Raw genomic sequence first — 72,089 nt, 5'->3', positions numbered from 1 at the left:
GGCATTTTTTCTTAACTGAGCAAGTCCTAAGAAGCCAGAAAAGTTTTTGAGGGGTGAAGTCATATATACAGAGCTGTTTCTTAGGAAGATTAATTTAGCTGCAGCAGGGAACAGGTGGGAGAAGAGGAGACCATCCATAGCAAAAGCCCAGTCACATAAATATCTATTACCCAAATCAAGGTGCTGCCTTCACTGCCCTTTAGCTCGCACAAAGCCACTTAATACACTTGGGAATAGCAGAGCCATTAAAATGTCCTCGTTGTCCATTCTGTGGGACCAGATGCTAGGTGCTTGGTCACTCGGTGGAGGGGGTATGTGATAAAAATAATGAAATCTAACTCTCATTAGATATTTTTTACATCTAGGCACAATGTTAAGCACTTGGCATTTATTATAATCATTTATTTATTGATAAATCCCTGTTTTATAGATTAAGAAACCTTGGCAAAGAGAGATTAAATAATTTTAAGAAACCTTGGCAAAGAGAGATTAAAGTGTGTTAATGTTCAAGAACAATCCCATGCACTCTGGCCCCAGAGCCAGTGTTGGTAACTGTTACATACCTCACATGTGTTGTTTTTTTTTTAATACAGGGGAGTATGAGATACGCATATGTATGTATAAACATACATATGTGTTTACATAATACATAATTGAAATGACAACTTAAATCAAGGGAATAAATATATTCTTAACAAATAACATAAGCATCAAGCAATAAGCACAGAAAGACTATTAAAACAAGAAGATCAAAGATTTTATATTGACTCTCCACCATGTGACCCTAGTTGAGTCTTTTGGTGAGGTCCTTGTCTATAAAGAATAAATAAGAATCACTTGTATGATTTGTGTTAAAAACACAAATTCCTAGGCCCCAACTCAGATCTACTAAATCTGTATTTCAAGAAGAGAAACCCAATAATCTGTGTATTTAACAATTGACCCAAGGATATTTATCATAATCCTTCTAAAGAAGTTTGAGAAACCTTGGACTAAATTGGTGTAGTTTTCAACCCAAGCTGCAGCTCAGAATCAGCTTAGGAAATTTAATAATACCCACCCCCCTCCCCACCCTGGTTTAAAAATGACAACAACAACAGAAACAAGAATTCTATCCTTGGGGCACCTGGGTGGCTCAGTCGGTTAAGCGTCCGACTTCAGCTCGGGTCATGATCTCACGATCCGTGAGTTCAAGCCCCGCGTCGGGCTCTGTGCTGACAGATCAGAGCCTGGAGCCTGCTTCAGATTCTGTGTCTCCCTCTCTCCTGACCCTCCCCCACTTGCACTCTGTCTCTTCCTGTCTCTAAAAAATGAATAAACATTAAAAAAATTTTTTTAAGAATTCTACCTGTTTGTCCTTTTATTTAGTTGCCAAAATAAACTTCCCTTTCAAATGCTCAGATGTCTCTAAATAGTCAATGGTTTAATGATTTGTCCAAATGTGCTGTGTGTTTCCTAGTGACAGTGAAGAGCCTCCTGAAGCCCTTTTTGATAATGAAGTTAATATTTCTATCCCAGTAAAATATGAAGTTGGACTTCAGTTTTACAGGTAGGAGGAAACTGCATTTTTATGTTGATGTCAGTCTACAAACCCAATGGTTCTCAAAGTGTGGTCTCTGGCCAAGGGCATCAGAAGCACCTGGAAACTTGTTAGAAAGGCAGATTCTTAGCCCCACCCCAATCCACTGAATCAGAAACTCTGGGGCCCAGAAATCTGTGTCAAACAAGCCCTCCGGGTAATTCTCCTGCACTTAAAAGTCAGAGGCCAAGCCTACTAAATAATTTTAAATGTGAGGTGCTAATGATCCTGGATTACATTAGCAGTCCAGTCTTCTGTCATAAACGCAAGCTGCAGATCTAGAAGTATGCCACAAATGGCACTGTTCTTAGAGGGCACCAGCATGTTTCTTGACCATCGTTTCTCATTGTGAGGGATCTAGTCAGCCTGCTCATTCTGGACACACAAGATTAAATCATTTCTCATTGACAAGAGCTGTTTATTTCTTGCATTATTCTAAACTGTCCTTTCCCCTAAAAACTTCTGATCTATCCAAACACAAATCGTATTGGCAAAATTTCCCACTATAATTTCTCTTGCTTAAGCAAGACTCCAAGCTCCTGTTAAATAAATATGTGCAATGTATACAGAAAGTGTAAGTATATGATTCTTATACTTTCACAGTTTAGTGTGAAATTCTGATCATTTTATTAATTTATTTTCTATGGCACTTTGCTTTTTCTGATAACAACAAAAATGTGAGGATTATAGGATATACACATAAATTCTGTGTATATTACTTAGCCTCCAAATTCTATTTGCTGTTTTCTATCTTGCTGTTACCACTTCTCCTGGTACAATGATTTTCCAAGAATTTTTCATTTTATTAAAATAGAATTTTGGCAAATACCTATTTGTTTTATTATACTAAATTCCACCAAGTTCATCCAAAGAACATGGAGAATTTTATGGAAAAGATTGAATTTTTAAGTTTGGCAGTAATATAGGACCTTAATGTGAAAAGGTTAACAATTTTTTAAATCTATTTAAATTTCAGCACTATGAAAAATACCAACTTTTAGTCTCATTATTCACTAAATGTAAATGATATTAGTGAATTAGTGGAAACTTTATACTTGGTAACAATGAAACTTTCAGTTTAAAAACTGTATATATTTTAGCATTTTAAGACCAAATAAACATTAGTGATTATTGAGTGAAATTATATAGTCTTTCTCATCCTCCTCAAAGATTTAATTTTAGGTTTCAGAGTAGAAGATTTTGCCTCCAATTTGAAATTTCTACAAGTACTTTTTGTGGGATTACCTAGTATAAAGAAAAAGAATGAGGTCAAATAAAAGTTAAGCTTTGTTGTGTTTTGTTTTTCTTCTTTCGATTAATTCTCAGCTCTGCAAGTGAATACCATATTTCAATTGCGGCCAATGAGACAGTCCCTGAAGTTATTAATTCTACTGAGGACATTGGAAATGAAATTAATGTCTTCTACTTGGTAAGAAATTACCTCTAAATTAGTATAGTAAAGGAATAATTTGTAAATTTATAAATTAAAGTATTAACAGACACATAGAAACCTGCTGATTCAACAGTTAATCCCTATATTCCAGAATATTTTTTTGTAATTTCACTATTTTGAAGTAATTTTATTTAAATAATTATTGATAATTATACTTTGAAGCAATTTTAAAAATCTAAATTTCTAATTTCCTCCTAAGACACAGTTAGATGACTTCCTAGAAAAAATAAACTTCTAAAACCAAAGAGATACTACCTATAAACCTGTAGACTTTATTTGCATTGCAAGTGTGAATGAAAAAAGCACTTTAAAAAATAATTATGACTATTTCAGAAAATTGATTACTTCAGATGTCTTGGTAATATTTTCCTTTACTCAACAAATAAATATGTATCTCCTTCAGCTCATTGCTACCTTTCATATGTTCCTCGTACCACATCCTTAAGTGATGTGTTCTGTTACATTTATTTTTCTCTTTGAATTCATCATAATGAACTTTCCTAACCACTATAGCAAACAATTACGGAATTGAGCCAGACTTGCATTTTAGGTAATGCCTACTTACAGACACAGACTCAAGTATGTTATTCAAGTAAAAGAGGGTCCAATTCAAATGATGAATTTAAATATATATTCAGAAGTATGAATAATGCAATGTTGTTATAGGTGAAAATGGTCTCAATCTCTTTCCAGTGAGAAAGGAAGTTCTCTTACAAAGTGAAATAATTGTATACTCTCAAGATGCGTTCCATTGTTTTTATCTGTGCTCTTTGCTGAAATTCCTATGACAAGCCATGCTCTAGAAATTAGCATGGGGGCGCCTGGGTGGCGCAGTCGGTTAAGCGTCCGACTTCAGCCAGGTCACGATCTCGCGGTCCGTGAGTTCGAGCCCCGCGTCAGGCTCTGGGCTGATGGCTCGGAGCCTGGAGCCTGTTTCCGATTCTGTGTCTCCCTCTCTCTCTGCCCCTCCGCCGTTCATGCTCTGTCTCTCTCTGTCCCAAAAATAAATTAAAAAAAAAAAAAAAAGTTGGAAAAAAAAAAAAAATTTTTTTTTTAAAAAAAAAAAAAAAAAAAAGAAATTAGCATGAATGCCAGTCACTTCATTACTGAGATAAATCTTTGAAATTTAGGCTGCCAAGTTCTTCTAACTCCATTTGCTATTCCCAGATTAAAGAATTCAGCAAAACACAAGGAAGGAGAGAAAAAAGAGAGGAATTTTTAATATTATAGATCTTCATATGTTGTTACTTATTAGGGACCAAACTTGAAACATGTACTCTCAAACTATTGTAAATAATGTTGATAGAAATAACATTGTTAAGAATATCCTTGAGCATAATCTTTTGTATGTCTGATTATTTTTTCTGGAATAAAATCTAAAATTGGAGTAATGGAATAAAAAATAATGTGAACATTTTCTTAGGTGAGAGCCAGTGAATTTACTGCTACAAATTTACTATAGGAAATTATTGGTGATAGAAAGATTTATTCTCAGAGATATTCTTTTTTTTTAGTTTATTTATTTATTTTTAAGTAATGTCTACACCCAACATGGGCTCAAGCTCACAACCCCAGATCAAGAGTCACATGCTCTTCTGACTGAACCAGCCAAGCACCCCTGGGAGATACTCTTATCAGTGTCATTTATAGTAGTTTAAAAATTGAAACCTGGGCACAATCTAAAAGCTTAACCACATGAAATTGCTTAAATAAATTATCATATAGTTATTCAATGGAGAGACAGCTATTAATAATAGTTCAGAGGGCCAATTTAATTTAATTTTTTTATTTTAGAGAGAGAGAGAGCATATAAGCAGGGGAGAGAGGCAGACAGAGAGAGAGAGAGAGAGAGAGAGAGAGAGAGAGAGAAAGAATGTTAAGAAGGCCCCACACCTAACACATGGTGCCATCCCAGAACCCTGGAATCATGACCTGAGTGAAATCAGGAGTTGGATGCTCCATCAACTGAGCCACCCAGATGCCCCACAGAGGGCATATTTTAGGTTAAAGAAATCTTGATTCTGCTATCTATAAGCTCTATGATCATGGAAGTTCTTTATTCTCATTCTAACCTTGTTTCCTCATAGGTAAAATAGGGGTAATAAGAGAATCTACCTCATAGGGCTGTTAAAGGGTTAAAGGCAATAATGCAAGCAGTGCCCGGAACATAAATAAATGTTTAACATAAATAAATATTGATACTGTGATTATTATTAAGCAGCTAATGAAAGTCATATTCTTAAATATTCTTTAAGTTTATAGGAAAATACCATGACAATACATTTTACAAGTGAGATGCCAAATTTTATATTTTATATGATACAAATTTTATAATATATGCATAAATGTAAATGATAGGTAATTTGCACACTAAAATGTCACCAATGTAGTACAACTGTAGGAAACTTCTGTTTATTTTCAATATTTTCCAATATTTCTGTAAAGAACTTTGTTTTTAATCAGAGAAAATGAATGTTAATTTCAAATTACATGATTTTTTTTTTACATTTTGGAAGAAAACAGATGGAATTAGACTGGGAGGCCATGGCAGGGAAGTTCAGGGCATATTACAATAAGAAGGCAAGTGTCAAAGAGCATGGTTAAGAAGCCAGGCACTGCTGGTCAGGAATTTCTAGAATTCCAAGATTAAGGGATGCATTTAGATTTGGCAACCACAGGGAATTGTTTCAGATCTGTGTAGCTCTCAGTCCAGAAGTTTCAGTTAGGTAGATCAGTTGGATTTCCTGGCATCTGTAGATTAAGAAGCTTCCTACTCCCCTAAGGATTTGGCCCTGGAAGCCTGTGAAGAAGGCATAGATCCTGGAAATTATGCTTGAGTGGAAGAAGAGAGGGCTATAGCACCTGGTTGCTCCAATTCGATTGCACCTCTTCTACCTGTGAGGACTTTTGAACAGTAAATTCAGGTTCCTGCTGAACCTCATCCTGCCCAACTTTGAGCATCCCTCTCTATGGGCTACACTCACCTTTGGTGGCATGCTGTGATAGTAAGTTTGAATTTCAGCTTAATGGATAAGAATAGATGGGCATTGAGAGGAGAGGCAATGTGACTCTCATCCAACCAGATTATCGATTGTTATTGACCCAGTAGCCATAGCTGGGGATACAGTTATGCAAGGAAGCAGGTGCATATCTGGTTTGCCTGTGCAGTGGTGACAGATCCCATGTAGCTGGGCTGAGGGACGATTTGTGGTCTTAGGAAATTATGGCAAGCACACTGAAGCAAACAAAATATGCTCTCTTGTTCTGAGTCGATCGAGTAAATAAATGTTCTCCTTCCTTCCCACCTCCAAAAGACTAGTATGTCCAAAAAGATGATAAGCATGGTAAATTGACAAAAAAATTAATTCTGAATTTCCTTAATCCCAGTCCTATTTTGGGAGTGGGAGCGGGAGCATGAAGGAACAATATATATTTGTAGCTGATACATATGGCCACTATTGAACATCCCTATTTTTTGCTTAGTTATTTCAGTTCTCTGTCCAGTGCCATCAACTGTCTGAATTCACTTTCGGGTTCAAAATATTTCACAATTTAATTCATCAATTAAGAACAGGCATTCTGCATAATACAGAAAGGGTGCTATTGGAAGAGGAAGAGAGGATTACCTTTCTATTTTTTTTTCTGTAGATTAGAAAAAGTGGACATTTCCCGATGCCAGAACTTAAGCTGTCAATTTCATTTCCCAACTTGACATCAGACGGTTATCCTGTGCTATACCCAAGTGGATGGTCATCTTCTAATGTAAGTCATGTGTGCCTTGGAATTACATCATTATTGTTATCCTTTTCAGTATGTTTAAAGCCTTTTGTTTTGCATGCCATTTCTGATAAAGAATTTAACAAAGTAACATGGAAAAGCATTTAGAAAATTTTAAATAATAATAATGACTTCCACTGACTACTTAGTAGGTATGCTAGTTTCCTACAACTGCTGTGGTAACAAATTACCCCAATTGGGTGGCTGGAAACAACAGAAATTTATTTTCGCACAGTTCTGGAGGCCAGTGTCTAAAATCAAGGTGTCAACAATGTTCGTTCCCCCTGGAGGCTCAGAGGGAGAATCTGTTCCGTGCCTCTCTCCCAGCTTCTGGTGGCTGCTGTCACCACTGAGCATGCATTAGCTGGTGGTGGCCTAAGTGCAATCCCTGCCTCTGTCCTCACATGCCTGTCTTCCTCGTGTTCCTGTGCTTTCACCTCTTCTGTCTCTCATTACACACTCATCAGTGGACTTAGAGCCCATCCTAAATCCAGAATGACCTCATCTGGAGACCTTTAATTACATCTGCAAGGACCCTGTTTCCAAACAAGGTCACATTCACAGGTTCCAGGTGCTAGGACTTGGGCATATGTTTTTGAAATCATATCCACCAGAGTAGATTTTAGATAACTACTTGTTGACTTGTGCCTTAAAAAGTGTGTTATATTGTTATAGCTTTAATTTGTTTGAGGTGATCAAACAGCTTTGTAAGAAGACTTCTTGATTGCGCCTAAGAACACACACAGCTGCACATAAAACAGCACAGTACTATTTACTCACTTATCCCAAACAGTAGCAATATCACACCCACTTTGTACCTATAGCTTTGAATGAGTCAATGCGGTAAATTGTTATGGTTCAGTCTCTAAGACATAGAAAATTGTAATAAATATTCAAGTAATGCATGCATATTTTCAACATTTGACAATCTGTCTTCTTTTCAGAGATTTAAGTTAAATTGTTCTCAGAAATCAAAAAATAGCAATAGTGATAGTTGGATTATAATATTTAAATGCTTTCCTATAAGCAAGGAAAAATTAAAGCTCTACCATTTCTCTCTAATCCCAAAAAAGAAGATTTGTGAGCATGTGGAAAAATTAACATTGTACCTTTCCTATTACTTATGAACCTTTATCCTTACTACCTTTTATCAAGGATGTAGAGAGTCTTGATGAGCAAGAGCTTTATTAGAGCAAGTCTAGAAAACCAATCCAAGCACTAGCTGTCTTGTAAACCTGCCATTTTAACCTTTATAGGTTACTTACATCTTCCTCCCACATAGACCAAGTGTCTTGTTCTTGGTGTTTAGAGACTCACAAAATATTATTGGATGGATACATAAATACAGACAAAAGTTCCTCTCTTTTTTGTTTGTTTCACAAACCATCATATGAGCCATCATATTGAATAACAAATGCTAACCCCTTTTTTTTTTCAGTAGAGTTTTTAAGTTCTTTTCTCCCTTTGTATTATGGGAATTTACAAACTAATGTTTGATGAAAACAATAACTTTTTAAAAATTTTTTCTAATGTGTATTTATTTTTGAGACAGAGAGAGAGAGAGAGAGAGAGCAGAAAGACAGGGAAACACAGAATCTGAAGCAGGCTCCAGGCTCTGAGCTGTCAGCACGGAGCCCGACACAGGGCTCGAACCCACAGACCACAAGATCATGACCTGAGCTAGGCAAGGAAGTCAGACACCCAACCGACTGAGCCACCCATGAAAAAAATAATTTAATGAGTGTATGAATTATGCAATAGTGCTTTCTACTAACATCCTTCTGTTTCCAAAACAACCTCAGTGATATCTATCAAAATTCAAAAGTAGCATGCTAGCGTAATTATTATCTGGGAGTGGGTGTATATGGCTGCTACAGAATAGCTTCTTCCATATTGCACATTTACGAAGATGCATCTTTCATCTCTGACAATGGCTGTCATTCACAGATTCTTCACATTATTGTACTAAGTCATTTTTCCCTCTGACATCTGGCATTGTCTGATAAAAGAAATACTTTCATTTCTTAGAATGCAAACTGCAGACCCAGTAGCCTTCAGGACCCGCTTGGTATCAACTCTGGGAAGCAAATGATTATATCAAAATCTGAAGATCTCAAACGAGGCACAATTCTGGTAAATTCAGATAACCAAGACAAGTGCTACTTTTATCTCATGCTTTTTAAGTGAATAAATTCAATATCAATCTAAAAATTACTATCTTTTAGAATATTTAATGTGTTATCTTTTTATTAAATGGCAAAGATACTAATATATACCTCTGGACATTTAAACAGGACTGCAGCACATGTAAATTTGCTACAATCACGTGTAATTTGATTCCTTCTGACATGAGCCAAGTGAATGTTTCACTTATCTTATGGAAACCAACTTTTATAAAAGTAAGTGATTGCATTGTTCTCTGCCATTATTGAATTATTTTAACAAATATTTGTTCGTTACTTAGTATGTGCAAAGCAGAGTGCTTCTGTAGAAAGAACTAGAAATATTTTTTAAAATGTGGTCCAAGCTCCAGCTCTATTAAACCAACGATTTGGGTCTCATTTTTCCTTGTCTGTTAGCAACTAAGTTATCTCAAAGGTACCCTTTCAGATATATACTCTTTTATCAATCTCTCTTATTATTTTTTTTTTGCACATCTAGAAATAAATACCTATGCAGTATTAAAGTTTGAATTTATCTTCCTACTTTAGAATTCAGTTAAGGGACAAGGAATTATAGAGGGACAATCCTTGACACCATTAACAACAAATAGATCTAACATGTATTATGGATTCATTGTATTAGATCAGACTTTACATATATATATATATATATATATATACACACACACATGCATACACATTTATATGTACTATGTATATATACATATGTACTTACATATATATATTTATTTTTATATTAATTTTATATTTATTGATACATTTATGTAATTTATGTATATATTATATTTATATAATATGACATATAAAAATATAAATATATTTATATTTAGGACATTTTTTAGCTCCTAGTAGTCAAATCTGTCTGGCAACAAACTACTTTAAAACTTAATCCATTGTATTTTGTGTGATTTGTGTCTCTATTACAAGTGGTGAATTATATAAAATTTCCATTTTTAGGTTTGACCATATTAAGTTGCTATTTTGTAAATCACAAACTATTGGGTATTGGCAATTTCACGTTTAATCCTAAAAAGCTTCTGTATAAACTTCGTTACCAGAGCATAGCTGTTTCATACCTAGCTAGCTACATGAAAGTGGGGCGTGGTTTGAGATTTGGTTTCGCTAAGGATAAACCTGAAGAAAATGATTTTGAAAATTTTTCATTCTCTAACAAGGATCTAAGTGACAGTTCAAGTGCAGAGAGGAGGGGAGGGTGATCATTTGAAACCACCATTCCCATCTGGATGTTAACAAAACCAGTGTTTTTAGTCTCTCAGGAAAATCTCAATTTTAAAAATCGCACTAACTCAAGCATGACTAGCTCTCACTGTGATTAGCATAATATATTGAAAATAAATCCTGTTTGCTTTTCAGGCACGTTTTTCCAGCTTAAATCTCACTGTAAGGGCAGACCTTCAGAGTGAAAATACATTACTGATTTTAAGTACTGGCAATCAAAAAAGAGAGGTAAGTACAATTCTAAGTTTTGAAAGCCTTATACATTTCACTCTGGATTTTGTGACACAACGTTTTATAATTGCTTATAGTCCCTAAAACAGTGACTAGCTAGTCACTGAGTAACAGACATTTTTTGCTTCAAATTATACTTAATTAGCTTCAAGTGTGATTTCAGTCTTCTTTGTAAGAAACTGGGAAAAAGCCATGATATTTACAATTAACATGCCACGTTTGACTTTACTGCTTGTAAGTAACTATCACAATAAATTGATGTTTTTACTTTCACGTTGATAACAAATGATGCATTTGTAATTTACGTCCTTAAAAACCAACATTATAAAATGCAATTGACATTTGAAGAGCAAACTTGAAAAATGCTTTACAGAAAGTAATGGTACACTGTACAGAAATAAATGTAAATTTTTAAAGGTTTTCTTCATTTAGTCATTGGGAAATCTGAAGCAAAAATGAGATATTATTCCCTCATACAAATTCACACTTTAGTCATTGGTAAAAATAAAATGGTTTGACTTTTTTCCTACTGTATTATTATAAAATAAGGCCAGAGTACTAATTATAGATGTGGATATATAAGCATGATTTCTCCTCTTCTCATGGGAGAGTTTAAATATCCCATGTGGATAGTGTGAGTCATAACATTTTATTTAAGAGCTACCTAACATTCAGATGTTGCTTAAAAATTTCTTATTTCAGGGGCGCCTGGGTGGCTCAGTCAATTAAGAGTCCAACTCTTGGTTTCAACTCAGGTCATAATCTCATGGTGGATTGTGGGATCGAGCCCCACATCAGGCTCCACACTGAATATGGAACCTGCTTGGGATTCTCTCTCTCCCTCTCTCTCTCTGCTCCTCTTCTGCTCACACTCTCTCTGTCTGTCTGTCTGTCTCTCTCTCTCTGTCTCTCAAAAATAAATAAATAAACATTTTTAAAAAATTATTATTTCAAATTAATACGTATTTCAAATAATTCCAATGAACTCTGGTAAGTGTTCACCTTTAAAGAATATTTGCATATAATGTATACAATATATACATATAATGTTTACTTATGTTATAAAGAGCACTGACAAGGGCATCTGGGTGGCTCTGTTGGTTAAGCATCCCACTTCAGCTCAGGTCATGATGTCGCGGTTCACAAGTTCAAGCCTCGCATCGGGCTCTGCACTGATGGCTCAGAGCCTGGAGCCTACTTAGGACTCTGTGTCTCCCTCTCTCTCTCTGCCCCTCCCCAGCTCGCTCTCTCTCTCTCTCTCTCTCTCTCAAAAAAAAAATGAATAAACATAAAAAGTTGTTTAATAAATAAAATAAAATAAAATAAAATAAAATAAAGAGCACTGATAAATACAAAGTTGCTCCACATTCAGAGAAGCCAAAATATCACCAGTCAGCACCAAGCCCCCAAAATCAGTATATATTATATTGGAAAAGAGTACATTTGATTCCTAGATATAGTTTGTTAAAATTTTATAATTAGCTTTATTTCCCCTAAGTGTTAGTTTAAAATTCCCCATGAAGCTTTTTATTCAACAGCTCATCCTAAAGGAAAACTATACCTGCATTGTTAAATTACAAAATGATCATTTTGTAATTGTGTGATCTTAGTCACCGATCCCATCCAGATTTCAGTTTCTGTATTTGTAAGTTGAGGGAATTGTTTTAGATGTTTTTAAAATCTGTCTTAAACTGTCTTACTCTGTACATATGTATACTCTTGCGGGCTCTGTATTCCCAAAGTGTCAGCAGGGACCCACAGGGAGCAATCTGAGGAGTTTACATCAGTCTCTAAAATATGCAAATATCGCCCCTGTTCGTTTCCTCCTTTTACCTCCAGTCTTCCCTCTAGCTTAAGGAATTGAGACATTCCCTGTGACAAGCAAATACAGAAACTTGAACTATTATTAGTTATTGACACCTATTCCGAATTAGTTTTTTTCTCAGAAGCCTAGGGATGAGACACAGGGCAGACAAGTTTCATAGCAGTTTGACTGACACATTGAGTAGCTGGAACACTAAAAGCTGTTTCTTCAAAGTTTTCTTTCAATTAAGGCCTGATTTATATTGGGACACCTGAGTGGTTCAGTCTGTTAAACTTCCCATTTTGGTTCAGGTCATGATCTCACAGTTTGAGTTCGAGCCCTGCATCGGGCTCTCTGCTGACAGCTCGGAGCCTGGAACCTGCTTCATATTCTGTGCTTTCTTCTCGCTCTACCCCTCCCCCACTCAAGCTCTGTCTTTCTCTCTCTCTTTTTCTCTCTCAATAACAAACATAAAAAAATTAAAAAAGAACTGATTTATAGATATTGACTAAAGATAAGTCAACTGGAAGAGACTGTGGTATAATAAAATGTACATGAAGGTGAATATATGTGCAAAAATTAATTTATTTGTACACTTGAGATTTATGCATTTTGCTATATGAAAGTTATATATAAATTTGTAGACAAAAAAATCACATTAGAATTAAAATTAGAAGAAGACCTACTCAGGATTTTATGTCAACCTGTGGTGACATTTCAGCCTAAATTTTTACGACGTGACCATGCACTAAAGTCGATCAATGAATCAATGAATCAATAATACTTATTGTTCTCACTGAGTTAAATTCACCTCTGCTCCTGAACATTCTGATTCATAGGCAGTTTACTCTGTATATATAAATTTCTAAAGCATAATATTATAAATATTTTTGGTAACAATACATTTGACATGGTTAGAGGTGTTGAATAGAGGAAGGGCATTTCTAAATGTAAACTCAATGTTTTTTCTGTATGTAGTAATCAGATTGAGTACATTGTTTGGTATAAAATTATACCCTGTAAGAACTCAATGTACCAGGAGTTATAATAGGTGTTTATCAATGTTAACAGTCTTGTTTAATGATTTTCAGTTTGCTATTCAAATATCCAAAGATGGACTACCAGGCAGGGTGCCATTATGGGTCATCCTGTTGAGTGCCTTTGCTGGATTGTTGCTGTTAATGCTGCTCATATTAGCACTGTGGAAGGTAAGCACCGAAGTTCCTTTGATTTCCTATTTCAACTACCAACAGCAAATTGGTGAAATGAATTATGATTTATCCATGCTGTGCAATACAATATTAGACAGCCATTAAAAATACTGAGGGACATCTGGGTGGCTCAGTCGGCTGAGTGTCCAACTTTTGGTTTCGGCTCAGTTCATAATCCCAGGGTCATGGGATAGAGCCCTGCGTTGGGCTCCATGTGGAACATGGAGTCTGTTTAAGATTCTCTCTCTCTTCCTCTGCCTCTCTCCCTCACTAGTGCGCTCTCTCTCTCTCTAAAATAAAAAGGAAATAAAAATATTGAAATGATGGGACCAAGACAAATTTTTTAAAAATGTATATCTCAAACACTATGCACAACTTAATCTCAGTTTTGTAAAAGAAAAAAAAATCCAAAAATCATGATGGATCTCTCTAGAGGTTGGGCTTATAAGGGACCTTTATATGTCTATAATATTGGGAATTGTAAATGCTTATAAGGAAAGAAGAATGAAATCTCTCTTTTATTTAAAAAAAAATAAAAGAATGAATTCCTCTATCAGTTTAAGAATATATAAGCAATAGAATAGTTAGGATGAGCATTATCCTAATCACATACCCTCTATGCATCTTAAAAACTAAGATTTCTTTAATATATAAAGAAATATACCACATTTTATGCAATAGTTGTGTGCCTGAGTAAGAGATGAGAAATTTATTAATTAGTTGATGGAAAGAGAAAGATTACTGTTTCACTGACTCCTATTTCATATCCTCTTGTGAAACGATTTCTGTTGGATAAATCTGCATATTTACATAGATGTTTGCTTATACTGAGGTGTGTGAGATTTTTCAAACTCTTAGCTGCATCATTTTAAAATTAAGCAGAACTGAGGGGTGCCTGGGTGGCTCAGTTGATTAAGCATCTGACTTCGGCTCAGGTCATGATCTCATGGTTCGTGGGTTCGAGCCCCGCATCAGGCTCTCTGCTGTCAGCACAGAGCCTGCTTTGGATTCTCTGTCTCTGTCTCTGTCTCTGTACCCCTCCCCTGTGTGTGCTCTGTCTCTCTCAAAAGAAATAAATAAAATTTTAAAAAGTTAAATAAATAAAATAAAATAAAATTAAATTAAGCAGAACTGAGATGACAGCATTTGCACCAAATTTAATAGAGAATAAAATCCCATAGAAAAGTTGAATTTAATGTTCTTCCAATTAAACATCAAATTGGCATTTATTCTAACATAGTATCACCCTATATTTTATCAAATTGTTTTATTAAATAGATGAACTCTGTTAAAAATGCAGGATATGGCTATATATTCCTTTTTCTAGTACCTGAGCAGTAGAATTCTCTTTTAATCAAACAGTTCAAATAATAAATTTCTGTCCTATCAAATTTCCAGCTGTTCCTATCCTTTCGACTCTCTTAAAATAAATAACTTCCTCTTTTGGGGGGTGGCTTACACTGAGAGGGGAGGACAAACAAAACTATGTTAGAGATGTAGGCCAGTAGCATTTCTAGCAAAGTCTCTAAGACAGGATTAATTCCTTGCTTTCTCAAACCTCCAGCTCTTAGGCGTTACCAGTGCTGTGTCTGTAATACCTGGCTTTGCCACACTGTGGTACCCAAGACCTGGCTTAGTGGTGCTGAGGTTGTGCTTGAAACCTAGAATGTGGTTTCTTCATTTACATGCACCTCTGTTACAGAGAGTGTTTTATTGTTGATTTCTTCCAGTGTGATCTATTCTGAGCACTGCACTTGCCCATATAGACTTAGGACCTGGCTGACAGGAGAAAAGGAAAGCCAGAGCTTTGGTATTTGGACAGGTTTTCTCCGGTGGCATGTCTGCTTAAAACAAATAAGTTTTATCCACTTATTTGGTTTTTTGGCCACCAATCTGAAAAAGCATAAAAGTAAAAATAAACACATCCTTCCATACAGTCAGCGTTTTTTTGATACATTCTTCTGGCTTCTTAGATCTTTTTAGGCCCAGGAAGGAAGGTAATTTAGCAACCTTTGGACTGCTGTAACCAGTAGGTACATTTAGTTCAACCAGTTCAGTGGGAGATGCCTCAGTCAGAACTGTGACTCCACAGAAACAAAGGAATTAGGACTTCCTGAGAGCTTTCTGCGTGCCAGGAACTGTTTTCAGCTTTTCCACTGTAATATTAACATCAACCCTTGAGAAAGACACTACTGTGAACCTCATTTCCTTAATGAGGAAGTTGAGGCATACATATGTTCCCGAGGCCACATGGTTTATCAGGTTCAGAGTAAGGACCTCAACCCAGACCATTTCACTTCATTGCCAACACTATGAACCCCTTGCTCTATGTTCTCTCTGTCTTTTGTTCACTCTGTTGTCCTTACAACCTTTTCAACTGAGTACTTTGACTACATTTTATACTTGATAACATTTAAGCAAAGAGAGTTAAGTAAATCTCCCAAGATTATCAGCTACTAAGGGACTGGATTCAAGCAATGATCTTTCAGCAACACCCATCCTTTTTCCAATACATCCCACTGCTGCAGTCTATGAGGCAGGGCTCTTCATTCTGGAGCTCCAGGAATTGGGTTTTGTTCAAGACGGTCATGAACTCTCTGAAATGTATAAAAATATTTTGTTTTAGAATGAGAGTCTCTAGTTGGATTCAGTCTTTCAGCAGATCCATTATGCTAAAAAGATTAATTGCCCCTCCTCCTGTTTTAAAGCCATTTTGAACATCCCTGAAGCATGTATTTGGTCTATAGTAGACTCAGAAAAGCTACTGTTATTCCCAGGGATCTTTTTATACTAATTATACCTTGAGCAGAAACTCCAGGACTGTCCCTTCTTTCTCCTCCTTCCAAATCTGAGCACTCTAGAAGTTCATGGGAACTTCCTGGCTCCATACAGGAAACAGGCCAAAGATTCTTATGGAGCTGTGAATCTATTTCAAAAGGCACAGTCTTTATATAATTTATCCTTATAGTACACATGGCAGAAATTGAAATTTGACAAAATCTTAGTAAACAGCTTAAGACACTTAATATTGAAGAGAGAAGGCTTTTAGGGGGCACAGATCTAAATAGACTGAGAAACATGTCCTGGAATATAGTACCACATGTTGAGGGGGAAACTCAGGCCAATATAACCAATAGAATGGAATGAGACTCAGCCCACAGAGGAACCCTAAGAAAGAAGAACATCTCTCTCTTAGCTTGATTTCATAGCAATGCCTGAGGTTCCATCACTGATGATTTATTTACAAGTCCTAAAGCTTTGTTCCTCATCCAATATTCCTATCTTTGGTGGATGTGGATAGGGAATAGCACTACAATTTTTTAGTTTTTGGTATATTAGTATCAATTTATCCATTCAACATTTATTGCATATTATAGCCAATAAGCACATACTTTCTACCGGGTACTATTTACTTTGACCCTTTGCCATAGGGTTTTGAACTAGGGAAGCATAAATAAGATCTAGCACTTACTGATAAGTAAATACGAAAAGACAAAGAAGGAAAGTGAAAGTTGTAAGTCTGGGCACTGAAAACAAACTTAACTTATTTTTAACCTTGGCTAGTATTAGCCTTCACTGGTTTGAAGCTATGTTCTATACTCACCTACTCTCCACTCCTATGACCCAACTTCCACGAAGGACCCAACTTCATAGAATTTGTTGGGTGGAAAAGTTCAGATAACACAATTAAGTTTTAAAACAGCATTTAGTGTGTGAAAGCAAAGGAAAGTTGGAAAGATGCAAAAAGACTTGAGAGGGAAAGGACAGGAGATAAAGAGCAGGGTAGAGCAGGAGAGAGAAAAGTCTTACAGTTCACCACCTATTTCTGTGAAAGCCTCATCTGATTAATTTTTGACTTAGGACATGCAGGCACAAGTTAAAGGGCCTGATGGTTTGTGAATCCAGTACTTTTATTGTTGGCTCAAAGAAAAAACCTGAGACGTATAGAACTGCCATTAGAAGAGGGACAGATTCATTGGTTTTTTTTCGTGCTTATTTGTTCTGTTGTCTTTGCCTCATCTACCACTAGATGCCTCAACTAGTGGCATCTAGCATGATGGAAATCCATCTGCATCCATCTGGCATGATGGAAAACATAAAAACGTTAACTTCTCTCACTTAAAAATGCATACTTTTGACCATTTATGCCTTGTAAGCCCTCAGTTATTCAATAATTATTTTTTAATATATCATTCCCTTGCAAATTTACCATAGCTTCCTGATTAAAATAATATGAGCATATCACACTTTCAAAGAACTAACTTGTCTGCTTGAACTATTATAATCTACTCTGAAATTTACAAAAAAAAAAAATAGAAAGACCCTTAATTTCCTTTTTTAAAAAAAATGTTTTATTTATTCTTGAGAGAGAGAGAGAGAGAGAGAGCATGAGCAGGGGAGAAGCAGAGAGAGAGAGGGACACAGAATCCAAAGCAGGCTTCAGGCTCCGAGCCGTCAGCACAGAGCCCGATTCGGGGCTCGAACCCACAGACCATGAGATCACGACCTGAGCTGAAGTCAGACGCTCAACCGACTGAGCCACCCAGGCACCCCAATTTCCTCTTATTTAAAATGTCCACATGTGGGGTGCCTGGGTGGCTCACTCGGTTAAGCATCCAACTCTATTTCTGTTCAAGTCATGATCTCACAGTTCGTGGGATTGAGCCCTGCATTGGGCTCTGTGCTGACAGTGGGGAGTCTTCTTGGGATTCTCTCTCTCCCTCTCTTTCTCTCTCTCTGCCCTTCGCCCACTCATGCTCACTAGTGCTCTCTCAAAATAAATAAATAAACTTTAAAAATAAAATACAATACCCACATTTTGGATTAGATTATTACAAAGGTCCCTTCCAGCCCCTATACTTACTTTTATTATAATATACAATAGGAAATATATAAAGCACTTATAATTTTTATAATGTCCCAAATTACAAAGTATAATGAAAAGTTACCCACATTCACCCCTATGTGAAATTTCTTATAGGTTCAGAAATATGTTTCTTATATCCAAATTATCCAGCATGTTTTCAAGAGGTATTTCCTGTCAAGTCTATAAAGGCAGATGTCCTGACACATTTAAAGTTAATCCAGACAATTCATATCTCCCTAACCTCTCAGTCATAATGCATGTACCAGATTCCCCACCAGCTCTAAAGACCTCAATTTATGAGGTTATTTGATGGAATTTCTCTGCCACATCCCTGAAAAAAAGATGACGGCAAAATGCCATTTAGTGCCAGCTGACTGTAGTTTGCATGCTTCCCAAATATTTTCCCAAAACGTTTTTAAGTTAATTCACCACATGTACTAGTTCTTACTGGGAGACATGATATATTTAACCAACAAAAAAAGTTTAAAATGAAATAACAACTTAATAAATGTCATTTCTTGACATTCAATATTACTTAATAGGTCAATGAAAAAAAAACCTTTCTCAATTTTATTAATTATTTGTATTATTAATTATTTGCCTGCCCCAAATCACTAGCATAGTATTAAATTTTATCCAAGGGCTTTAGTGTTTATTACTTAAATTCAAATAATTAATTGTATTGTGTTTGATATTTTCTTAACAGATTGGATTCTTCAAAAGACCACTAAAGAAGAAAATGGAAAAATGACATATTTTACAGGAGAAAAATAATAATAATTATTTGATGATCTATCCTCAGGTTTGCCTCAAATATGTGACAAGAAATGTATAGATACAATTAAAGACATAGTCACATAACTTTATGTAATCCATCAGGTATTAATCACTTGGAAAGTGATAAGTCAAAGAAGATCCAAAAACAATACCATAAAAATATATTTTATAAAATGATGAAAAATATTTTAAAATAATTACTTTAAATAATTACTTTAAATAATTACTTATTTAAGTAAAATTACAAAGTGTTTTGAAGATGAAGATTAACCTGTACAAATATGTTTACATATTAAATCAGCATTCAGAGTATTTAAGGAATGCATTAAAAGATTTTTATGATCATTGATAAGTTAAGCTTTTTTCCATTGATTCCTGATGGATATTCACATTCAGCATGATAGTCAACATTTGTAAATGACAAGAAAAGAGTTAACTGAAAAAGATAACTTCCCCCTATTCAAATGAGAAATTTTTCCTGGGTAGAGTATACATCAAATATGGACTGAAAATATAATTAAATCACAGAGAATACGTTAGCATCTTTGTGTTGGGTTCTGTACTTGGAAAAAAATTTTTTTTCCAAAGTGTTTGGAAACTTTGAGCTGAAGGAAAACCAAGAATGACTTGATTAAAAGCAGTGCACTGAATGGATTAATTTAAGCTTTCACAGAACATGTTTCATTTTGATATTGAGCCCTAAAACTCAAAACTTTATGCTGAAAACAACACTTCACGGCAGTTTTGTGTGGCATACCAGCGATTTGTCATGAAAAGCCATGTTGTGTATGGGATATGCTAAGATGGCTTCTGAACGGAACATGGCAGCTTAGGCAGATGCCACGGAAATGCTGAAGTCATCTTTGCTGGGCAACTTTTGAACGTTAGGGGTTCCAGGATGTACCAAAAGTAGGAGTTTTCTCAGCTCCTTGGTACATGGTTCATTTAAACCCTCAAGCTGTGAGAGTATGTTTATTTTTTCATTTTTCAAAAGGTATTTAACTTTTGAAACACATTTCTTACGTTTATGAAAGGCAGTATTCCATTTCAATATTGCATTTTACCAAGAAGACACTGCTTTATAAGTGTGGCATATCAATATTTAAATAGAACTCCAGAAATGAATTTTAAAGAACTTTAGCTTTGAAACCTCGCACCGACAGAAAGAGATCACACCTCTATATGAGCTTCTTTGCTCCTGAAGTAATTATCATGGTGCCTTGGACTCTACTGTAGCATAAGCTCCTGGGTTGCTCCGTTGCTTAGGAAAATAACAATGAATGAATGTATCGTAGCCGCATGTGTGAACTACTGCTGTAAAATTAGCTGGTTCTTCTGCAACAACTCCATCTCTCCACCTGGCTGACCATCACAAGACCAGCATCTGTCCAGAACCTTATCCAGAAAGTTCTGGACTCTACTTTTCTCAAAAAACATCAAATCAAGGGAGAAATTAAATGCCATAGATCTAATTTTTTAACATAATTTCCAAGGAATTATCTGAGAACTCAGCGTCGGCCTACCTCGTGGCGCTCCACATCTACATCCAAGATCCTGACGATCAAAACCTTGCACCTGGGGAGTGCCCAGGTCATCAGTACCCTAAGAAAAGCGCAATCTTTCCAGAGGTTTGATAGCCTCCTGCTGGCCTGTCATTGTTGAGAAAAGTCTACTTTGGGAATTTCCTTCATTCCCACTATCTATCTCGGGTTCAGAAATCATGCTTTCCACCTATTATTTCTTTGCCCAATAAAACTCAGGTCTCTCTTGTTCAGAGTCACCATGCTGCACAACTCCTGTGCATAGCCTGTTCAGCAGCTCTGCTCCAATCTCAACACATTCTCAGAAATAAATCTAGCAGGTAAACTTAAATTCACACGTGGCCTCCATGACTGCTAGGCAAAGCATTCACCAAACCAGGAGTGTGCACATCTTAACTAAATATGGTGTTGACCCAGAGGGAAAAGTGGGAAACAATGTCATTTTGAATTTTTTAGAAAAGACAGGGAGAACTGCTGGGCCAGATCAAATAGGTACTTATAATCATGGCACAGTTTTTAACATCAATCATTCCCAGCTTTTAAATAGAATTTAACGGACCAGATATCCATCATCCCAAATACTATAACTTGTTGAGCTTTATGTGTGTGAGCATCTGTGTGTGTAAACACACATGTACACACACCCACATGAATGTGCAAACATAAATCAAATACAAAATATCTCAATAATACCAAATGACAGGGTTTGACAAAAAGGACAAAAAATAAACACAAAAGCTACACCACCAAGGAAAGTTTGATTCATCCACTTTGCATATAGTTTTAATGTTTATTAATATTTAACTTTAATGTGCAGTTCTGCAACTATGTAAAAGATGCAAATGTGGAGGGTCTGATTAGAATAAGTCAGCAGTACACATGTTCTAAAACATAGTCAATGATCAAGAAACATACTAACCTCTACCATTTTATTCTAAAGCACTTAATAAGAAAAGTGAGTGCTTTTTAAAACTATGAGTTTATTCCAGAAACTTTTTTTAACCTTGGTATTTTATAAAATTGACTATTTCTTCCATTGTGAACTTACATATGTATGAAGTCCCTTTCCAGACTAAACTTAGAAAGGTATATTGGTAAATTATTCAATAACTGGCTCTCCAGGAGGAAAACTGATTTGTGTCATTTGCCAATTTCCATGACCTAAATAGTCTTGTCATGGCCATTTTCAAGCTACTGATATAACCCTACCATCTTAACAAAACTCCTGAAAATTAATCTGTCAGGTCCCGTGAACCAGTATGAACTGGCTTCAGCACACCATTGAAATAGATTAGATGACAATAATAGGCAATAGATAGATGATAGATAAATAGATATAGATATACAGAGATATAACATGTTGAATATATATATAGATAAATACACAAATACAATATCATCATATTTCAAATTATCCTTAAAATGCTCATCTCAAGCCCAGCAGACATAATGCTACATGGTTTCCCATTCTTTAACTTCAACTTCTAAAATTATAGCCTTCCTTTAATATTATTAAAATTATATAAACTTTCAGAAGAAGCAAGAATTGAAACCAAGAAAATCTGAAGGGTGACACAGTGAAAATCGGAACTTCAAAACCACTAAGAAGCTGCTTCACCTTCTCTAGGAGTCCATTGCCCTGGAGCAATAGTGTGAAAGTTCATCCTTTGCAAATATTTGTAATTTCTATGATCCAATTTGAAATTCAGTGGTCCAATTTATTCACTTATTTTCTCTGAGCTGTAAAGTCATGGGCAGTTTAATCTGAATATTTCCATGTCATAAATACACTTGAAATGAGTCTTGTGGGGGAGAATATTTTGCAAAATTTGATGCTTACTCAACCATAATAAATGTACCTATATATGCAAATACCTATAAATATATATGTATATATATACATATATATATACACATACACATATATGTATATATATGTATATATATTCTCTTTTCCTTTTACAAAACCAGTATGTAGACTCAATTGGAAAACAAGTCTGCGCCAAAAGCAAAAGGTGGCTGCACAGTGCTGGAGTAGAGCTGGGTTGTAGCGGCTGTGAGAAGCCGTGCACACATCTCTCTAGGCATTCTCTGGAAGGGCCACGGCTTGTACAGTGTGAATGGCTGCCCCGCCATTCCGTACAGTGTGCCTTCGTAGGGGGTAATGTCTTTATCAAACATGTTGTAATCTGTTCTGTGTGAATTAACTATCGTGCTTTGCACAACACTGAGAAAACTAGGGAAGACCCAGGCTCAGGACATGGTTCATGTGCTAGGTGCAATCACGTTATTGTCCAAAGAGAGACTTCTGGAAAGTTATTTTTAAAAAATAATATCCTCTGCATCCTTCATTTATTTTTGGCAGTTCTCAAGTCCTCCTCATTGGTTACCCGCCCCAGCCCCCACCAAGGGAGATTTTCTAGAGGACTATTGGAGAAAAATTTGTTCAAAACATGTGCTCTCTGTTTGCTGTGAATACCAGCTTCAGTGAACTGATCATTTATACAGAATTTCAGTCCTCGGTTCTTCTGTGACACAATCAAGGGATGACATGGTATAGGTATAATGTAATAGGGACAAAATGCCTTGTACTTCAGAGATGGAACATCTTTAACAGATTTACAAACCTTTATGGGACACCATCAGCAACTATGCCAAGGGTTGAAGGAAGGGCTTCTAGGATGTAGCTATCAGCACCCCACAATCCCCATCCTCACCCATGGACATAATAATCCAAAAAATTAAAAAGAAGACTCTAAAATCTTCAGACTCATGCTATTTTTAGCTTAATTTGTTAACAGCAGATTTTTTTAATGCAAACACATCTTTAAGGTGAGTCTACTGGGCAACCCCTTTTAATGTTAAACTGCTGTCGCTAAACCTCTCCAATGTAGAACTTCTGAAACCATCCCAAGAAGTTAATTCTGTAGTACATTACAAAAGGCTATATTCTGCTGTCTCCCAAATGGAAGCACTATTGTGCAACATCTTATGTAAAATAAAAATAGAGCTAACAACTGACCTTGTAATGTGGTGAACAAGTCAGTATCTTTGATCCTCATATTAAAATTTAACCTTGAATTTAGAAATTCCAAGTAACAGCCTATAATCATTAAGCTTGAGGAAATCTAAAGGACCCTATGTTGGCCCTTAAGCCCCAGCCCCCTTGTCCCTGACGACATCTGGCACCAAGAGGTCCATTTCTCAACTGATGGGAATGGATGCTTCTGCCTCTAAAAAAGGCTAAAAAGACTGAGTTTAACCCCTGAATCCACTACACCCCAGGATCAGCCTGGCCCCACCCCATATCAGATATACACAGAAGCACTTCTTGCTGAAAATTTACCGTACTGAAAAATACACAAGGGTGAGTTATCACTTCAAATGTACTCTGCTTTGAGGTCAGCTTTTCTTTTCTTTCGTTTGTTTTCTTTCTTTCTTTCTTTTTTTTTTTTGCCTTTTTAAATATATCAAAACCTTTCTACCATGACCAATGAATTCAGAACTTGATGTAAGACTTCCTTGCATTTCTCTCCTGCCACAAGCTGGCGAATTTGAATGCCTTGAGGACTGGGCATTGAAATGAGCCGGAGTCCATTTGCAGGATGTCTCTGCCTTCTGCCTTCCAGTTGGTTTCTTCTGCACAGTGGGGATGTTTAGTTTCGATTTGGAACTTCCTTGGCAAGGCCACTGTAAGCCTTGTGCCCCTGGCAGGTCCTTGAGTAGTTGCATGTTCTTTCTGATGAGTTGACACTCAGAAATCCTTTCATTACCTGACACATCATGGAAAGCATGGCAGTAAACTAGGGACTGGTGACACTCCTAACTATGATGATATTTGATTTTACCATATTTCAAGTCACATCTTTATGAAAAAAAAAAAAAGACTAAGCGGAATCTTACAAGCTCTTCTGCAAAATACTGAGACTCAATGCTTGATCTGTGCGTATAGACTGGGGAAAAAAAATTTTAAAGGAATCTTCCAAATAATAACGACTGAAAGCCAGGTATCCTCTTGAACAATTCCCAGTTGACATTACCTGTTCCCACCCCCATTTTTTAAGAGAGAGATTGAATGAGGAAAACTGAGTGACATAATTGTTCCTCCACAGAGTAGCCAAGCAAAAGGGAAGCCCCACACAAAAGCTAATGATGGCTTTCTGGGAGATAGCGGCATGGTAGGTCCAATGCCAGGCGGCCATCTTCCTGTCATGCGCCTCAGGCATCTTGCATCTTGAAAGACAGAAAGAAAAAAATTGGGGGGGGAGGGGAGAGGAAATGAAGTTCTTTATCTTTTATATATACATCCTTCCTCCTTAAAATACCACAGGCTCCCTTAGACCACATTGTACCCACACACAATACTAACACATGTACTTTGCACAAGTGAATTGTTGATTAAATAAAAGTATATTCTTGGGGTGCCTGGGTGGCTCAGTCGGTTGAGCCTCCGACTTTGGCTCAGGTCATGATTTCGTGGTTTGTGAGTTCGAGCCTTGCGTCGTGCTCTGTGCTGACAGCTCAGAGCCTAGAGCCTGTTTCAGATTCTGTGTCTCCCTCTCTCTCTGACCCTCCCCCGTTCATGCTCTGTCTCTCTCTCTCTCTCTCTCTCTCTCTCTCTCTCTCTCTCTCTGTCAAAAGTGAATAAACATTAAAAAAAAATTTTAAGTATATTCTTACTTGTCTTTTAGCTGGGGCGAATTTCCAAGTTTGATACACTGTCTCAAGTAAAAACAATCATTTGAAGCAGCAGCACATCAGATCTTCTTCACACCAGAATCATTTCACACAGGACATCCTGATATTTACCATTTAATTCTGACACCTCCTGGCCTTATTTCAGGATGCAACAGCTGTCTCTCTGTGTTCTTCATTAGGAAACATTGGCCTGTGAAGGGAATGGTGTACTGTATTTTACTACTGTGAGGTTTTAAAATTGTTAACAGTGTGAAGAATCGTAAACATTTGATTAAAAAGAAAAATGCTGTATATAATTACTGCCCTGAAACATGTATCATATCACTCCAATAAAGTTTTTGCATCACCTAACATAACGTATATTGCATTGCTTGTTTTTTTTTACTTACCTCAGAATAAACTTATTAAAATGAATAGCTTAAGGGTATATGCATTTCTGCAAGACTTTTATTGGACAAACTCATTAGAAGAAAATGTTTTAATCACCTTCAAGAACAAAAAAGCACAACCTTTGTTGACACTAATAATTTTGTAGGTGCCTAACTTAAACATGTTTTTTTTTTTTTCAGGTAACAGTCATTAACCTGATATAATTAGAAATAGCTGAGAGAGTAAAAGAGTATTTTGAATATCCAACATATGGTGTATCCTGTACACTGATTTGAGGTCAGAGGTTTGGTATTTTTGGTCTAATTCTTATCTTATCCTGTGCATCAGCTGTGTATCTTACGTCAAGGTAAAGGAGCATCCTGTCTTATCTATTAACTTTTTAAAAAATGACTCAAAGAAGAATGTGATTGTTGTAATTTTAAGTACATTAGTTTTATCCAAGATTAGTATTTTTTCCAGAGCTCCAACTTTTTTTTTTTAGCTCCTTCGCAGTTTTTCACTTTGATGGTCTAAAAAGAAAAAACAAAAACAAATTAAGTGTGTCTGTGGTGTTTCCTGTGCACAGTATAGCAATGTGGTTAGTCTTTTGCAAACTTGACACAAAAACCACAGAATCCATATTAAGGTATATCTTCTTCTAATGAGATGTTTTAATAATGAATTACCTGTTGTATAACAACATATTGGACCACATAGTGAGAAAAAAATACTAAGAGGTGAAAAAGTTATTTTATTTAATAAGTAATAAGTAATAAAATTACTTAATATATAAGGGCTAGAAGAAAAATGTAGAAAGGAGTGTTAGTAGCAGTCACACATGTTCATCTTGTAAAAGGGTTCATCCTCAAACCATGCTGCAGGAGGACTGAGGAGGTATTTTTACAGAAGAAACCGACTGAGTTACAAAGAGGCTGTTTACAAGGTCCTGTACTAATTTGTGTCAGCACAGTCTCCAATGCCCTGTCTTTTCTCTCTATTGTGAGATAAGTAGTGTTTCTCCCACTTACCCTTTACCCAGGATGAGAATACACGGTGAAGTTACTAGAAAAAAAAATCTGGATATATTCACTATAAAATAAATGGCATACAATGGAATTTTTTATTTTCAGGTATAGAGCATAGGCACAATTTTCACTTTCCTATCCTTTGTGGTGTCTTTTTTTACTTTTGTAAAATTCATTTGATCATCCACAAGCAGATGTCACGAAGAGTTCACCAAATAGAAGTGATCAAGGAGGACTGGAGGTGACTTCTATTTTATTCTTTGGAATAGTTATACTATTGGAATTGTTTTTAAATACATGAGTATCAATTTTTAAATCAGGAAAAAATTAGAGTAAAAGGTAATATATACACATTGTAGAAAATTTGCAAAACAGAGAAATAATTTAAAAACAATCATAACACTGGCACCAGAAATTACTAACTTCAAATTGTCCTTTTTCTGGGCATACATGCTTATTTTTTTACACATTTCTATTTTGACATACTTCAACTCACAGAGAACCTGGTACCCTGTACCTTCTAAAAATGTGACATTATATTTTTAATTTTTCTTTAGTATTAAAATAGTGATATCTATCAAATTCCTCCCCTTACTCTGGAGCTGACAATAAGAAAAATTATCCCCTCCCACATTCTCTCTAAGTTAATAACCATTATACACACATAAACATGTGAACTAGAATTCTCCATTGTCCAGATGTCAAATACTTACTTTTTTTACCTACTTCTTCAGGCAGGGTTGGGATGGGCCAGACAGCAAGGAGTGGATGAGGAAAGATGGGAAAGATAGCGTCACTAAGAATAAAAGCAAGTGTGGCCCTATTGATTATGCAAAATCAACTGGGTTATTTTATTAAGAGTCTTGAAAAAGAAAGAATTTTTGCCAAAAATAAGACTTGTAATCATTACATTATAAGCATTAACAAAATGAATTCAGCAAAGGGAAAACAGAAGAAAAAAGAAAACAGGAGACATATAGAAACACATAGCAATATGACAAAGGTAACTCCAACCGTATCAGTAATTATGTTACAGGTGAATGGTCTAAACTCTCAAATCAAAAAGCAGAGATTTTCAGGCTGATAAATAAGGTCCATTTATATGCCCTCTAAAAGAGACAGACTTTAGCTTCAAAGGCACAAATAAGTTGAAAGGAAAATGATGGAAAAAAAGCTATACCATGCAGTTACCATAAGAGAGCTGGAGGTAGCTATATTACTATCAAACTGAATGAACTTTAAGATGTGTGTAATACCAGTTATGCTGGAATTGACCCAGTTGGTTAAGAGTCTGACTTCGCCTCAGATCATGATCTTGCAGTTCATGAGTTCAAGCCCAGTGTCGGGCTCTGTGCTGACAGTTCAGAGTTTGGAGCCTGCTTCAGATCCTGTGTCTCCTCTCCTTCTGCCCCTCCCCTGCTCACACTCCATCTGTCTGTCTATCTGTCTGTCTTTCTCTCTCTCTCTCCCTCCCTCAAAAATAAAAAAAAACATTAAGAAAAAAGGTGTGTGCAATTCCAGACTTGGGAAGATTCTTATCTTGCAAGAAAGAAGGAGACCCCTGGAATTCTTCTAAGTATACAGAAATCCAAATTTATACTTGAGTTGACTTTGATGCCTTGCAGGTTTTTAAGGACTCACTGGCGGCTGAAATGAAACTTCTGTGTGGATTAGAGCAGAATCATGGAGTCATCCCACTCTGAGAATTGAGTCTTAAATCAGTGTATAGGGTCCCTGACCTGCACAAATTCCAGTTACAATGGCCCAATTGCTCCCTTATGGCAGGAATAATAGGGCAAGCACCATTGTCTGTAGGCACCCAGGCTGCCAGCCACTTCACAGATGAATGCAGTTTGGTCATGTGCCAGTGCTCCATTTAGTAACTTGACTGGCAAGAACTGGCTTGAATTAATAAAAGCATCATTGAAACATCTGCAGGTTTGGTCTTTAACTTCCACTTTGCTCAGCTATTTTTTTGTTTTTGTAGTATCTTTCAACCGAGCATGTGTGGCATGAATTCACTTAGATACCACAATCCCGAATGGCATTCCAAAGGCAAGAGTGGAAATGCCTCAACCTGGTAAATAAAGAATAGTATCCAGAATTGGTCATCAGACTGTAATTAGTGGAGCTGGAAGTTAGCCATGCCAGAGACTCTAACCGTCCTTGATGAAATGCCCAGGGCTCTTTAGTTTCACATGCCTAGTTTCTCATTTTCTATTTTCTTCCTTCCTTTACTTTCAGACTTTTCTATTCTATTAGCACCCAAGTACCATCTGCTATTCCTTTTCATACACTTTTCAAACCCGTCTTTCATTCCTGCCCATTCGGCATACCTCATCATTATAATGTGGGTAATTCTGCAAAGATTCCAATTAGTGTGTTATTTCACATCACAGCAGTTGTTCACCTTCTAGGATGGGCCATATCTTCATAAATGAAGATTGTATGTTTAAATGAAGAGTCATTTGTATTCTACAAGAGCTATAAGAATTGGCACATGTGAAGCAGGTACTTTTGAATGGAACTGATGGGGCTGGGTTAAGTCTCCCAATTTTCTACAAGAGGAAAAAAAAAAGGAAGATTTATTGTCTACATTCCACGTGTCAGGCAATTTCCTAACATGTTGTTTAATCTTATTAATAACACTGTGGTGATACTATTATTGTTTTTGTTTTGCAGGTGCTATAACTGAGACTCAAAGGAGTTCAGGGGTTACTTCAAGGTTATAAAGCTAGTAAGTGGTAATGCTGACATAGAAACCAAGCTCTATCTGGCTTCAAAGTCATTTCCCCCAACAGCAAAGACTTCAGAGGAGGTCATGGTAAGAGAAATGAAAACACAGAGGTGCAGGAGAGCACACATCTATCTTTGTAGTACCTAACACATAGTAGGTACTTCTTTATTATTGACTGAATGCAAGAATTGATAAACTGAGTAAAGTTTTACTTACACAGCTATTATATCTCTCTGGAAGGAAAACCATGAAGATATATCTTCACTAGTAATAATAGACTCATATATTTGGAAAAAATTTAAAAATCATCCAGTACTGGATATTTCTTTATATCCTTGATAGTATGATCCAGCCTATCTCAGACTCTTCCAAGAGTGAGGTTTTCACTATTCCATCTGGAAACCCTGCTCTGGGTTCTGAGAGGCGTTAATTGCTTGAAAGCATGCCCTCATATCTCAAATTCTGATATTAATTCTGTATTAACAACAGCATGGGTGCATTTATCTAAATCTCCTTTAACCTATTAATTATATCTTAGAGTAATGATTCCCATAAACTTACTACTCTTGTGCAGTGCAATACTTAATTTTTCTGTCTCCATATTATTTCAATATCTAAAATTGCCTCTCTAGTTAATGTCTCTCAGTGTATTTTCCTTCTACCAACTGTCAGGACCCTTAGACGACTGTTTTAACTTATCCAAAAATTTAAAAAGTCCAATCTATAAAATTGGATATTATGATATTAAGATCATTACTATATGATAAACTATTTTAAAAATTGGGGCCCCTGGGTGGCTCAGTCGGTTGGGCGTCCGACTTTGGCTCAGGTCATGATCTCGCAGTCTGTGAGTTCCAGCCCCGCATCGGGCTCCGTGCTGAGAGCTCGGAGCTCAGAGCTCGGAGCCTGGAGCCTGCTTTGGATTCTGTGTCTCCCTCCCTCTCTGCCCCTCCCCCGCTCGTGCTCTGTCTCTCTCTCTCTCTCTCTCTCTCTCTCTCTGAAAAATAAAACAAACATTAAAAAAAATTTTTTTTTAAAATCAAGACAACATATGGCAATGCAAACAGAAAATACAACACAGCTACAATGCATTTTGCATCTAACAATCTTTTCTCATATTGACAATACAAGTGGGTTCTTGATAGAATTATGAAAGTTTATAAAATGAAAGAATGAGTTTTACAAAGAACATATTAGCTGATGTATGGCACTGCCATAGGTAAAAAAAAATTAGTACCACTTATTTTACTTCTTAGATATAATGGTCAGTTCTTGGAAATTCTGATTCTCTTGGCCTTTTTGCTGGCCTTGGTCACAAGCCAGTCTGTTGCCCCCTACAGAATGATATCTGTGTCCTAAGCTGGAAGAAGTTAGGTAGAAGGCCATTCTGTCTTTGTTTAAAAATTTTTTTTAAAAATTTGAATTACAAAAGATTCCCAGCAGACTTCCACTTACACCTTGTCCATCCTAACAGTGTTACATGACTATTCCTAATGGCAAGGGAAATAGAATATTTAACTTCCAGCCTCTATAACAGAAGCAAGAGATGAGTGGGGTGGGATTGGGTATTAAGTAATTAAATTTGTAATGTCCACTCAAATGGTATTTCAAATATAATCAACATGAATACTATCAAGTTTATTCTTATATGAATGGAACCTCAGACCAGGAAAGATCTCTGAGAGCATTTCCAACTCCAAAATTCTATGAAAGTACAAGGGAAAACTTTAAAATATTTTTAAAGATGATTTAACAGATGTTCCTCACAATATGTCATGAATCTGTACATTGTCAGACTTATCTGACATTTAGAATTCTAAAACTGTACATTGTTTTAAAATATTTAAAATTTTTAAAATATTTAAAATATTTAATATTTATTCATTTATCAAAATGTTAAATTAACAGACATGTATTAAGTATCTACTGTATGCAAGTAATTTTACACCTGAAAACTGAGAAGCAGTCACCCTTCTCTCAAAGAGATATCAAAAGATACTTTTTAATCTGAGGCTAATTGTTTTCTGACAATTCTTTGGCAAGTGTTTTCAGCAGAGTTGTGAATTAAATATGTTTATTCTCAAGCTCCAGTCTCTCTTTTCCAAGGAAGTCCTACTGTATGCCACACTATGATTTCTCCTTTCTCTAAATTCCTACAGTAATTTATAGTCTGTCCCAGTTCATATGACACTAAATGACATTTTAATTTTATACATACACATTTACCCATCTATACCTATTCCAGGCCCTTCTGAGGATAAAACTGGGCTCACATTAACAGTTACAAATATCCTTCAATGAACTGAACCCTTTGTTCTTTGACCTGCAGTCTACCTAGTCCAGGCCCTTAAAAATAGTCCCCCTCCAATTCTTTCTGGAATCCCCAAAGGGGCTGTCTCATGCTCATGAGCACAACTTCCTGGTTGTCCAGTGGTGTCTGCCATTTTCTTCCTCTAGTTCTTGATGGTGGCATCTTTTGCTGATGGCATCCTCAATACAAAGGTGCTCCGCTGTCTTCTCTTCTGAAATGGGGATGAGAATACCTTCTCTCAGATACCCTTGTCCTCTCAGTCCTAAAAAAAAAAAAAAAAAAACCCAAAATAAAAACAAAGCAAAACAAACAAACAAACAAAAACGCGCTTTTTATTTTAACCCACCAACAGGAGCCAGGAGAGACACTTTTCCATAATCAAAGTTGCCCTCCTTTGAGATGCCAGGTCTTGTTTTATCTACCTCCTCCATTAGGGTAACTTCATTTATAAAGCTCCTCAAACCTGAATGCAAAATAACGCCCAGTGAATTCTCCCATCGGTCCTCAAGACCGGCACAAGCAAAGTTGAAGCAGGGGCCCTTTATTGCGTGAGTACCTCTGACCCTGCAAGCGGCCCATCAGCTTCTTGAGGGCAGGATGCATTATACTTCTGTGTTGCTCTGCCTATTTTCTGTGCGCTAGTGAGCCACAACAGGTACTCAGTAAACCTGTGCTGGATTGAACGTGACAGGACCTATTTAGCATGAAGAGAGTAACTTTTCTCACTGCACAGAGTTCAGAAGTTAGCTGAAACAAAAACGAAAATGAATGCAAGATTTTCCCAAAAATGTTGCTTGAATTGCATTTGACGGCATTATCAGGGAGGCATCCTTGAACTGATAGAAATAATAGAGGAAGAGGGACTGCTCAGACATCCTAGGACTACCTAGCTCTCCAATGAGGCATTTGCATTATGGTTAAGCATTATTTCCACTGACTATAAAAGGAAACATCCATTCTCTTCAATCAATTTTTAGTCAAGGCAGGCAAATGTGCTTACACTGAATATGCCTTTTAGAGATGTAATTAAATATGAAGGATTAGTCTCTCTTCTTTCCTTTCCTAGACATTGTGGCATAAACATTGGCATTTCGTTTCCTTAATTCACATCCTAAGTTCACTTCCCCCAAGGCTCCTTCCTCAGGTGGCATTTCTGTAGCCTAGACTTCACCCCATCTGTCTCCCTTTCTAAAAACTTATAGTCTCTCTCTAATTTGGATTTTAAAGGTCTTTAGGTCGTGATGATTGAGATATAATTTACATGCAGCAGTTTATCCATTTCAGGTAAATAGTGCTACAGGTTGTGAACAATGAACAAAGTCAGGTAACCACCACCACAATCAAGATATAAAATATTTCTGGGGTGCCTGGGTGGCTCAGTTGGTTAAGTGTCCAACTTCAATTCAGGTCATGATCTCATGGCTCATGAGTTCAAGCCCTGCATCAGGCTCCGTGCTGACAGCTCGGAGCCTGGAGCCTGCTTGGGATGCTGTGTCTCCCTCTCTCTGTATCCCTCGTCAAAAAAAATAAACATTAAAAATTTTTTTAAAAGATAGAAAATATTTCTATCACCCTAAATATTTCCTCATGCCCCTTATTTATGCATGTGTGAATACACACACACATACCCGTACACAACATATTTTCAAAAATCTAATATTATTTAAAAGTGCATTAAAAATATAAATATGTAATGCTAAGACTTATCAAATTGAACAACTTAAAGATGTACAGTTTACTGTATGTTAGTTATATCTCAGTGTAGCTGCTAAAGAAAACACAATTATAACACCTTCTAAAATCTTATACTTAAAAGTGTGTACGTAGATGTATGGAAGAAGTTTGTGCTAGGGCTGGAGCTGAGATTTAGTCATATATGTCATGTGGAATTAGGTAGCTAGAGAAGGAGAAAGTGGAGAATGGAAAAGAACAGAAGCCAACTTGCAAGGAAATATGGTGGAAAAAATTCTGAGCCAGACTCAAAAACAGAGCCAAAGGTCAAAAGGAAATAGTATTTCTGGATTTAATGTGGTAACTTGTTTTAACATTTTGTGATTAAATTACCCTGGACACAGTTATGCATCCTGTGAGCACTGGGGAGGGAAAAATGGCTGCAGGTGAATCTGACTGGATCTTGTAATGCACTGGGCCATAGGCAAGCCTTCTGGGGATTCCCTGTAAGAGAATATCAGTCTAAGAGGAGGTAGCAGCCTCCTCATTTTAAAGCAGAGTTCCAAGGAAATCTGAAAGCATTAAGTCATCACAAGTTGTTAAAATGGAAAAGGATCTATGCCCATTTAGTGGTGAGGGAGGGCACGGACCTCAAGCAGCAGGGACCAACAGCAATTAACACTGATCTCCCAGTGCACGTGTATATGTCATGACCCATGGACACAAGGAATAGTTCATGGGTTAAGGGCCCTACATATATAAGGGGGAACAGTGAGAGGAAGACATTTAGACATTTGCCTGAATGGGATCTCATCTGCACTCAGAAACTGTCAAGGCTGACGAGTTTCAGTTTATAAATGTGTGAAAGTCACTACCTCTACATACATGTCATGGGCCACAACTCTAACAAGAAAACTAACTACATTATCATACTGTAACATGTGAAAATGTATGGTTTTATAGGCTTTAAAAATGTTAGCCCCCCTCCTCAAATTTAAGTCTTGAGACATCTTCATTTGCCTTTAGATCTAGAGACTTTTGATGGAAGAAGCCACTTTCCATATAACGACTTTTATAAAAGTTCATGTCGAATCTAAAGAAAATGTGCCTAAATATTCTTTCATTCCACTAAATGGCATAAATCACACCAAGTTTCCATATTCTCTGCTCATACACCTCATAGGATTTCATCTATAGCAAGACTCTGGAGATAATATTTGGTAATGAGATTTCAAGCTTATTGAGGACAGCCAGGTAACATTGGTTCCTGTCACAGTGCTTGGACTATTACTTTGCACATGGTAGGTACTAAGTAAATATATGTTAAGTAAATGAATAAATGAAAAAAGTGAAATTTTTGCAATATTTTCATCTTAATCCAAGAAAAGGATCATGTTAGAAATTATAAAAATGTAAGAGGGAAAGAGAGGTAAGAATTCCAGAGGAGAATTATGCAGGAAACTTAAAGAAATACTAGAAGACCACAAGCTAGACCAAAGTTTGTGAGCCAAGAATAGAAGTTTTGCTTTCTCATATAGCATAATAGAGAATGTAGAAGCAGAAAAGATTTAACGATTAAGACTGAGTTTCCTGGCAAAACAAGTTCCAAATCTTTGAGGCTCTCCCATCTTCACTGATTTCATTCTTTTGATGTATAAACAAAGCCCAATGGCTACCAGTCAAATAAATTCTAATGGCAAAATTGGCTCTGTTTTACTTTTTGATATTAAACATTTGAAATGTATTTCCATCTAAAAGCATAGACTCCAATCTAAATGGTACAATCGAGATTACTTCAGGGGCACCTGGGTGGCTCAGTCAGTTAAGTGTCCAACTCTTGGTTTCAGCTCAAATCATTATCTCACAGTCTGTGAGTTCAAGCCCCACATCAGGCTCTGCACTCACAGCATGGAGCCTGCTTGGGACTCTCTCTCTCTCTCTCTCTCTCTCTCTCTCTCTGTCTTTGAAATTTCCTTGTATCCTTTCAATAATTTACCTTAGGCTAGTTAAAGTAAGATTGATTTTTCCGGCTTGAAAAATAACTGATGTCTAACTGAAACATCCAAGTTTTCCAGAGACAGCAAAGAATAGCCATATAGCTAGTCTAAGCCATCATATAACACATTTTTTAATAAAACAAACAAACAAACAAACCACAAAAGAATCCCTGAAGTACAGGGGAACAATGTTTTCCCTTCACTGGACTTTTCCATGTTCTTAGGGATAAACTTCCTAACTTCTTCTTTTCTCTGGTTCATCTTAATACGTGAGTCAGATGTTAGTTGAACAAATGTATTTATTCATTAGTGGAAGAAACATTTACTGATCACCAACTCTGTGTCAGGTCCTGTTTTGGGGACTATGAGTAAGGTTAATGAGACATGGTCACTGTCCTCAAGGATGTCCAATAGGAAAAATAAAGAGAAAATATTAGGAAGATACCAGGGAATTTCACAGAAAGGGCAGCCAGAGCTCCCAAATGACTGGAAACAGAAAATAGAATGAGAAAAAGAACTAAAGTAACTTCCCTCTCTCTTTCTCTCTCCCTCTCTGTAATTCATGCATGCCTCAGTGTCTTGGTCTCTCCTTTCTGTTTTCTATGAATACCCGCTAATTGGCTTTTTCTATGCTCATTTAAAAAATGGCTGCCCCAAGTGAACATGAATTCCTAGTCCCTATGGTCAGCAAAGACTCTCTAAAATCTCTGTATGCTGAATATCACTGTCTAGCAGAAAATCTAATCAATCCAGTTTGGGTCAGGTGTCTCTCCATATCACTAGGAGGCAGGATGACTTCTAGAGGGAGGTCATGGCAAACTCTGAGAACAACCTGTGGGAAGAGCTGGCAGATTAACTTTGCATGTCTGCTACACACATGAAAGTAAATAAGGACAGTCAATTTTAGTAAGCTAGAATAAAAGTATGAATAAAATGCTTAGATGAATTGATGGGTCCAGGGCCTGAGGAACATAGAATTATTTTAGTTTTGTTTATTTGTTTTGTATTTAAGTTAGAAATGCCTCTCTTATTTTGGGACATCATACAACTCAACAAGTGCCTGGAAACATGTAGGTGAGTCAAATTCAATGGATTCTGAAGTTTACTCAGTCTTATCATAGATTTACTGGGTAACATTTGAGGAGTCACTGGTTACCTCATTTCAAATTTTCCAGGAGTTACATAGAATTTCACATTTCCTACCCTTTTCAGGTCTAGGTGGAAGAAGGTGGAACTCTTCAGAAATTCATTTCAATTTAGCAATTATTTTTAGGAACTATTTGTCATGTACAGGACTAGACATGATATAAACATATAAGACTTCAGAGATCTAGGATTTAAGTGAGAAAGTGGAGTATCCACATAACTAAAGTCAAATCATACCAAAATAGATACAAAAGAGTTTTGGTAAGAGAGACAGCAGAGGCAGGTTGAGGTTCAACTCAGAGCTTAAACACTAAGGTGCTTGAACTTCATCCTGTAGACTTCCAAAGATTTTCAACAAATCCTGTATTTTAGAACGAGAATCATGATAATAGCATAGAGTGGAGTGGAGACAGGAGAAGAGGAAGCATAGAGAGATTGCATAAGAGACTGCCATTGTGGGGAGAGATCAAATGGACTTGAACTAATGAGTGTAGCAATGAAACAGAAAGTAGGGATGGATAGATAACCATGTTAAGTGTAAAGATAAAATTGACATGGTATGGTGGTAGCCCTGAGGATGGAAAGCAGAGGTTTCTGGTTTAGGTGATTGTACATGGGGAATGAAATAAGCAAAGAGCTGGATTTGAAGATAAAAAGAGTTCAGAGAGAACACTGGTGAAAATTCATCTGGGCCTCCTCTCCAAAAACCCCCAGCCAAGGGTTGGAAAGAAAAGAGTGGAGAAGCCTCGCTCCATCCCTTAGCAATTCCCAGAATGTGGCCCCTGGGTGTCTCCAGACTTTTTGAGGTAGTCAGTAGGTCAAAATTATTTTCATACTAATACTGAGACATTATTTGCATTTTTCACTGTGTTCACTTTTGCCTTCAGTGTGAGAACAGTGATCATCAGTAAGAGTAAATATCTCATTTTTCCCCACTGGATACTCACAGAAAAGGAAAGAGAGGGAGGGGGCAGGGGGAGGAGAAAGGAAGAAGAAAGGGTAGGAGAAGAGGACAGAGGAAGGGAGGGGAGGAGAGAAGGTGAGAAGAAAGGAAGAAGGAGGAAGGAAGGAAGGAAGGAGGGGAAGAAGGAAGGGAGAGAGGAAGGAGAAAGCTAGTTTCACTTAAGAATGTCTTTGACAGGGGATGCCTGGGTGGCTCAGTTGATTAAGCTTCTGACTTCAGCTCAGGTAATGATCTCATGGTTTGGTTTGTGCTGACAGCTCAGAGCCTGGAGCCTGCTTCAGATTCTGTGTCTCCCTCTCTCTCTGCCCCTCCCCGCTCGTGCTTTCTCTCTCTCTCTCTCTCTCTCTCTCTCTCTCTCTCTCTCTCTCAAAAATAAACATTAAAAAAAAAGAATGTCCTTGACAAAGCAGTAAAAATTAACTACCTTTATTAAATCTCAACCCTTAAGTACATGTCTTTTAAATATTTTGCATGAGTAGATGTGGGCATACACATGCTTATGCTGCACCCTGTAATCAGGTAGTTGTCTCAAGGACCTATAAATGGAACTAGGCACATTCTTTTTTTAATGTTTATTTTTGTTTACTTTGAGAGAGAGGGAGAGAGAAGGAGGGGCAGAATGAGAGGGAGAGAGAGAATCCCAAGCAGGGTCCGTGCTGTCTGCACAGAGCCCAACAGAGGCCTTGATCTCACAAACCATGAGATCATGACCAGAAGTGAAATCAAGAGTTGGGTGCTTAACTGACTGAAACACCCAGGTGCCCCCTAGCCGTGTTTTTCATGGAACACCAGTTTTACTTGAAAGAACACTGATAGACAAACTATAACTATTCAGACTTGGGTATTTGGTAGACAAATTTCTCAAAAATGAATGAAGTAGGCCTTTCATTTCACACAGAACAACTGATAGTATGCATGGCTAATGATAAAATTCAAGCTTTCAAATGGAAGTTGGAATTTTGAAAAATGTGTGTCTGCTGGCATGAGCTTGACAGCTTCCCAATATATAGAGACTTTTCTAATGAGGTAGGTGAAAATACAATTATTTTGATATTGTGTAATGAAATGTGTCAATTATTGCAAAATCTGCATAACTCAGTGAACCAACATTTTCCAAATGACCAATGCATGATGGGACAAAACCTTGCATGAGTAAAAGATCTATTCAAAGTGCTCAATAGACCAATGAATTTTAATGCACTATGTGTTGGAGGAGATTAAGAGGATGTGACTGCTGATTAACCTGCAAGATGGACCCAGGTAACTGGAGACTTCTTATCCTTTCCCCTGTCCCTGAAACATATGTTCTGCCTACTGTTTCCACACTAGAAGCCACTTCAGGGACACAGCTTTGAGAAAGTAAGGTGTTACTGAGACCATCTCAACTGTATAAATGACTGAACCCTGCTTGTTCAGGCCTCTACATAAACTTAAGATTCTGGCAGCAAGTATGGAGATTTACTCATTTTGTAGCCACTCCAGACAAGCCAAGTATATAAGTTCCCTTGCTTATTAAAATTGTCACTGCCCAATCTGAAATGGTCTGCCTTTTTCTTTTCTCTCTCCTTGCCCTCCATGTATGGGGGCCAGTTTCAAATTTTAACCCCAGGAACTTTGAGGTTGCAAATCAACACTAGGGTAGAAAAAGTTTATTGATGTGGTTTCAGATTCCACATTAGAACTAGCATTTAGGAAACTACTACTTGTTGATTTTGAGGGCAGTATCAAAGGAATATCCACAATTATGTCCTGTTTTTTTCAATTACATGTGTGTGATACCAAATTAATTCATATAATTTGACTGAAAGTACATATCGCAACAGATTGGGTGCAGGAGCAGATATGAGAATCCAAGTGTTTTTTTTTTTTTTCCAAGTGTTCATTTTTTAAGCCAGACAGTGAAAAGATTGGCAAAAATGTAAAACAATGCTCTTCTTCTCATGATTTTCTTTATTTGAGGAAATATAGTTATTTTTTGTAACATATGCTATTTATGTCAACACATAAGAGCCTTATTGTTGAATTAATGCATAATGAATTAATACATAAATATTGGAAAATGTATGTTTCAATTTCTTACATGGTAAATATGGGGAGAAATAATCCACATAAACAAAAGTTCTTTGGGATCCTCAATAATTTTTCCAGCTTTATTAAGGTATAATTGACAATTATAACTTGTATATATCAAAGATGTACATCAGTAGGTTTTGATATACATAATGATGTGATTATCACAATCAAGATAATTAACATATCCATCACTCACAGTTACCATTTTTGTTTTCTTGTGAGAACACTTAAGACTTAATCTCTTAGCAAGTGTCAAGTATACAATATTATTAATTATAGTCACTTGGTTTTACACTAAACACCCAGGACTATTCATCTTATAACTGAAAGTTTGTACCCTTTGACCAACATCCCCCCATTTTCCTCACCTCCAGCCCTGGTAACCATCATTCTAGTGTCTGTACTATGAGTTGACTTTTTTAGATTCCACATACAAATCTCCACGTGAGATCTCCACATGAGATCCTACAATATTTGTCTTTTTCTGTCTGGCTTATTTCACTTAGCATAATGTCCTCCAGATTCATCCATGTCATTGCAAATGGCAGGATTTCCTTCTTTTTTATGGCTGAGTAATATCCCATCATCTTGTCCTTGTGTGCAGAGCTGAGCGACCATGGTGCCCCAAGTGTGGTTGCTGATGATGTTTCTCATCGAGGGCAGTGTGGCTGGGGGCACTGTCTACCTGTTGTATGACCAGGAGCTGCTGGGACCTAGCGACAAGAGCCAGACTGTCCCTTGGAAGTCTGAGGAGGTAGTTCTCCCAGCCATAGACTAGTTAGCCACTGTGTGTGTGAGCAGACCAGTCTGAAGATACCCCAATTCCCAGCACCCCCAAAGTTTAACTTTCACATCCACAGGTCCTGGAATTCAGGCATCATAATGGTGATGTCGGCTCTCTCAGTGGCTCCCTCCAAGGAGAGCTGGGAGTACCTAAGGAGCAAACTAAGTAGCCTGTCAGAGGAGAGCACCTGCCCTAGTCAGGAACAGGGGCAGGGGCACCAGAGACCTGGAGACTCCAGACTGGGACTGGGACCCCACTCCAAGGGCAGCTCCCAGCTCTGCCAGCCCAATAAAGGACTTTATGAAATGTGAAATATATTAACATTTATATATCTCCATCATCTTTTATCCATTCATCTGAGAGTTTCTCAGTAGTTTTAAGTGTAAAGGTCTCCCTGAGACTAAAGAGTTCAAAAAGCCCTGCCTTAATTTTTTTTCCTCAGAATGTGTTGTCCAACACCTAGTCAGAGTCGTTCCTAAGAAGATTAAGGCATGAGTTCTCAAACTGCTTTTTCTCAAGAACACTTTATAGTTTTAAAATTAATGTGGGGCAGGAGATGACTCTTTGTTTCTTGAACTTTGAAATTTTTGCCTGCTCTGGAAAAATATAGCTCCTGATTTATCTGTACCTCATGCCAGCATAATGTTAACTTGTCCAGCTCTGAGCACAAAAGCAAAGAAGGGAGCATTTTCCTCTTGAGCACCCAGAGACAAAGCACAGATTCCTGTCTCACATGAAGGGAACTATACTGCCTCCCAAACAAGGGTCTGTTCCAAACACTTACTCACATTTCAGTGAGTCAGAAGGAAACAGACAGATATTCATCTCCCTGAAACCTGGCTGACTTCCTGCAAGAAGTCTGTGAGGAGAGTCAAGGTTGAGGGTCAGGGTTAGTGAGCAGCCACCTAAGAGCTCTCAGGTGATATCTGGAGTCTTAGTAAGCAGGTGAGGACTATAGACAGGTCAGGAAAAAAAAAATGCCTTGGAGTGTTTGTCAGGATTAGTCAGTAGAATTAGTAAGTGACAGATAAGAAAACAGGAAACAACCAGGGGCTATACATTTTGAATTCAAAGGTATTGGGTTTATAGTCATGATGATAAACAGGAGCAGCTGACGAATACCGATTTACTACTTTACAAATTCAAGATTCCAGCCTCAGCTATAAAGGGGAGTATTTGATTTTTACCAGTTAATTAAGTCCTTCCACCCTGAACCACTTTACTTCTTTTTTTAATGTTTATTTACTTATATGGCGGGGGGGCGGGGGGGTGGGCGGCGGAGGGGCAGAAAGAGAGAGGTGGGGAGAGAAAAAGAGTAACCCAAGCAGACTCCACCAAGCAGTCAGCACAGAGCCAGATGTGGGGCTGGAACCACCAATCGTGAGATCAGGACCTGAGCCAAAACCAAGAGGTGGACACTTCAAGGGACTGAGACACCCAGGCATCCCCCACTTTACTTCTGAGTGGCAATATCCCAAGCATCACACAGTGCTCATACTACCTGCTTCACAGAGATTTGGAATGGCGATAATAATAATGATTAGACTAGTAATTCTTTAATTGTAATTTATTAAAACACTTGACTATTTCACAAAAGAAGTCCCTGGAAGAATTCTGGTTTCAGTAATGTGCTGGGGATTTGTGAGTGAACTTTCGAAGGAAAAACCAGATTTAAAGAAAAGTGAATATCTTATTTCTTAGGTTGGCAAGTAAAAATCTCAGATAGGGTTATAGAATGTCCTTTTTCCAGATCTGAGACTAAAGTAATGGAAGGAAGTGGTCACAGTGTAATACAGACAAAGAGGAAGAGTCACAATTTCATATATGGGTTCTCACTCGTCTCTGTGTCTTTCAGTAAATCGCTTAAACTCAGTAATCACATCAGCTGCTTATTATCTTGGGGGAGAGGAATGAATGAGAACTCCACACACACACGCACACACACACACACACACACACACACACACACACACACACGGTGCTCTTGCGACAGGTCTTGCTTAAATATACCTCGGATAATCATCACTTGTGTGCCGATCTTCTTTCCTGTCGAGTTAGTTTCTAACCTGGTCATTCTGCACTTATTTTTGTCCGTTTCTCCACCCACTTGAGAAAAGCACAGAATGCCACGCACCGCACCACCCCTGAAAGTGTGGCTTCGGGCTCGCGGCTGCCCTTGCTCCCCACCTCTGCACCTCTGGAGCTCCCCAGGCTCCAGGAGCCTGGAGCCACGAAGGGCTGCAGAAGCAGCAAGGTTCTCCGGGAGACCGGGGGTCTCCTGCGGGGCGGGCTGCAGGCCATCAGGGGGCGGCGTAGTTTCAGGCCGTCTCCCGCCCGTCGGGTGTGCCCCGCCAGTCCAGTGCAGGGCAGGAAAGGGGCCAGGCGCCCGGATCCCAGCCCCGCAGCTTCGGCGGTCCCAGGACCCGTACCTCTCAGGGCAGTTAAGGTGCGGTTTCCGAGGGTGTGGTGCAACGCAGGTGCCCCGCGGGGCTGCAGGGCCTGGGCTCGGCGGGGCGGGGCCGGGGCAGATCCGGTGTTAGCCTGGCCGAGGGGCGGGGCGGGGCGGGCCTTGGCGCCCCAGGAGCTGCCAGGCAACTTTTCTCCGTCCTCACCCCGGCGGGGGAGAAAAGCTCTCGGGACGGCTTCTGAAGAGTCCGGGTTCTGGAGTCCCTCTGCAAACCGAGAGCAGCAGCTACGGTCCCCGGGCAGGCTCAGGATGCGGCTAGGATGGACAGGGGGCGCGCCGTTGCTGGTGTTAGTGCTCAGTCAAGGTAAGCGGGGAGTTCGCTCTCCATCAGCTGCTGGAGGGACCTGCGCGGGGCCTGGGCGCAGCGGGGAGGAGTTTGCGGGATGCGGGGCGCAGGCAGCGCGCCTCTCTGCTGGATTCCACGTGGACCCCGGCTCCCAGCCATCCGGAGCTGTGTAGAGAAAGACTCCCCATTCCCTCTCTCCCCCGCCTGGTGTCCCCATAAAGCCTGACTCACCCTGTCTGTGAAGCACCCTTCAAAGTCAGCTCACTGCGCGCTTTGGTTTTAGAGCCACGCGCACGCACACACAGGCACAGGGGCAGTGGAGACTAAGGGGTGTCCTGAAGGTCGAGAGTCCCGCAGCGTGGTTTAGACTGCCCGTGCCGCCCAGCATCCGCACCCGAGCGTTCTTCGATGCCTGCTGGCTTTGCAGGAGTCTGGGAGCCCCAAATGCTTGTTTTTCAGCCCAAGGGTGTGAAGTATGCTCCCATTTCTTCAGGCCGCAGCACTGACGTTTCTTCCCTTAGGGGACGTGGAGAAACCAAGCGCCTCTTAAATGCTTGGCAGATGGGAATTCTTCCTTCCCTTCTGCCTTCCTCCAATTGTTGTAGCGTTTCTGTTCAACTTAATGTAAACTTAGGCCAGGAAAAGTTCTTTTTACTTTCTTGATCTCAGCTGCTGCCAACAAGAGAATTAACCGAGGCCATAGCTCCAGCTGCAGGGCCGTGAGAGTGGGACCCACCCATCACCTGACTCCTTTTGCACAAAGTTGTGTGACCATCATCCTTCACGTGTACCTCCTCCAGATCTTTTCCAGAGCCTGGTGTGTGCTTACGATCGATCGGAACTTTAGTTTACTGGGAGGAGGAGGGGGGAGTCGCATTTAAATTTTGTCGTTTGAGAGGGATCTGAGTGGCTCAGTCGGTTAAGCGGCCGACTTCGGCCCAGGTCATGATCTTGCGGGTTGGTGAGGTTGAGCCCCACGTAGGGCTCTGTGCTGACAGCTCAGAGCCAGGAGCCTGCTTCAGATTCCGTGTCTCCCTCTCTCTCTGCCCCTGCCCTACTTGTGAGAGAGCTCTCTCTCAAATATAAAAATAAGCATTAAACAATTTTTTTAATTTAAAATTTGTAGTTTGAACAGCTATCAAAACAAGTGTTTTTACAAAGAATATAAGTATTTACTAAAATATACAGAAATATTTCTTATCCTCCATTGAGGCATTTAGGCACACTATTTGTTACTCTGGAAGAAACCTAATCTAGATAACCCTGTAGCATTTACTTCCAGTCAAAGATAACAGAGAAATAGCACCACCATCCCACCCCCAGCACAGACTATGCATTATTAGGTTTTCCGTCTAACTCTGTGTCTGGTGCTTCACAGATATTCTGTGCTGGGCCCCTAAGAGTGTTTTGGGGGGCCATCAACCTTAATCTAGGGGGTTGGGATAAAGTTGGAGTCACATTGAAATCAGTCCCTGGAACACCACAACCTTCCCAAGAACTAATAGACATTTAAATCCAAGCTTTTCATCTTTCTTTAATTACCCATTATTAATAGAAGCTATGGAAACATAACATCATTTTCTTATCTTTGAAGTGTTGAGGCTTGTTTTTTAAAGAGCAGTGAGAAATACTTTAGTGGAATGTATTGCTGCAAGGCATGAAGTCAGGTATAGAGATTCTTAACCTGGAGTTAGTTAATAAGGACAAATCAGTGCAAGCAAGCAAAGGTGATTTAAAATGACGTCTGCACAAATATTTTTTTACATTTATTCCTTCCTCCTGTTTCAGTTACTTGCATACTCAAGAACTAAGTTTTCTCTTAATTCAAGGTACTCATAATAAAGCTTTGTCATTTGTGATATTAATCCAGGTTCCTAGGGAAGCAACATGATTTGCTGATACCACGAATATCCAAGATTAACATGAATAATTGAATGTCTGGGTCAGTGATAGCTGAAATTTTTTATGGCATTACTCTGTGTAAAATTTTTGAATAGTCATCATTACTACACACACACATATAGTTGTTTATAAATTATATACCCGTACAATTGTGTAATATAAATACATATCAAAAATGAAAATGTAACGAGAATATATGTGTGTGTTTATACATCTTACCTCCTCTCCAGTATACATGCCAACCAGTGTAGAAACTTAAAACCCTCAAATCTCATTTTAACACTTAGAGTCAAATACACTTTCTGTAAACCTTCTCATGGGTATTTAAGAAAAAGCAGTGCTCGGAGTTCAGTTTCATATTTATCACCTCGCATTGATCACCCCTTGGTTTAAGTGCCTGCAGTCATTGAAATGGTAACCGGCAGGCAAAGGATGGAAAAGAAAGACTGTAAGGGGCCCAGATAATTCATAGTCTAAATAATAGGTCCACAGAGGAAAAGAAAATGTAATTTTAAAGTGCACGATGGCATTTACATCCTCGTGTGCTGCCAGGCCATGGATAATCCTCATCTTTTCTCCCTGTGTCTGGCGCCCTGCCCCGGAGTCACTGCCTCTTTAATGAGTACCTTCAAATCCTTTCTCTAATTCCCTTCAAGCTGTAAATACTCTAATTTCTCTCAGAATAAGTAAATCCTTCCTTTAATATGTATTTTGGCAGCTCTGTCCTCCTGAGACACCCTTGAGACACCCTCCACCTCTGTCTTCTAGTCTCCCTATTTTCCTATTTTCCAGGTGGTTCTTCCTCACTCTCTTTCACAGGCTCCTCTGTTTAGACCAGTCCTTGGTGTTTAGAGTTCCATCCTGGGTCCTTGTCTTCATTCCACCTGTTCTCTCTGGGCTAGTTCCCCCACTCAAGTCAGGATCTCCAGCCAGACTCTTCTCCTGGTTCCAGATCGGGATTTCCATCTGCTACCAAATATCTCCACCTAGACGTCCCGTAAGCATGTCCTCAATGCATCCTCAACTGAAGTCAACACCTGCCCTCCAGAATTCTCTGCTGTATCGTCTCCTGTTGTGTAATGGCAACATAATCATGCAAACGCTAAACCCGGGGATCTTTTCCCGTGTTTCAGGCTGACAGCCCATCTCCAAGTTCTGTCCTTCCTCCCCACCTCCTATAACTTCCGCCACCACCCTTGCTTTCTTTGTGTCTAGACAACTATAAAGTGTTTTTTCTGTTTTTTGCTCTCATCCTTCTGGTCCATTCTTCTCATTGTCACTAGTGTTATCTTTCTAAACACTCATCTGTATCCAGTCAACCCCTTGCTTCAAACTTTGGGTGGCTCCCCATCTCACGAAGGGTGAAGTCCAGATTCAGGCTTTTCTCTGCTACACTCCTCCTGCACAGACTCAAACACGGGTACATGTACTGCACGTAGGCCCATACATGATACACACACCCCAAAGCCACATACATACACCTGTACACATCCTTCTGTGTTCTGACTGCGCTTGATCAGACCATATTTAGTGCTGTTTTCCAGACTATTCCCTTTGCCTTCACTGCCTTCATGCTTTTTCCCTTCTCCCCTTATCCCTTTGTAATTAACCACTGTCCTATGTTAGAAGAGACAAAGCCAAGCAAAATTATAAAGTAGGGAAGTTTTTATTTTATAACGAAAAGAGGAGTCTGAGGTAACCTCTAATTTCTGGAACCAACCCTAAACCACCTCTTCCCCTTTATGCTCAGCACCTTCATAGCCTTAAACCACCCTCTGATAAAGTAACCTCCCACCCCATAGCTCTCCAGCTATACCTGCCCCACCCCGACTAAGCTTTGCTCTCAGAAGTCCTGGTTCACAAGCCACTATTTGATTTAAATTCATGCTTTGGGGCTCAGAATCAGAATTTAAAGACAATTATTCACACATTTCTGATATATAGACAGATTTGGAAGCAATTGCTTAAATGTTAGCACTGTACCTCCTCTTTCCTGAGAAATTAAAATTCCAGTATTGCCTATATCACGTTGTTGTGAGATGAACACCAAGATAGGTACATTTCAACACCAAGAATCAGTGAATGCATCAGCTCGAATGAATTCCCTCTAAAGTAGGTGATGTCTGTTCCTGTCTTAATGTGTTAACAGCCTTGGGCCTATTAAAAGGCAGAAGCCTGTTAATGTAAAGAGATGAGCTTCTAATAATGGAATTTTAGACATTCATAAAAATCAAGACACAAATCCAAGTCAATATGTCAAAAATAAAGAAGTTCAGGAAGAATGGGAAAAGTATTTGGGACCAAAAATATCATCCTGATGTGATAAGAATGTTACCACTAGAGTCAAAAGTTTTAATCTGGACTATTAGCCTTGCTCAGCTTCGGGAGTTACTGAGATAGGATGGTTTTTGTGGTTTTTTTTTTTTTTTCATTTGTTATGGTGACTGATTATTTACCTAGAAGAACACGTAGAAGAATGTCTCTCTAAAGAGAAAAAACTTAATACCTCAAATCCTGAGACAACAATAGATTCTGTATATGAAGGTGATTCCTGTGATGCCCCTTCAGATGACCTGTAGGTGCTTTGTTGATCTGGCCACAGTGAATTCCAGAAAAGTAGTATTTGAACATATTTTTATGCAGCAACTTTTATGCAAGGAAACCTGCTAGGCCCAACTATAGGAAACTTGAAACATGGTCCAAAGAGTTTACAGGCTATTTGGAAACAAGTCCAACCATGAGGGAAGGACATTGTCTCAGTCCCTGGAAGGTACCTAACCAACTTCAGACCCTTCCATCCTCCTTTCTGACAGAAGTCCAATTATTGGGTTACCTCCTCCTCTGCACAGCTAGGAGGTCAGGTGGACCTAGAAGGGTGGTTGCCCTGAGCCATTCCCAGTCATCTCATACCTCTCTCCAATGTCTGATTTAGACATGGCATGTAATTACGATGGCATGTGGAAGGAAATCTGCTTGGGGACTTTTGGGAAAGAATTTTTCATTCTTAAGAGAGATGTTGGTTAAGAAATGTATTGCCAGGTCATGTGAAGCTTGCAACAGCTATAACTGTCCTACAACCATAATGTCAGCTAGCTTGAGGATAAAGCCGATACACTAGCCCTGTGGAGAGACAGAAAGCAGGTCCTTGATATTGTCTTTGAGTTTCTGAATTACTGAAATTTAGAGTCATTTACCTGTTTGTGCCTAAAAAAAAAAAAAGTCTATGTAATTTAAAATGTGGTTATGTTGTTTTTGTTATGTTGTTTTGTAATTATGCTTATAACATATATATGTACCATAAGTTTCTATAGTGTAATAGTTACCATTTGGTCACATATAATTCATTGCTAATGAGTGGTACAGAACTTAATGTTGAGTTCAGAGGATGGAGAAATGGCACTGTGATGCATATAAGTAGCAAACCTCCCCACAAGTCTTCACGGGGACAGGAAAGAATCTTCACTATTCGGATCCGCTGTGAAGGACTGCAGAGGTCAGAGTCCAGTTCTCCCCTTTTAAAATGGCTGTCAGTGATGATAATAGAGTAACATAACCAGGGATAGGACCCAAGTCTCCAAGTTCCTGGGTCAGATGTTTTAGATACTGGAATACGAAAGGAGAAAGCCATTATGTCCACAACATACTGTTCAAGGTATTCACAGAGGGTGAAAGCTGAGAGGTTAACAGGCACCCGACCATAAATGACCTTGTAAATGGAAGTCAGGAGCATGGATTTTTGAGGACAATGGGAAGGTTTTGAAGGGCCTTAAGCAGGGGAGTGACATGACCGGATGGTTTCTTGAGTAGATTACTCCAGTGGCAGGGTGGATGGTGGATTGAAAGGAGGCCAGACTGAAGGCACTACCTTTCTTAGGAAAGAAATAGTTCTGGCCTTAGTTTTATTGGGAGATGATGGTGCTCAAACTCAGTAGCAGTAGGGAAGGATCACAGGGGATGCATTTGAAAGGTAGCAAGGGAGAATGGACAGGATTTGTGGTTGATTTATACAATGGCAACGAGTGAAGGAGAAGATAAGACGGAGGCCTAGGTTTTGGGTGTGGACAACTCAGTGAGGTGCTACTGACTGAGACAGAGAGGCAAGGAAAGAAGGCAAATTAGAAAGATAATCAGTTCACTGTGACACGTTGTTGGACACATTCAGGAGCACATGTCTAGTAGGTAGATAGTTATAGATAGAGCAGTGTTAGAAGCAGGAGAGAGGACAACAGGGGCTAGAGATTCAGGAGTCAGGGGCATCTAGAGAGTCACTGAAGACACAGCATTGATGAGTCAGGCAGAGACCAGAAGACAGCGTTGTCCACAACCCAAGGGACTACCTGAGAGGGTCAGGTGAGGAAGAGGAGATGCCAGAGAGAGAAAAGAGCAGTGGGAGCAGTGAGTAGAAAGAATACTACAGTAAGTGGGGCACCACACAAATATTTTGAGAGGGAAGAGTTGGTCAGTAGGGTCATATTCATAGAAGTCAAGCATGTTGGACAGCCTTGATGAGGACAGTCTCCATGGCATGAAAAAGCAGAAGCCAGAGTGGGGTAGGCTGAGGAGTAAGTAGACCATGAGGAAATACAGACAGTGTCAGGAAGTTAGATAGTAAAAGAGAAGAGGGAGTGTCTGAGTGCCAGGAGGGGAGAGACTTCATAACAATTATTATAATGAGGTGTTTTTTGTTTGTGTTTGTTTTTTGTTTTTTGTTTTACTTCTATTGCTTATGGTATTGTATGGTCCACTTGTGCTTTTTGAGAATTGCATTGAGGCTTCTGTATGTGGCAAGAGTCCCTAACACAGGAGAGACTGGGGGAGAGGAGGAGCACTGATATTCATGGCAAAGGGGTCTCAGAGAAGGGGGGATGGAATGGGATGGCCACAACAGCAACAGCTCTGGCAACAGCTTGGGAGCCACAGATGACCATATAGGGAAGGCAGAGTAGGTTCTGGCATATGACATGGAGAGGATATGGGCTGATGAGACCAAGCTGAAATTGACGGCTGTGAGGGGTGCAGAGGGAGACAGCCAAGTTGTGGGAATAGGCACCCCCTGCCCTCCAGCGTGGCCACTTGGATTGATGAAGGAGCCCTTGTATTTATTTTTGTTTTAGAACATACTTACTGCACTAATGTAGCTGTGATTAATAAACTTCGCATGGATTTTAGGGTACATAATATATAACAATATTCCAATTCTGGTCGCAGAATTAACATCCGTGCTTTAGTCAGATTTCCTAAAAACACAAAGAGGTTTTTTTTTAGAGCTACAGGTATGTTTCTCCAGTTAAGCTTTTAGTTCTTTATTTCTATCCAGTATAATAAAGATTCTCAAAGTCATCTTTTCGAAATCATAGTCCCATATAACCCAGAGAATTAGAGTTGGGTTTGAAAGGTTCTGTTAGTAAAATATTGAAGGCTTTTATTCTGTGTAACTCAATGGTGTTTTCACAGTGTTTTAAAACATTTTCATTTAATTATATAAATTAGAAAAGAAATTAATGTCAATTCTTAATTTTGTTGAAGTTGTGATTAATCCAAAGAGCTAGTATTCAAGTATTTTTTCCAGTCTGTGCCTGCTGATTCTTGTACACATAAATTACATTTACCAACCAGTATAAACTTGAACTGCATATTTTTCTAATGTTTCCAGGTCCATAGAATATTGGGACTGTTCATAATTTTCAAATATATTGTTCTTCCTTTGAAAGAGTTGTCTGTTCTGTTGTCCAAACAGCTCATGGCAACTGTGCGATCTTGTGAGTGAAGATTCCCGCATTATTATTCTGTGTTCTGAAAGGGTAACTGTAGTTCTTCCTTTTAATAGTTTAAAGTGACTAGGGACAGTTTTTACTACAGAAGCCATACATAACTCCTGATCATTGAAAGGCTTTCTGTATAAAAAATGAGGCTAATGTTTAAACAGAGCCATGGAAATAAAGGAGTGATGGACACTGTATTGTCAGTGTAAGAGATTATTTCATTGTGTTTTGAAAAGCATGAGCAAAGCTCTTGCGCCCATGGGTGCCTTGAACATTGGCAGTTGTCATTCTCTCCCATTCATTTGAAGGTGGCCTTTGTTTGTCTTTGTGCACGCCTGATCTCATTCCCATGGATACCGTGTGGAAATGCAGACTGAACTCAATCTGGCTTCTGGTCAGCTCAGTCAGATAACTCTATTCCAAACTGTTTACCAGTTACCTTCAGGTCCTTTCACCAAATAGCTTCATGGATGTTTGTTAGAATATGGACACTGAATATTTTGGATTTTATAACCTTGCCTAAGCCATATTCCAAATGCTAGTGTATAAATAGATATTTTACAGCAATTGACTTAGTTTTTCTATGTAGTTGTTAACATTGTTGGGGGGGAAAAAAGAATAACTTAGCCTTGGAAATGGAGATGCTTTTATGTGATATTTATTTTCTTTTTAGTATAAAAATGTAATTTTTGACATAATTTATGTCAATGTCTTAGTCCATTTGGGCTGCTATAACAAAATACCACAGACTGGGCAGCTTATAAACAGAAATTTTTTGCTCACTGTTCCAGACACTGGAAGTTCAGCGTGGTCACATTCTGGTGGAAGGCCTCTTCCTTGGCTGGTGGAAGGGGCTGGAGTGTCTCTGGAGCCTCTTTTATAAGGCACCAATCCCATTCATGAGGGTGAAGCCTTTGCACCTCTAAAGACCCCACTCCCTAATACCATAATCTTTGGGGGTTAGGATTTCAACATAGGAAGTTGGCGGGGGATGGGGAGAGGACACAAACATTCAGACCATAGTCCATAGTAATTAAGAAACCCTTTTAGGGGCACCAGGGTAGCTCAGTCAGTTAAGTGTCTGACTTCGGCTCAGGTCGTGATTTTATGGTTCGTGAGTTTGAGCCTGACATGGAGCTGTCCGCTCTTAGCACGGAGCCTGCTTCGGATCCTCTGTCTCCCTCTCTCGCTGCCCCTCCCCTGCTCTCTCTCTCAAAAATAAATAAAAACATTTTTAAAGAGGAAGAAACCCTTTGATTATCAAAGTATTTAATTTTTGCCCCCAAATTATAGGACACCATTTTATTACTACTTTTTTGTTATGGTCTAATTGAGATATGACCTTAACCTTTTTAACAGTACAGCCCCATGGTCTCTTACCTTTGTCCGTGTTCTCTCTTTTTGAAATACTCTTTATGCCCCAACCCCTATTCTGCACATCATTTATGTGTCAATTTCATCAAGGCTCATGCACCCCAGGAAACCTTCCTAACCCCAGTCCAATTTGGGTATCCTCCTCACATGCATAGCAGTTTCTATCTCAAAAGCCTGCTTACACAGCTCTAACCCACATAGACTGCAGACCCTGAGAAGACAGGGGCCATGTCTTTTTCACTTGTGCCAAGTTGAATTTTGTCGAATGAGTGATGACTGCATGAGACATGTAGGGCAGTCACTGTAGCGTGAATTAAAGGCGCATTTTCTGAATGAAGGCCAAGATGAAAATTTCCTAGTTCTTTCCAATTAGAGTATGCAAAAAAGCCTTTACCTGCAGGTTTATCTGCATTTGCTAAAATATTTCTTTCATTGATTTTTTTCCCTTCACTTCTTTGACTGAGTTTGTTTGCTCCTAAAATATCTCTTCTTTGTCTTGAAATGTCCAACCAGGCTAGCTGTATTTGAAAAGTAACAAGATGAATAAAAGTATTAGGACATCACTGACATCTTTTTCCCCCAAGCACTTTCCCATTCGCCTATTCTGTTCTCATAAAGCAGCACCATAATTTAGCTTCAGCCTCACTCTCTCTCCCACTGAATACATTCTTTAAAATCACCTTCAGTTCTGTTCATCATTGTATTCCCAGGACCTGGCATATAGTAAGTGCCCAAAAAAAATGATTGGTAAAAAAATATATAAAAATAAACACAAAACCAGAATTCAGATAACTTTGAGGTACATGTGTCCATTAAAATACTAAATTTGGGTAATTAAAGCAGAATATTTTAATAGTCTTCCAGGAAAGTGACCTATACTAAAATATTCATCTTAACAGAAATATATTTATATTCTTTATTTTGATATTTATAAGTGTGAAAGTAATTTTTATAGATATACCTACCATCTATATGAAATGAACAATTTACTTTTTTGGTTACTTGATATCTTTTACATATGCTTTTCTATATGGGCTTCATATTTACAACTTTGCAATAATGCATCCTGCCATATCATGACTATTGTTTCATTTTCGGATATTTAGGTTGTTTCCTGTGGGATTTTTCCCCTACTGTAAATAATGTGGCTATAAATATCATTGTACAAGAAGCTTTTTCTTTCCTTTTTCCTTTTGGACAATTTCCAGCGGAGGCATTACTGGGTCAAATGTTATGGCTATTTTTTAGCTTTTGTTGCATATTGAACAGTGTAGGCATCAATAACGTGTGAATTTACAAACTTCACCAACGTTAGGATTTTAATTTACTTTTTGTAGTGTTTTTTTTAACTTTTTGTCAGCTTGGTGGATGTAAAGTGATGCTTCCTTTTTATTTTAACTCTCATTCTTTATATTTGTCAGGGTGCACCTTTGAAGCTACTCTTTAAATATACCTATCTTTTGAAAAATATGTGTAGGTTAGAATATTCTAGAAGTTAGGCCTAGAAGAACATCAAAAGATCATCTAATAAATGCCTCAGCTTTATAATAATCAGTTTTTAAAGTGAATAATGCCCAGGACTCCAGCCTGCAGTGTGCTATCCATCATTTCAAAAGGCTCTTCAGAATTTCTTCTGAAAATCTCTTTGACAAACCCCACCCCCTACCCTTGGTCACCTATTTCCCACAGGCTGATTAAAATCCATTTCACTTGAGGAGAGGCAGTCCTCTGGTTAAGATTTCTATTCTTCCATGGGACAGAACCCTTTGGGGAAGCACATTCCCTAAGAGAGAAGACATTCTGTTTGCCAGAGCACTTGACTTCGGGTGACCGAATTTGGAGATTGTTCTGGTTAGCTATTGTCATGTAATCTATCATCCTAAAACTTAGTGGCTTAAAATGGCAACTATCATTTGTTATCTCTCATAGTTTCTTGAGTAGGACTTTGGGAATAGCTTGGCTGGACAGTTCTGGCTTGAGGTTTTTCATGTGGTTACTTTCAGAGGGTAGGCAGCTCTTTCTCTTAGAGGATAGGCAAGTGGTCTTGCCATCCTGGCATTCTCTGATAGCCTGACTTTTTATAGGATGACTCAGGGATCCAAAGGCATGTGTCCCTCCCAATATACTGGCAGAAACTGCATGGTCTTTTCTAACCTAGACTCAGAAATCATGCAATTGCCTCTGTTCATCAAAGCAGTCACAAAGTCTCACCTAGATTCTGAGGGAGGAGACTTATTTTCTTGATGGGAAGAGTGTCAAGTAATTCCCAGACAGATTTTAAAACCACCACAACTTAATCAACTTCATAGTGCTTACGAGATAGTTCATCGTTTTTATCAGAGCTGTTCAACATGGGCATTATTGACATTGGGGCCAGATAATTCTTCCAGGACAGGGGGATGTGCTGGGGGTGGGTGGAGGGGCTGTCCTGTGTACTATAGGATGTTGAGTGGCATCACTGGCCTTTACCCACTAGACACTAGTAGCCACCACCACCCCAAGTGGGACAACCAAAAATATGTCCAAAAATTACAAAATTCCCCCAAGGGACAAAATTCTCCCAGCTGAGAGCCACTACACTAAACAAACATGAACAGGTATACATAAGAGATAATGGGGCTTCGGTTCTAGACCACTACAATAAAACAAATATGGCAATAAAGTGAGTTAAGTAAATTTTTGGCTTCCCAGTGTATGCAGGAGCTATGTTTATACTATACTGTAGTCTATTAAGTATATGATAGCATTATGTCCAAAAAAGTCCTTACCTTAACTTAAAAATACCTTATTGCTAAAAAGTGCTAATCATCACCTGAGCTTTCAGCAAGTCATAATGACTGATCACAGATCACCATAACAAATATAATAATGATAATGAAAAAGTTTGAAATATTGCAAGAATTACCAAAATATGTCACAGAGACATGAAGTTGAGCCAATGCTGTTGGAAAAATGCAGCCAATAGACTTGTTTGACACATGGTTGCCACACTCCTTCAATTTGTAAAAACAACAACAACAACAAAAAACAAAACAAAAACAAAAAACACCATGCAACATCCGTGAAGCTCAATAAAGTGCAATACAACAAAGCGTGCCAGGATTAAGCACATTTACATTCATGGCATCAGGGAAAGAACTCCAGCCCTGAAGAGAAAACCAAACGCCATTGTTCCGAGTGACTTCACGTATCATAGGCAAACTATTCCTTACCTTTCTGGGTCAATGGGAGGATCAAATAAGATTATGAATAGAAAAGTATTTTGCAAACTGGAAAAGCATATATAAGGCTATTTTTAAAAAAAAAAATCCATACATTTAGTATTCATCTATTTTGATCATCATTCATTTATTGAAGAGACCCGTTTAAGGGACCTATATATAGTGCCTGTCCTATGGCAGCAGCGTCTGACCCTGGGGAACTTGGAGGATTCAAGGCAGCTCTGCTTTTCCATTTCTAACATCACCTGTGGAGGAAAAGGGTAGCACCTAGATCCTTACTGAATTGTAATACTTAACATTCAAAACAAAGCCTTCCAATTCTTTTCAATGTTTTATTTATTTGTGAGTGAGATAGTGAGACAGAGCACGAGTGGGCCAGGGGCAGAGAGAGAGGGAGACACAGAATCTGAAGCAGCTCCAGGCTCCAAGCTGTCAGCAAGCTGTCAGCAACGCAGGGCTCGAACCCCCAACCCTTGAGACCATGACCTGAGCCAAAGTCGAAAGCTTAACTGAGCCACCCTGATGCTCCTACACTGAAAACAAAGTCTTTTAAAGAAAAAATTACATTTTTCTTTCTTAATGAAAGCAGGAAAGTGTTGTGCTGCTATAATCCAAAAGCAGTTGTGAGGGTCACTTTATCCTTTTGGATTTTGCACTACCTTTTTTTTTTTTTTCTAAAGCACTATAGTTATAATAGAGCTTTAATCTGTATATAATATATGGTCATTTCTAGAGGGCCTATCATTTCTATGTTTACTTGCTTTGGGCTTTTTATAGGGGCAGGAGAGGGCTACATTATTTCTGCATTTTTTGTCCTTTTAGCCTGAAGACAAAGCTATTGAAAATGAGTTCCCGTGGTTGTATGTGTGTGTGTGTTCAAATGATCTAATGTGACCGATGACCATTTTTGATTTTGTCATGCATATTCTAAATAATGATTAGCTCCACTTTAAAGTTTAAAGTCTGTTTTCAAAGTTTAAAGTCGGGATCTGAGTAAACCCACTTCCTGCTTGTGTGGCTTCCTGAAGGATCCACTGACTGATAATATTTTCTTGGCTTTCGTGGTATACTTTGAGTATGCCTCAGCAAAATACAGCAATGTGACATCCTCCCACCCATTATACAGCAGTTCTCAGAAACTTAAATGGCAACTCATTTAAGATATTTTTTCATGGTAGAGGTAAAGGTGGGATTACAGATTGGTAGGCCTTTTTCAAATTCTTCAAAAAGCATACTATCCTCAGTAACATATAGACACTAATAGTAAACAAAACAAAACAAGCAAAAATAGCTGTCTTTCCTAAGGGCTCATCACTTGCTAGGCACTGGGTGGAGAGTTTTATATGCATCGTCTGGTCATGATGAGGTAGATTTCTGTATTATATCTTCTTCACAGGTGAAGAAGTGGTGGCCTATTTGGGATGTGGAATGTGCCCAAGGTCACCAAGCTATTCAAACCCTGTGCGCTTAGGCACTATGATAATACTGTTGGTCTTCCCCAGTATGTGGATTTTTCAGTTAAAAAAAAAAATCCTTGTACTTCTAGCACTGGCTGACTTCTGCTATCCCATCACCCCCCAAAATAGTCCATCTTCTTTTTAGGGTTCTCCTCTAGCTAGATAAAAACCAAAGTTAAGTGTTCTCTAAAATGCTAGTAAAAAATGTGTCTGTATATTTGTCTCTTCATGTGTGTACCTATATGTATACGTACTTACTAATCTACCTTGTAATCCATCTATCTGTATATCTTCTCAGTAGCCTGCATTCAAGCCTCTTGCTTTGAACCAGTCCAGAATTCATATTTATTAACACAACTGGTCTTCATTGATCTCTATAAAAAAGATAGATTTCCAATATGTGAGGTAGTTACGCATTATTAAAAATACAGCAGAGTAAGGGAGATGGAGAAGGTTGGGCAGGGGTGGAAAACGGGCATGTATTATTTTACAGGGGGCTCTGTTTTAGTTACCTATTACTATATAACAAGTTACCACACAGGCTATGACTTTAAATAATGTACACTTATTATCTTACAGTTTCTGTGGGTCAGGAATTTGGGCCTGGCTTCACTGGTGTCCTCTGCTTCAAGGCATCTCATAAAGCTGCACTCAGGTGTGGACCAGGGCTGGGGCCTGATCTGAATGCTTACCCGAGGAGGCATCCACTTCTGATTGTTGACAGAATTAATTTTCTCTTGGGTTGCTGGACGAAGGGCCTCAGTTCCTGGCTGGATTTCACTGGAGGCTGCCCTGAGTTCCTTATCCTGTGGACCTCTTTGCTTCATCAAAGATAAAGAGAGAGTGCATCTGTGTGCAAGACAGAGGTTACAATCTTATGTAATGTAATCACAGAAGTGATATATCCTAGGGCATTCGATTCTGTTTTGAATCTTCACTTCTATAGGTTTGAAGTCGCAGGGAAGAGGATCACACAAAGACATGAATAACACTGGGAGCCACCTGACCACCACAGGTAGTGAGGAAAGACAGCTCTGATAGCTTGATGTTTGATGCGAACACAAAGGCAGTGAGAGTGAACGTGACAATTTCTGAGAAAAGAATATTCCATGCATAGGGAGCTATGCAAAAGGCTCGAAATCAGAGTGTGTTTAAGGAGGAGTCCAGCTGAGTGAGCTGAAGGAATAGGGCAGGAGGTGAGATCAGACAGGTGGGGAGGGAATGATGACACAGCTCTCCAGGAGGAATTCACACAGGAGAACAATGGAGTAACTTTTCAAGGCAGTCCACCACAGTAAGAAATGGCAAATGGTGAGTGTCAAGGGAGTTAGAATAAGGGTGTATGTAGGCATGAATTGGAGAGGAAGACCAGAACCAAAGTTTATAGAGAAGTGGCCTGTGAACAGAGATTTAATAGAGGAAATATTCACTTCAGTTATGCCTGTTGTTTCCATACATTGCCTCAGGGTATGTGAGGCGTATCTTGTTACTGAGCAAGTTATTCAGCAGGCATTGACTTGCTAAATGTGCAAAAATGCTATTCTGTGAGAGAGGGAGAATGAGGATTTCTCCTTTCACACGGAAGGAATTTAGGAATAAAATGTGAAAATAGAAAGTGAATAGAATAGAAGAGTGGGTACTCCCAGTCCTCTTGGCCACTAGGAGATAGTGAGTCTGCCAGATGGCAACTCACCCTCCCTCTCTTTACGAAAAAAAAGAGAATCCATTGAGTTGTCAGGAAGCACTAAGTCATAATAAATGAATTTAAGAAGAATTTACAGTAGACTTTTGAAGATGTTTATTGCCTGCAAGATCAAAAAATGTGAAAGGGCCTCAAAACCATCTACATGCCACACTAGTCCAAGGCTTGATGCAGTTACTTTGTCAGGGAAAAACTTGGATTTTTTTTCACACAAAATATGAACTTTAAAAGATATAAGTGGAATTAGTATATATCCCTCCTGTATTTAGAAATGCACACACATGGACTGACAGAATTATCTTCCAAACTCAGAAGAGTATATTAAAATTTTCTGATATAATCTTTCTCCCTCTCTTACTCTGCTGGGCCAGCCATTAACAAACTATCACAGACTGGGTGGCTTTAACAACAGAAATTTATTTTCTCACAGTTCTGGTCATCCAAGATCAAGGGGCCATCAGGGTTGGTCTGTGGTGAGACCTCCTTTCTGACTTGTGGACTGCTGCCTCCTTGTTTTGTCCTCACACGGCGTTACCTCTGTGAGCACATGGAGAGAGAACTGTCTGGTACTCTTCCTCTTATGTGGACACCAGCCCTGTCAGAGTAGGGTCCCACCGTTATGACTTCTTTTCATCTTAATTATCTCCTTAGAGGCCCTATTTTTAAATGTAATCACATTAGGACTTAGGATTTCAATAGAGGAACTTGGGGGGTTGCAATTCATCCATAACACCACGTTAGCCTTAATAATATATTAATGGATTTATCGCTGGTCATAGAAGTGATGCATGTATTTCTTTAATATGAATACAGAGTAATTGTCAAATAAATAATACATGCATACACTGTTTTCTTAAAAAAAAAAAAAAAGTAGGCACAAACCATGAGGCAGGGAATTATTACCCAGATGTCAGCCAGAATCTCTCTGCTTCTAAAAATTGAGATAAGACTCATTCAAATCCCTATTCCACTCTTATAGGAAAATACAGTGCTCTCCCAAGATTTTTCTGAACTCCCAGGCGGTATCCATTTTCATTGTCATTCAACCTCCAGCTTCCTGACTGTGGAGTTTTTGTTCTCCACTCTGTCAGGTCTAGAACTTGATTTTGCCCCATGTAGAAGCTAATACATCAGGCTATTACTGTTTCATTGATGCTGACAGATGACACGAGATTCCTGAATTGGAGACAAAGGACTTTATTACTCACCACACAACTAGTAGCATGCTCATGAGCATTTTATATCAGCAACCCTTTCGCTTCCCCATGAAGTCTCATGGAGAGTATGTGAAGGGGTCCAAATGGATGCCTGCATACACACTAGATTGCATTCATTACAAGAGAGGAATGTATGTTTTACAGCAAGAAGTCAGCAAGCCTTTTCTTTGTCCTGGAGGGAAATCTATCAAGGCTGCTCACTAGACACATAACCCTGGAAAATGGACCAGGTAAACAGCAGTCAGGATCTTACATTCTTGGCATACCCATTGTATGAATTTGAATGGTAGTCCCAAAAGGTATGACTATGTCCTAGTTCCCAAAAATCCATGAATATTACCTTATTTGGATAGAGGATCTTTGAAGATTGCCTTTCAGAGACTGTTGGTAGAAACATGAATGTTGAAACCACTTCTGGTGAAGTTCTCAGAAGGAAATGAAGAGCCCGCTATCAGAAACTGAAGGGAAGGTAATCCTTGTTACATAGTGGCAGAAAATTTATGCTACCTGTGTCCTTCAGTTGTGTAGAAAGCGGAAATTTCAATCAATGAACGTAAATGTTTAGCGGAGGAGATTTCCCAGCAAAATGTTGAAGGTGCAGCCTGCTTTTTCCTTAATGAATGTAGTAAAATGCAAGAGGAAAGAGATACATTGAGAAAGAAACTTCCCAACAAAACAGAACAGTACTTAATGATATAAGAAACTCTCAGCCTATCCAGATTACAAAAATGAAAGCTAATATTAGGAGACTCATTGTTAAGAAAGTGTTGCTCTGAAGAGAAGGCCAAGGGTGTGGTTGGAAAATTTTGCAGTACAGATTAGGCATGTGATTCACAGATCCTCTCAACCATCTCAGCAGAGGCCAGGGATAGAGACGGAATTATCCAGGAAAGATCTGTGGAGAGCTCTCTTGTATAATGGCCTAGATCCCCAGGATGTACACAGGAGACCTACCAGCTTTTAGGAATGTTGTTTCAGCAGAAATGCTGCCACCTTGGACTGAAGGGGACAGAGAAGCAGAGGCCCACCTTGGACTGAAGGGGACAGAGAAGCAGAGGCCCACCTTGGACTGAAGGGGACAGAGAAGCAGAGACCAGTAGAACTGTTGTAGGCCAGAGGACAGTGCCTTGAGCAACAGAGGATTATTCTCAAGACTTGGAACCTAATGGAATATGACCTGCTATGTTAAACTTTCTTGGTACCTCTGACCCTTCATCCCTTCTAAAGTCTCCCTTTTGAAATAGAAATGTCTGTCACATACCTATCATACCACTGTATTTTATTTTTTTTAATATAATTTATTGTCAAGTTAGCTAAAATACAGTGTATATAGTGTGCTCTTGGTTTCAGGGGTAGATTCTTGTGATTCATCACTTACATACAACACCCAGTACTCATCCCAACAAGTGCCCTCCTCAGTGCCCATCACCCATTTTCCCCTCTCCCCCACGCCCCCCCCCCATCAACCCTCAGTTTGTTCTCTGTATTTAAGAGTCTCTTTTGGTTTGCCTCCCTCTCTGTTTGAAACTATTTTTCCCCCTTCCCTTCCCCCATGATCTTCTGTTAAGTTTCTCAAGTTCCACATATGAGTGAAAACATATGATATCTGTCTTTCCCTGACTGACTTATTTCACTTAGCATAATACCCTCCAGTTCCATCCACATTGTTGCAAATGGCAGGACTTCATTCTTTCTCATTGCCAAGTAGTATTCCATTGTATATATAAACCACATCTTCTTCATCCATTCATCAGTTGATGGACATTTGGGCTCTTTCCATAATTTGGCTATTGTTGATAGCACTGATGTAAACATTGGGGTACATGTGCCTGTATGAATCAGCACTCCTGTATCCTTTAGATAAATTTCTAGTAGTGCTATTGCTGGGTCATAGGGTAGTTCTATTTTTAATGTTTTGAGGAACCTCCACACTGTTTTCCAGAGCTGCTGCACCAGTTTACATTCCCACCAACAGTGCAAGAGGGTTCTCATTTCTTCACATCCTCACCAACATCTGTTGTTTCCTGAGTTGTTCATTTTAGCCACTCTGACCAATGTGAGGTGATATCTCAATGCAGTTTTGATTTGTATTTCCCTGATGATGAGTGATGTTTAGCATCTTTTCATGTGTCTGTTGGCCATCTGAGTTTCTTCTTTGGAAAAGTGTCTATTCATGACTTCTTCTCATTTCATCACTGGATTATTTGTTTTTTTGGGTGTTGAGTTTGGTAAGTTCTTTATAGATTTTGGAAACTAACCCTTTATCCAATATGTCATTTGCAAATATCTTCTCCCATTCTGTCTGTTGCCTTTTAGTTTTGTTGATTGTTTCCTTTGCAGTGCAGAGGCTTTTTATCTTGATGAGGGCCCAATAGTTTATTTTTGCCTTTATTTTCCTTGCCTTTGGAGACACGTCAAGCAAGAAGTTGCTGTGTCTGAGGTCAAAGAGGTTGTTGCCTGTTTTCTCCTCTAGGGTTTTGATGGTTTCCTGTCTCACATTTAGGTCTTTCATCCATTTTGAGTTTATTTCTGTGTATATACCACTGTATTTTAGAAATAGACAACTCATTTTCAAGGTTCATAGACCCACAGATGGAGGGAAATTTTGCCCCAGGACAGATCACACCTGGAGTCTCACCTGCACCTGATTTAGATGAGAGCGTTTCTCCTGGACTATCAAGCACAGTTTTCCTGGGAACCATTGTCCCCGAAGCATGTTGCCCCATGTCTTGGTGACTGCTATATATATATATATATATGATGATTAATTTGGATTTTATTTTTTATTGACATGTTACATTATATTACTTTCAGGTGTACAACATAATGATTCTCTATACGCAGATACTGTGAAATGATCACCACGATAAGTCTAGTTAACATCCATCCACATATAACTACAAAGGTTTTTCTAATGATGAGAACTTTTAAGATCTACTTTCTTAGCAACTTTCAGCTATACAATATAGTGTTATTAACTGTACTCTCCATGCTGTACATTACATGTCTATGACTTATTTATTTTACAGCTGGAAGAGTTTTTATGTTTTCTGTTTAATTAACTTATTTATTTTGAGAGAGACAGAGATAGTGTAAGTCGGGGAGCATCAGAATGAGAGGAGATAGAGAATCCCTAGCAGGCTCCTCCCTGCCAGTGCAGAGCCTGACAAGAGGCTTGAACTCACAAAACTATGAGATCATGATCTGAGCCACCAGGCGCCCCAGTGTTCTTGTGTCTTTGTTTACTATTTAACAGAGACATTGCCCCCCTAAAATGCCAGCATACATCTGCAGGAATGGGTCAGAATGCAATATAATCACCCTCGTTAAAAACGCCCCACTCTTCCCAAATCTACCTCTTGCTTTTGGCCTTGATTCTCTTAACGTGAATTTCTTCCTTTATATTACCCTGGACCTTTCTGCAAATGAACCCCTTCCATGAAAAGCCTGCTCCACCAGCCCTTCAACATATTGAGATATGCTTAAACTATGCATTGGTCACACAAATTAGATCCTCCTTCTGCCATCCTTTACTATAAATATGTGTCATTAATCTCTTACAATAGTATTTTGGAAGTCAATAAACTTCCTCTGCCAAATATTTGTTAGTGAGTATAGAATGACCTGTTTTGTTTTATGCATTTATTTCTGCTCTTCTTTTCAAAAGATTTTGTTCCTATTTGAGCCTCACTACAATCTAAGAACAAAACTGGGTTAACTATATCTAATCCCTAAACATATATTTCTCTTTTGAATTATCTTATAATTTAAAATTGGTTTCCAAAATAAAGTGAGAGGATGAATTTCATATTTGTGAAACTAATTCTTAAATTATTAAGGTTCCCCCCCAAAGTTACTTCATAGATGAGTAAGAATTATCCAGGCAGAAGGTTCTCTAAAAATTTTTTAAATGAATTAAAGAAAAAAGAATTCTGCATTAATCAAGTTGTGCTTATCTATCTGGTTTGCCTATGGGTATTAAAATGGCAACAAGCCAGGTTATAACCAAAGACAATTGTGGACATAGTGAAGATTGGTTAGACGTCCAGGGGATACAGGACTTATATTTGCAGCAAATTTTAATGAGATTCACTGGAATGCTTGGACTTCATTACTGCTAACTAATGCACAGCAAGGTTACCCTGGATAAATCCTTTGAGTTTGTTGCACTATTATTGCATTCACAGGCATTCACATAAGGACCAGGAGGGAAGATTTATACTTTGGGTAATAATATGCCCCTGGCAGGGTGAAGCTCAAGTCACCTTCAAACTCACTGCATCTAATGTAGAACTGGAAATGTATAAATGAATGAAACAGTCTATGACTTTCTGCGCCAATTTTTTTATTCCATACTCTTGTCCTTCACATCTCTATACCACTGAGCAGGATATTCCTTGTGCCTGGAATGACCTTTGCCTTCCATTCTATGTAGTAAATTTCAACTCATCCTTTAAGATCCAGATTAATTGCCACCTCTTCTGTGAAGCCTTCAGGCTTAGATTTACCCTCTTATCAACTTTTGGTTCAGAGTTCTTTATAGTTCTCTGAAATTTAATACTCATCCTGTTATGATGTATTAGTTTTTTACTCATATTACCAGAACAAAGCTCAATGACAGCAGGGATAGTGTCTGTTTTGTTCATTGTTATATCCTCAGGACCTAGAAAATGCCTGACGCAAAAGAGCTGGATAAATATGTTTTGAATGATCCATTTATTAGTGGGTATAGACATATAAGCATGGTTGTGGGGAAAGGGAATATAATGAACCAAATATGGTTGTTATTTTCCATATTATTCAATTAAGTTATGGGATAGACACAGAAACATATTTCTATACATAATGGGACTTCAAAGAAGGAATAGATATTGGATTAGACAGAATACTTACATTAAGTTTACTATAAACTAATTATCATAGGCTAAGTTGTGAAATGATGACATAGATAGTGAGTTGTAAATATATATTTGAAGAGAAATAAGTATAATGAATTGGAATTGTCCAGATTTATCAAAAGAGGCATGGTCTTGAAGGGAGAATTGAATTAGCAGGAAAGAAGAGATTTGGGATCAATGGGATAAGGAATGGTGATGGAAAATGACGTATTTTGTGAGGAATTGAGCAGACCATTGATGAAGGAAGTTCTGGACAGTAAGGATGAGAAAATGAGCCAGGCCAAGACTTTGAGCTCAGCTACCAATTGTGTGACATTGAGGAAGAATGGCATCTAACCTTATTTGTACAATGGTAATAATAGCTACATTTTTGCTTTTTCACAAGGTTTCTTGAGGCATCAAATGAGTCAAAATGATTCTGAAAGAAGAAGACGTAAGCATTAAGAAATAGTATGATACAGGGGCGCCTGGGTGGCTCAGTCGGTTAAGCGTCCGACTTGGGCTCAGGTCATGATCCCATGGTTTGTGAGTTCGAGCCCTGCGTTGGGCTCTGTGCTGACAGCTTGGAGCTTGGAGCCTGCTTCAGATTCTGTGTCTCCCTCTCTCTTTGCGCCTCCCTGCTCATGCTCTGTCTCTCTCTGTCTCTCAAAAGTAAATAAATGTTAAAAAAATTTTAAAAAGTAGTATGATACAAATTGGAATAATAGAAGAAAAAGTGTTGGAAGGAAGTATATCCAAATTCACTGCACTTGCATTAAGATGATGTGACTATGAGTGAGCTTTATTCCTAATTTATTCTATATTCCAAATTATCATTGAAGAGCATATAGTAATCAAAAATTCATTTCATTCAACAAATATTATACTAGGTGCTGAGAAAAAAGAGTGAATAAAAGAAATAAGATCTGAGCTCTCAAGGGGTTTAGGTCTTACTAGGCAGAGACAGACACAAAACAGTGCAGATACATAAGATAATTTCAGATAACTAGTGCTGTGATAGTGGTGTATTGATGGAGTAGGATGTTGCTGCTAGATAGAGGAGTCAGGGGAAGTCTCTATGAAGAGAGCAGAGACCTGTTTGAGCGAAGACCTAAATAGTAAATAGGTTAGATGCTGCGCTGGGAAGAAAATTCCCAACATAGATTGCTGAGTTGGGAGAAAATGTTGTAGACAGTGGGTCAAGCAGCTGCAAAGGCCATAATGCAGAATGAGCTGCTTGTGCTCAAAGGACAGAAGGAAAGCCAGAGTGGCTGGAACATAGTGAGCAAAGAGGGTGGTGAAAGTGAAGCCAGATACACAAGGTCAGATCATGAATGACCTTTGAAACCATGGTATGAAAACTGGATTTTATTGTCAATGCACTGATAAGACATTGGGATATTTCTATAACAAAACAAACAAGAATATACGATAGGAAAAATACAGTCTCTTCAACCAGTGTTGGGAAAACTGGATAGCAACATGCAAAAGAATGAAACTAGATCATTTTCTTACATCATACGCAAAAACAAACTCAAAATGGATTAAAGACCTAAATGTGAGACCTGAAGCCATAAAATTCCTAGAAGAAAACATAAGCAATAATTTCTTTGACATTGCTGTAGAAACATTTTTATAGATAAATTTTATAGATATAGATATATCCAATAAAGGGTTAATATATAAAATATATGAAGAACTTATACAACTCAACACCAAAAAATTTATAGATAAATCTCTTCTAGCAAGGGAAACAAAAGCAAATTAAACTATTGGGACTTTATCAAAATAAAAAGCTTCTGCATACTGAATGAAACCATCCACAAAACAAAAAGACAGCCCACTGAATAGGAGAAGATACTTACAAATGATATATCCAATAAAGGGTTAATATCCAAAATATATGAAGAACTTATACAACTCAACACCAAAAAAAAAAAAGTCCAATTAAAAATGGGCAGAAGACGTGAACAAACATTTCTCCAAAGAAGACATCCAGATGGTCAACAGACACCTGAAAAGATTATCAACATCGCTAAACATCAGAGAAACACAAGACAAAACCACAATAAGATATCACCTCACACCTGTTAGAATGGCGTAAATAAATTAAAAAAAAAAAAAGTAAAAACAAGTCTTGGCATAGATGTAGAGAAGAAGGAACCCTCATGCACTGTTTGTGGGAATGTAATTTGGTGCAGCCACTGTGGAAAACAGTATGGAGGTTCCTCAAAAACTTAAAAATATGGTTACCATATGATCCAGTAACTCCACTACTGGTGTTTACCCAAAGAATACAAAAACACTAAATTAAAAAGACATATGTACCCCAACGTTTACTGCAGTATTATTTACAATAGCCAAGATATGGAAGCCATCCAAGTGCCCATCAGTAGATGAATGGATAAAGAAGGTGTGTGTGTGTGTGTGTGTGTGTGTGTGTGTGTGTAAAATATTGTTGTGGAATATTATTCAGCCATAAAAAAGAATGAAATCTTGCCATATGAAACAACATGGAGGGACCTAGAGGGTATAATGCTAAGTGAAAAAGATTAGTCAGAGAAAGACAAATACCATATGATTTTGCTCATATGTGGAATTGAAATAACAAAACAAACAAAGAGAAAAAGAGACAAACAGAAAAACAGACTCCTAAACACAGAGAACAAACTGGTGGCTGCCAAATGGGAGGTAGGCAACGTGGGCAAGGGGATGGGTGAACTAGATACAAAAGATTAAAAGTATACTTATCATGATGAGCAATGAGTGATGTGTATAATTGTTGAATCATTATACTGTACACCTGAAACTAATATAACATGTGTTAACTATACTTGAGAATTAATTAATTAGTTAATAAAAGACACTGGGGTATTTTAAGTAGAGAGATGGAATGATCTATGTTTTTGAACAATATTTTATATATGTGTGTATGTATGTACATATATGTATATTTAATATACAAATATAGGTATACATATGTATATATGTGTATATATACATAAATTGAAATTTAACTGCTAAATGATAAAATGAATTCCAGTGTGATTTCATGTCATTACCTGATCTGCTGAAGTCTAATCAAATAGGTCTAATGAATTAAAAGGAGTCATTATGGTCATATGTGGTCTTTCCAGCATTAGACATTTGATATCATTTCCTGAAGCTTCTACTAGTATGTTAGAACATTGGTAACATATTTAAATAGTGTTTATCGCATTCTGCACAGTAGGCTGAAGATAAACACCAGGATTGTTGATTGAAGACCCCAGTATTCTATGTCTATTCCAGCTCCCTCCTTAGTTTCCTATGTTATTTTCTTTTGCATTGTATTTCCTGAAAAATATAAAGGAGCAGTGGTGCATATGAGAAATAGATGTTAAAGAGAAAATCTGCAAATGTAGAGCTGTGTAGATTTTGCTGCAGAGCATTTCAAAATTATTATTTGTCCTCTTCCTGACAGACTGTCTTTTTAAGAAATAATAGGCTGAGCTCTCTTGAATGAACAAGAGATGGTAGAATGGCTTTGGCACATAGAGAAGCACGTTAATTACTTTAAGTTCCCAAAGTTTTATCACTGACCTCATAGTTCCTTTGGCACACTCTGCTCTCAGGATTGCGCAGGCACAGTGGAATAGCAAGCCCTTTTCCTCCAACCTTCCAGTGGCTGAAACAATAGATTGATGAAAACTGTGTACTTTCAATGCTGTCCAGAAAGTGGGATATTCTTTCATGAAAACACATAGTAGTAGAACTTGGATGTCAGTTTTAAAGAGCCCACTCTGCCTTCGGTGTCTGCAAAAATAAACAGATCTCAAACAGGATGAAGCATACTCCCCTTCCCACAGACAGCGTTAATATCCACACATCCTTCTCTCTTCAGAGTGAAGGACGGACAGCTATCAACCGTGCTCTTTCCCCTCATTCCCTTTCCATCACAAACAAGGTTTTTCAAAAAAAAGTCTAGCAAGGCTTTATCCTATCAGGGTCTTTGTTGTTTTTGAAAATGATTATCGTTTCTTGGGCATTCAGAAAGGAGCATCAAAAGCCAAAACCACTTTTGACAGTTCTCACTGGAATAAACGAGATAGGACACCATTCTCTACATTTTCATCCTCAAAAATGATCTCTTATGAAAGAAAATGATACAATTTTCAAGGGGCTGTGATTTTTCCTCCTTCTCTGAGGTAATCAGCAGTGCTTTTCCAACAGATATTTCATACAAAGTCCGTGTCAAAATCTTCTTGGGGATTCAAGAGAAAAAGTAGATAGCCTTCAGCCCTTTGAACAGCTTAGAGTTATTTAAAAGTCCCTAGAGGTGATATGTGGTTTAAGAATTCAAACTGTTGAATCAGACAGCCCTGTGTTCAAATCCTGCCCTCACCCTTATTTCTTTCCACGTGTGAGACACACTTCTCTTCAGGAACCTTAGAAATTCCTGCAAAACAAATATAATATTAACAATCATATTCTAGGGTTGCCATGAGGATGAATGGGGTACTTAATCATGTATATAAAGTATTTAGCATGGGTAGCACCTGGGTGGCTCAGTCAGTTAAGCATCCAACTTCAGCTCAGGTCATGATCTCACAGCTCATGAGTTCGAGCCCCACGGCAGGCTCTGTGCTGACAGCCTGGAGCCTGCTTTGGATTCTGGCTCTCCCACTCTCTCTCCCCTCCCTGATCATGCTCTGTCTCTTTCTCTGTCTCTCAAAAATAAATAAAACATTAAAATTTTTTTAGCATGGTATCAGAACCCCAAATAAGTACTGGTAAACACTAATAGTGTCCTTGGTAAACACTAATAAGGAAAACGATTATTACATAAAACAAGTTTTTTTAAGTGGTCTTTGAGAATTGTATTACAAAACTATATTCACAAATTGTAAATATGGACTATGTTTTCATTTTTCTTAATAGGCATTTTAAATTGTATGGCATACAATGTTGGTCTCCTAGAAGCAAAGATATTTTCCGGTCCTTCAAGTGAACAGTTTGGCTATGCTCTGCAGCAGTTTGTAAATCCAAAAGGCAACTGGTAAGAATATTCTCTCTATGGTTTCAATACAAATACTAAATAAATTTAATGTTTGGCTCCAACTGCTTGTTCAAATTGGTACATGAATATATTATTAATGGATATCTTCAAATATCCTTAAATGAAGGATCTTTCCTTGAGAGATGATAACTTTCAGATTGATAATTAATGAGATGGTGTAATGGTACTTTTTAAAAACCTAGATAGAAAACTTCCCCTAACTATTCCATAGTAAATTCATCATAGCAGTTCCCTTTCTCTAGTGCATTTGCATTGTTCATTTTTGCCTAAAAGTGCTCCCAATTTTTAATGCCGTGTAATGGTTACATTTAAACCATGGTTACATTTATATCAACTACCTTCAAGGATATGGAAATATATGCCCCGCCCCCCCCCATTGCTGGTTTAAGTTTCCCTTTAAAATAATGAAAATCAATGCAGGGGAAATTAGACGATTCTGAAAGTTGTCTTTAGGTAGAAGAACTTTAGCTCCTCCCTTGCCAGTCTTGATATCCACTGGTCACAAGAGTCCTGCCATTAGAACCTTATCTTCCTGTTGCCGCAGAAGGTTTCAGACTTACCCTGGATCTTCCAATCTGGATCCTTTAGAGTTCTTTTCAACGACTGAATGGCTATTTTTGGCTTATCAAATAAGAGCTATCATTAATAATCTTTTTTCTGTGTGAGCTTAAGTTCGATGCTCAAAAAATTGAATTCTAAGAAACATTTAGAATCCAAATTATTCACGTTTTGGAGCATGCCTATTTGTGTGATAGGGAAACAAAATGAAATTATCACTCGAGAGGGTACTGTCTCAAAAGACATCTTGGAGGAAGTGAATCATGAGTCTTAAGGGGGTCTTAAGGGGAGGAGATGAATAGTCAGGACAAAAGCATTAACTAATATGAGGAGACTTGGAAAGCAACGTATGTTGTAGTTTGTCAGTCATCCCAAAGGATAATAACGGTCTGGTTGAAAACCCAAAGAGTAGCAATTATTATCATTTGGGATATGAGAGCGCATCTCTAACAGTTATCTTATTATGCTTTGATAATCATATACTGTGGTTAAAGGCTAGACAGATGTTATAGTTGGTATAGTATGACCTTGGAATCTGGCAGATGAATTTGCTGATGACCCGCAATTTTACATATCTAGCCCCGATTCTTCCCTGAGCTGCGGACACACATAACAAACATCACTACATTAATGCCTAGTAGACATACCAGGCTTGACATATCAAACATAAACAAATATCTGATTGTCTGCACCAGCTGATGAGACCAAAAATCCTGACTCCTCTCTTTCTGTCACCACCCCATATCTCATCCATTAACCAGTCCTACTGATGCCACAACCAAAATACATGTGATAACAGACCATGGGTTTCCCCCATCATCCCTGCAGTCCTTTCTCAAAGCCAACATGAGCCCTTGCCGGTACTGCGGCAACTGCTTCTCAGCCCACCTGCTGCTTCCCTTCTCCCCCCTCGGGGAAGCCTTGTGAACTGTCAAGTACATGATTCAAATAATGTCACTGCCAATATTAAAACCCTCTGTGGCTTCCTATTGCCAATCAGATGACATTAAAATTCCTTAAAGGATCTTCCTTGACCTGGTCTCAGGCTGCCTGTCCTGTCTCACGTTTTACCCCCTCACCCTTAAGCCCTATGAATTCTGTCCTTTGTCTGTCCCTTGAACACACTAAGCTCATCACTGCTTCAAAGCTTCTGCCCATGCTTTTTTCCTGGAAGGATCAGTCTTCCCAAGATCTTCACTTGGCTGGTGGGTTCTCATTTTTCAATCTCCGCTCAAATGTCTCCTCTTTATAGAGACCTTTCAGAGCACGACTACATACATGAGCACTTCAGCTCACCTCCCAGCCACTCTCCCACCTTCCATGCAGATTTCTTTTCTGTATAGTAGTTATTGCTATCTGAAATCACCTGTACATGTTTATACTCCCATTGTCTCTCTTCTGCCCTGTCTCTGAGTATAGGCACATTGTTTTTGTTCAATGGCGTGTTCGGAACCCAGAGTGCTATTTGGCACCAAGTAGGGGATCAATAATTGTTTGCTGAATGACTGAATGAAAGTCCCACTTCCAAATTATTCACTTTAGGTACTCTACAAAGTGAACCATAGTAATTTGACTTAGGTCTGAACTGAACGAGACCTTCGGGGGGACTCTGATGTTCTGCTTCATAAGTATGACCTTGCTGAGGACAATCTGCCATCAAGCTTGAGGTTGTTCTTTTTAAGTGAAAGTTTTTCTGGGACAAGACAAATCTGAGAGAAAGAGACACTATCAGCAGTAGATGCTATTAGAGACAATAAGCTTATGAAGGAT

The 72,089-nt window shown here is 38.3% G+C and overlaps 2 protein-coding genes and 1 pseudogene across 5 annotated transcripts in view; all 3 read left to right on the top strand.

Moving 5' to 3' along the window:
• Positions 1 to 25,278, top strand: part of ITGA1 (integrin subunit alpha 1) — a 163,601-nt gene extending 138,323 nt beyond the window's left edge. For 2 of the 4 annotated variants that reach the window (XM_049648089.1, XM_049648092.1), the window contains exons 22-29: positions 1,460 to 1,549; positions 2,906 to 3,008; positions 6,681 to 6,794; positions 8,838 to 8,942; positions 9,104 to 9,208; positions 10,367 to 10,459; positions 13,358 to 13,474; positions 19,051 to 25,278. In XM_049648089.1, the coding sequence (XP_049504046.1) occupies positions 1,460 to 1,549; positions 2,906 to 3,008; positions 6,681 to 6,794; positions 8,838 to 8,942; positions 9,104 to 9,208; positions 10,367 to 10,459; positions 13,358 to 13,474; positions 19,051 to 19,095 (772 nt within the window). In that variant the 3' untranslated portion in view covers positions 19,096 to 25,278. Of the gene's footprint in view, positions 1 to 1,459; positions 1,550 to 2,905; positions 3,009 to 6,680; positions 6,795 to 8,837; positions 8,943 to 9,103; positions 9,209 to 10,366; positions 10,460 to 13,357; positions 15,169 to 19,050 lie in introns of those variants that run through there. The other 2 variants (XM_049648088.1, XM_049648090.1) reach the window with 1 other exon arrangement.
• A 14,897-nt stretch (positions 25,279 to 40,175) lies between these two features.
• On the top strand, positions 40,176 to 40,830 carry LOC125935169 (MICOS complex subunit MIC13-like; annotated as a pseudogene).
• A 1,233-nt stretch (positions 40,831 to 42,063) lies between these two features.
• Positions 42,064 to 69,880, top strand: ITGA2 (integrin subunit alpha 2). The gene is made up of 3 exons (XM_049648912.1): positions 42,064 to 42,118; positions 42,555 to 43,208; positions 69,623 to 69,880. Exons 1-3 carry the CDS (start codon positions 42,064 to 42,066, stop codon positions 69,742 to 69,744), a joined length of 831 nt encoding a protein of 276 aa, XP_049504869.1. The 3' UTR covers positions 69,745 to 69,880.
• Positions 69,881 to 72,089: the final 2,209 nt, after the last annotated feature.

The sequence above is a fragment of the Panthera uncia genome (assembly GCF_023721935.1).
Source record: "Panthera uncia isolate 11264 chromosome A1 unlocalized genomic scaffold, Puncia_PCG_1.0 HiC_scaffold_17, whole genome shotgun sequence".
In the NCBI taxonomy this organism is placed as follows: Eukaryota; Metazoa; Chordata; class Mammalia; order Carnivora; family Felidae; genus Panthera; species Panthera uncia.
The sequence above is the reverse complement of the archived record's forward strand: the minus strand, read 5'-3'. Positions and strand labels throughout refer to the sequence as shown.

Coding starts and splice junctions, on each gene's coding strand:
- ITGA2 (XM_049648912.1), top strand. CDS start 42,064: ATGTGCTGGGGATTTGTGAGTGAACTTTCGAAGGAAAAACCAGATTTA. Junction 42,119..42,554: donor AAAACCAGATTTAAAGAAAA/GTGAATATCTTA, acceptor ACTTGAGAAAAG/CACAGAATGCCACGCACCGC. Junction 43,209..69,622: donor GGTGTTAGTGCTCAGTCAAG/GTAAGCGGGGAG, acceptor TTTTCTTAATAG/GCATTTTAAATTGTATGGCA.